Source organism: Tyto alba, unplaced genomic scaffold (genome assembly GCF_018691265.1).
Source record: "Tyto alba isolate M040663 unplaced genomic scaffold, T.alba_DEE_v4.0 Super-Scaffold_8, whole genome shotgun sequence".
In the NCBI taxonomy this organism is placed as follows: Eukaryota; Metazoa; Chordata; class Aves; order Strigiformes; family Tytonidae; genus Tyto; species Tyto alba.
In genome coordinates, this window is record NW_024881329.1 from 20,205,986 (window position 1) to 20,274,795 (window position 68,810).

Consider the following 68,810-nt stretch of genomic DNA (forward strand, 5'->3'; position numbering starts at 1 on the left):
AGCACAACTCTGTTGAAAGGAGGGACCTTGACCCCCGCAATGGATTTGCGCCCTGTTTGAACTTGCAGCCCCCCTCGCAGCCCCCCCACAAGACACTTTCTGTCAGGAGCCCTATGCTGCTGAGCTGAGGACAGGAAGGGGATTTGGGGGCCGGGCAAGGTGGTTTGGTCCCTCTCCAGGCTTGGAGTAGCCCCTGCCTCCTTGCACCGCCATGTGCCCCGGAGCTCCTTGCCCCGGACCCTGCCCCGTCGAGCCGGGCTGGCCCCGCGGGGGCGGAAGGAGGAGCGGGGCTGCCCGCGTTCGGGGCTCCCCTGTACCCCTCGCATCCCCCCCCGGGGCAGGCGGCAGCGCCTCCGCGGAACACACACGCCCTCCCCACCCACCCCCCCGCGGCTATTGGCCGCCCGCGCCGGGCCCGCCTCTGCCTCCGCGGCCGCGCAAGCGCCGCGCCGCTGGCAGCGGGAGCGTTCAGCACCTCGGGCTGCGGACAGCGCCCCGCCGCCGCCGGCCATGGAGCCCGAGCCGGGCCCGCCGCGCCGGGAGCCGCGGCCCGCGGAGGAGCCGCGCCGCGCCCGCCGCCCCGCCTCGCCCGGGTAAGGACCGCGGAGGGCGGCGGCGGGGACGCGCGGGGGGGGTCGAGCGGGCGCTGGGGGGGGAGGGTGGAAGCTCCCGCCCTGCCCGCCAGCATCCTCCTCCCGGCTCTAGGGGTGAGGGGGTGGGCGGCGGCACCGCGGTTTTCCCGCGGCTGCGGCCCGTGTGCGCTCCGCCTCGCCTTTGGGGTCGGGAGCTCCGGGCGGGCCGGCCGCCGCCGCTGCTGCTGCGCGGGGCCGGGCGGAGCCCAGCGGCTCGGGGAGGGGGGGGCTGCGCGGCGAGCCCCCCCTGCCAGGGTTCTATCCGGCACCATGGTGAGCTCTCTCTCCCGCAGCAGCGGACGAGCTGCTGTTGGTGGAGCCCGGCGCGTTTCAGAGCCCTCACAGTGCTAGGCTATGGGCAAGCACGGGTTTCACGCCGAAGATTTTTTTCTATACAGCCCTGCAGTCCTCATCTTCTTCCCCCTGCGCCATATGCTCCCTCACCTGGCATCTTAAACCAGGTTGGCAGTCACTGGCATTGTCATTTTCTGGAAACATCAACAAGCCCATGATCACAGGCAAGGAGCCATCCTCAAATCTGCAAGCACGCTGCCATTTGGAGGCAACAGACCTTCCGAGATCCTCAGACTGTGTCTTTGCCCAGAGCACAGCCCGAGGCCAACAGCACACAAACCCCTCCTAAAAGCCAGAGTCTGACTTCCATCTGCTTCGGGACAGTGGTGCTGAGGCATCCCCACCTGCCTGGGGGACCGATGGGGGAGTCACTTCTCTTCAGACAGCTCAAAGGTCTCAGCCAGAGGCTGGTGTGCTTTTGGGTCTTGGTGCTTCACAATCCAGCACAGTTTTACATCTTGGGCATGCCATGGGGTCAGAGCTATCACTGAAGCCCTGTTAGCTTTGCTTGCCTCAGCAATCCTTACTCGTTCAAACAGGTCTTTTGAAGGGAATGCTGCAGACTGTAAGAGTTAAGCTATAGAGATGAGTTAGGCCATCTGAAACAAGTGTATTTAGAATTTCACTCATGCTGCTCACTCAGGAACGAAAATCTGTGGCAATAAAGCACAAGAAGATAGCTCTCACTCCTGAGCATGCGTATACATAAATGCTTCTTTATTTAAGGCTCTTCACAGAGCTGCCAAAGGGTTAGCTCTGTAGTCCCCATCCTCTGATCCTAGCCAGTGCTCTTCATCATCAGTGCTCAATTCATCATCAGAAAAATAAAGATGTCTGAAAACACTACCTTCCTTATGGCTCCTTTCAGACTGGGATAGCAATGCAGTGTTTTCCTTTCCTTCCCTTTTAATTTCGTTTCTTTTTTCTTCAGAACAAGGCTTAGCAAATATGATTTTACCAGCGCATTTTACACTGCCAGTGCAGAGAGCAGACTGCATCCAGACCTGCTCTGGCCCTGAGCCCTTTGTGTCTGGCTGTATCCCATCCCACGTACCTGCACCCACAGCACCAGTGGCTGCCTGGGATCAAGGTAAGGCTGTTCACATGAGTCAATGGAAAGGATTATAAAACTAAACTTTTCTTGGCAGACTACGTGGGAAGCAGAGCTTTTCAGACTCATTAATTTTTCATGATGATTTAACGTACTCGGGAGGCTCATTAACAAAAAGATTGTAGGCCTTCTCAAGGATACACACTATCCTGCTGCTAAACCGAGAAAGCAAAACAAATAGAAACTACGCAGAAATTTTTCAGTGCACGAGAATGTGACCCAGCCAAAGGAAGCGATGAATTGCTCAGGAGGTGCCTGTCTCTCCCTGTCATCTAGACAGGGGATAGACAGGGGAGCTAGATAGCGAGGCGAGAGTGAAACGCAATGAACTCTTCCCTAATCTCTGGAAAAGGGCACTCTTATCTCCTTAGAAAACACAAGCAAAGAAGCTCTTTTTTTCTCAAGAGCTCCACTGTTGTTTTGCTGGGGCTATGTTCAAAGAGAAAAACCTCGATTTAAATGCCATTATAAAAACCCATTCTTAAAAAGTCATTTATAGCTCTCAAAGAAAAAGCTATTAGTCTAGATGGAAGCTGATCTATAGAACACAGTTTTAATTCAGAAAGAATTTGTATTTTTTTCATTTGGGAAAATTCGTACAGCTGATACACAAGGAAAACCTTGCTAGAGTAAGAACAAAAGGGAAAGAAAATATAACTACCTTCTTTTTTTTATGAATGAAATTTTGCAGTGCTTAACGTCTAATTGAGCAAAGGTTCCAGGGAAAGGAAAAGGCTCTGGTTGTAGTCAAGACACAGACTCTTGCCCTTTGTCTTGCTTGTTTTTATTCCCCCTTGAGATTCCTCTGTCAACAGAAGTTGTAGTTTGACTCAGGCATCAGAGAGCTCCATTCACTTGGTAGGTGTTTCCCATCTTTCATATGCAAAGTGCTGCTTTCCTGATCCCCTCCTTAGTATGCGAAGGGTGAGATAATCTTTCTATTAAATAAAAAAGAAGTGCTTATAGAAATGGTCCTGGGGATGAGGGTGGAATTAGGCACACCAATAAAGAAGCCATTCCTTCAAAACGCTGAATATTTTTGGCCCGTTTCTCTCTGAGAGACGTCTGCACTCTCCTGCTGCGTGGCTCAGAGGGAAGCAAGCCCAGAGATGTGCCGCAGAAATGGACCGGCTGAGGAAAGGCAAGGTGGCCACATGCTGCCACTGCCTGGCCCTGCAAAGCCTCCTGCGCCCCAGCTCAGCTCCGTGTGCTGGCTGAGCTCAGCCATCCTGAGGGGGAAGGATTTGGGGGCAGGCAGCCGACATCAGACGTTCCCAGCAAACCCTCGTGCCGGGGGTTTGATGCTCAGGCTGGTGGGGAGGACGGCAGCTAAAGCCACGTCCTGCTGACACCTTCTGTGGGGCACTGGCTGAGCTCCTGAGCGGGATGCGGGTCTCTGCGGGGAGGGACATAGCCCCCGCTTAGCTTTCAGCCCTTGGTTCCTGCCACAGACTCTGCAGAGCCTACCACTGCTCCGCATCCCAGCAGAGGTGGAATGGCAGAATGCTGTCTCCTTAGAAATCTTGACCTTATCTTGCCTGTTTTCTTGTGGGAAGAAGCTTCTCTCCTTTTGCTGGCTGCCCCACAAGAGGTAGGCTGCCTATGCCCTGGTACTTGTCTCAGAAAAGCACTGCTGCACTCAAAGTGACTCGGGCAGTTTCATAAATTGGATTATTATACTGTCTAGACATCTCAAGGGAAGAGATGGGGAAGCAAATAGTGTGAGAAATGCAACTCATTGCCATAGGTAACAGGAGCAGTTAACTCCAGTCTGTCCCTTGCCCTGCACCTCCTCATCCTCTCTTTTCCCAGCGTCTCTGGTTGCATCCAGCTGAGCTTGAAGAAGAAAATGGAGGCTGTTGCCTCTGAAGGCTTTTATGAGGCTGAGAGACCATTTCTGCCCACTGAATCGCAAAGATGTCAAGTATCTAACACAGCCCAGACTGGGAATGAACATTTAAAAAAAAAAATGTTTCTCTTCCCCTGACATTAGTCTTTGTTAGTGACAATGTGGCAAGCAGAGCGCAGGGCGGTGCTCTGCCCAGCTCTTCTCCCACCTGTCAGTAAACAGAGAGCAGAAACTTCTCCACAATTATTTTTTCTAGCATAGTTCAGGGTCCTGTGGGCCCAGAAAAGTAATAGCGACCTGGTTGCAGGCAAAGAAGGACCAGCCTACATCTCTGGTGCAGACCTCAGCGTATCAAACATTAAGCCCCCCAGCACTGTGGCTAATTGGGAGTGTAGCAAGTGAAGACTTGAATCCTGCAGAATCCAGCAGTGATTATCCAAACCAATCATTATTGGCGAGCTCCAGGTTTCCCTGGAGATTTCGGATAAGCAAGGTCACATCGTGGTGGAGTTTAAGAGAGAGGAGCATAAGGCAACTCATATCCCAAGGGTGATTGACAGAACTGTAATTGTTTGGTCGGAAAAGGAGATAATGAAGAAGAGTCACGAGTGAATGATTTGAGCTAGCCAAAGCTACTCTAAAATATAAAGTCACTGAGCAGGCAGGGGATTGAGTTAAGAGACAGCATGCAGAGGAAGAATGGAACTTGACAGTATTTCACAGCAAAGATGGTAAACAAGAAGAATGGGCTTTCATGTGAAATATTAGAATCAAATATATTAACGTATGTGCATAAAAACTGGAGGCAATCTGTGAAATCCAAGAGTTTGGCATCTGCTTTCCCCACCAGGAGGTTTTATAGCTGAGGGGTTTTTGGAGGAGGAATTTTTCATTCCATGTTTCCTGCAACTCCCTAATCATCTTCAAAGTGGTTTTTATGAAAGCCTTCCTCTTCTGTTCAGTGTTAAATATTCACCATCAGATGAGGCAGACGTGGCAGTGCAGCTATCAGACTAATTTAGTTATGAAAACCCTCTGGTCCCAGTCTGCTAAGCCGTTCCAGCAATTTAAATGAAAAAGAATTTTGTTTTTACTTTGAAAAAAAAAAGAACACAAATATTGCACAGGGGTGGGAATACCGAAAGCGCAAACTGCCAGTGCAGCAGTGTTTCTCTGAATTATTTTGCACTGTAGAAAACCATCACCTATTTCAAGCGTACACAAATTAGGAAAAACATCAGGATCAAGGCAGAGGGAAAACAGTAAGTTAGAGGCATCAAAAAGGGAGTGAGAAAAGTTCTAGACCTTACCAAAGCATAACACTGCCACAATTCCAGTTCTCTGATGAAAATTCCCTGACCCAGGACTACTAGTACAAAGCTACAAACCCCAAATATGATGCATCTGCAGTTCAGTCACTAGGCACCTGGGAAGAGTGAGATGAATTACACTGTAGGCTTGAGAGAGCGGACTGAGGGACTCGCCAAAGAAACTCTGCCCCAGCAGCTCGCCAGGGCCGTGGGGGATGTGGTGGTTAGCATCTCCCAGTCAGGCTGGTTCTATAATTAGTATAGATGGGCAACAACTAATTAAAGATGTCATTTTATATGTTGACTACCACAAACTGTATTCTTTCTTTCACCTGTCGGCAGTGCGCTTGCCCTGTACAGCTCAACCTGAATCCCTCCCAGTGCAGGGCTGACTCTGATGAGGCTGTAACAGCTCCAGACAAGACCTTAGATTACACCTCCTGAACAGCTCTGCTGGCATTTGATTTATGACTTCATGTATTGCATTCAGATACACCAATGACAAATTTGTAGTCTTCTGTTGTAAACTACCTTTATATAAAGCTATAATACAAATCACACACTTGAAACTCTGGGTAATCCTGCCACTAATCCATCTGTGACAGGACAGCAAGGACTTCATGCAACGTGGCAGATATTATTTCTCTCGACAAATTCTGTGGGTGAATGGGCTATCACTGTCACTGTCTGGCCAGGAGCTCCTGCTCTGGCCAGCAGCACTCCCTCTGGCTACCCTGAACTGTCTCAAGTCTCACCAGTGCTTTGGGCTGCAGAGCAGAGACAACCAACCACTGGAACTGCTGGGGACAAGCTTATCCCAATGAGGTGTGCACACATCTGTCTGCTGGTTTTCTGGCAGCCACTTCAGTGCAAACTTCGGCTTCTTGCAGCCACTTTGGCTATTTATTGTCATAGGAAACGTTAACAGTCTCACAGATTCTGTCTGACACTGCTCTCTGGGTGTACAACCTCTTCCAAGGACACAAAGAAGCTCACTCAACAGACACTGGTATTTGCCGACTATTTCAATATCGTTTTGCCATTTCTTCTCTCCTTCCTTGGCCACTACCAAAATATATTCAGCAAAGGAATTTGACAGCACAAAGTAAGATTCCCCATGTAGTTCCCCACTCCTGCCTGAGCTTCAGAAAATCTGCATTTGAATGTCGGTTATTGCTTCTGAAGTCAGTGTCATTGTAATGAGGACCCATGAACATGCCATCCATGTCTGTAATTATGCTGCAGGTGTCTTTTGTCTTAAAAACTAAAATTAGCTTTGGATGGTGTCTAATCAGTCTAATAAGATGAAATAATCCCATTTTGTACAATTATGAAATATAGTTTCTCAGTATTGTTAAACTCAACTGGTGTATGGAGGGTACACAGCAAAAGCTGCCAAGGCCAACATGGCTTTCTTTCTGGAAAAAATACCAATTTTCAAGCAGTACTGAGCTAATAGTGTTCTTCAAATCCCTTTTGTCACTGATATTATCATGCCATTTAACTTTGGGTGCAATTCCAGAGACTTGTAATTGCTAAAATTCTGTCTTTTTCCATGACTGTCTGAAAAAGATATGAGAGGGACTCTGCAAATTTTCAAAAATATTCCCTTCTCAAACACTCTGCCTTCATTTTTTCCCACATCATATCAGGTGCCTCAGGCTGAAGTTCATCTCACTCTAGTCTTGCTCCAGCACTCATAATTCTTTGATGACTTGAGACACTTTGTGATTCTAGCTGACCCAAATCATTTGTCATACCTAACCCTCAGTGCCAGACACTAGGGCAAGACACGTAACTCAGCTGTAGACACCATGGCACGTGCTCTGAACAAGGACCAGGGACTACTGGTATTTCCATATTGTGCTTTCTTTTTGAGCTCCATATTGCAGGCTGCTGCTGAAACCCCCTCACACCTTGGCCAGCTGCATCTCTTCAGACAGCAATTTCTAAGGTGCTTTTGGGGTCACTGTGACCTCTGTCTATAGTGTGCGAAGGGGTTTTTGGTGTCACACAGACTAATCAGCCCCTCAATGCATTATTCAAACTTTCTCTGAGCTAGCAAAATCTCTCGGGCTCCATAAATCAAGAACTGTACGAATTAAATCATTTGTTAAATTCCTTGGAGAGAAGAAAGCATATCCTGCAGAGACCTCATTACTTGGGAACTGAAGTCTGCAAATGTTTTGTCTGAGTAAAGTGAGCAGTCAGAGGAAAGTGAAGCTTCAAAAGATCTTGAGATCCTAGTCCATCTCCTTCCTACATACCAAGATCGTTAATATCTGTTGCCATCATCCTTGGTAGAGGTATGTCTAAAATGTTTCTGAAGAGCCCAGTGGAGAGTCTGCAGGTCATGGGAGCCGTTGGAGCATGTGCCAGGCTGGAGGCTGAAGCCCCTTTTACACTGTCACAGCCATCAGGTTCACTGTTCATTTTTTTAGTGCCAGGTATGATTCACTCTCCTACTCTCGCACTGTGGAGCAGCACCAGTCCTTCTGCAGAGAAATCAAACAAATTCATCTCCCCAAGAAGTGCAGATAATTGAGTGCCTTTCCCTGCAGTCTCCTTTGGTTCCCGTTTTCCCAGGTCTCTGTAGTCACTCTGTGGTCCTGAGTTAGGACCCTGCCATCATCCCCAGGCAGTGTGTTCTGCCCCATCCACAGTGAAGTATCTTGGAGAATTGTTTGAGGGGATGTTACCCAATTTTTCAAAATTCTGGAGCAGCACACACAAAGATGTGATGAATTCTCTATCAGCTGGAATCCTTGAGTGAGTCATGGATGTCTTTATAAAAAGCATAATCCAGCTCAGCCCTGAGACTGGCTCTTGGCACAGAAAATAGTGGGCGAGGTTTCACATCTTGTGTTCTGGGGGAGGCCTGTGAGAGTCTCCATCTTGCAGGCTGCGATTCCCCAGCGTAGCCTTTCTACTGCTCTGTTGTTTTAACAGTGAAGGGTTTTACCATGCCCTTATTTTCTCTCACAGAGAAAAACAAAATGCAGGACCTTGCCAGACCTGTCTTGCCATGCCAGAGATCGGGAACACCGAGCCCAGCTACAGTGGTACTTCCTGGGAAAGAATCTGCCCGGTCCATCACTGCCCCATTCCTGCATCCCCCAGGCTGGGGGGAGACCACCTGCCCTCCTCCAGCCACACGCTCGGGCCAGCGTCCACCCAGTCCAATGGCCAGGTGCCATCGAGCTCCCAGGACTCGCAGCAGCATCACCCGTATTACCCCTGCAGCCAGCAGGAGCCCCGAGGCAGCTACGGCCTGCCCCCGCTCCCTGGGCACGGCGAGAGGCCCATGTTGTGTTCCCACCTTTCCAGCAGTGATCCTGTGCCGGCTTCCCACCACGAGGCCTCAGAAACCCCCTGGAAACAGTGGTCCCCCAGGCAGCGACGGCCTGTGCAGCATCACATCGTAACTGTCAGGTAAGAGGCACGTGGAGAGCGGCTCAGGGGCTTTCAAAAAGCATCTCCTGAGCTTTGTGGGGGGAAGCAGGAGGAGACGAGAGGAGTCTGACCAGAGATGCACAAGACATGGGCTTGCTCTTCAGTTTGGGACAGCAGCTGCCCCAAAATGCACAGAGGCAGCCAGTCTGCTCCCTCTACCTCTGTGGAAAGTATACAGGGAGCTGCCGTTCCCACACCACGGCGAGGCAGGATTTGCTTCTCAGGGTGACTCCTTGGACAAAGCCAAGGTCACTCTGCTGCTCCTAGATCATGCAGCTCTGATTATGTCCATCTTCTGTGATCTTTGTATTTTCTCCTTTTGCACTGCAAGACATCCAGCTGGCTAATCCTTTATCTTGGCAGAGTTTCTCAGTGATAAGAGCAAAGTTAATGTCTTTTTCTGCCCCCTTCGAAGCTGCTGCCTGTGCTGGGAGAGGCAGCAGAGGGTAAGCACTGGCTACAGCTGAGCAGTGAGAAATACAGAAGTGGGGAAGATTATTTGGTTTTCCAGGTTGGGCAGCAACAAGGGTATAAATTCTGTATCGTCCATGAAAGAATTGGGCAAATTCCATTTGTGTGCAGAGCACCCACTGCCTTGCTTGGGTGGCGGATGTTTCTCGGGCCTTTTGGAGTCCACTGTTGGCACTGAAGACCACGATCCCTGTGCTACCACAGCAGTAGCCACCAAATTCCAATAAAAGATGGCACAGGATTCCTTCCCTGCCTTTGCACAGCGGCGCAGGGTTAGGCACAAAAGCCCTTTATGGTCTCATTTTCTAGCCATCAACAGAGGATTTAATTTGCTTGTTTTTGCAGTGTAGAGCAATTGCAGTCAGAGGAGTGGAGCCTGGATCCGTTTTAGCTCATACGCTATCAACAAAATTGTCAGCTATGTTCTCTGTAACAGGTTATTTAAGTAGGAAAAGCAGCTGGATTGCAAATCCCTAGCAGAATGTGCAGCACTAGCAGACAGAAAAGTGATAACATAATAATGCTAGAATGGCAGTTTTAATCCAAGCAAATCTGCTTGAGAAACTATTGTGAGAGAATTAGCACAGGATGGACACTGTGCTGCCAGAAACAGACCTCTCTTTAATAATCTGGGGAGGATTTATCTTTGCTCCTCTCTCTCCCAAATCTACAGAGCATTAGTGCGATGAGGAAAACACAGTACGATTTATTACACGTGCCCCTGAGAGTGACTCTTCTGTGGGGAACTCTCCTCTGTTGCTTTTTCATTTCTTCAATTCATAACAGCCTGCCAGGAAGGATGAGCTGCCCCAGGTCACCAGCCAGCTGCCTGGGATGGAGCGGTGCCATCTGCCCCGAGCAGGCATTGGAGTGCAGCAGGACCTTCGCCCAGCTTAAGCCAAGAGAGTGGGAGAGGGCAAGGGGAGGAGGGAGCACTCGCTGAGCTGAGTGTGGCCTGGCTGCGGAGAGAGGAGGCAGCCACAGCTGGAGCAGGTCGATGGAAGCTGCATTGCAGCCCTAGGCCATGCCAGGCAGGCACATGTTAAAAGGGAACTCAGTGGAAACGGAGAGCAGAACTAAGAAAAGTCCCTCAGATATGGTGACCCACTGAGGTGCAGCTTTTTTGTTAAGATGGCAGTGGAAAGCTTGCCCTGAGGGATTCATTAACAAACGTAACCTTGGATCCCCTGGGGAAGGCTTTGTTAATTCGTTCCTCAGGGCCCTACAAGTAAGACTGACAAATGCTCCTCCGTGAAGGAAACCCCAGTAAAATGTTTTGAGCAGCTCCAGTGGCCTTCTGCTCCTCTAGACTGGACAAGCCCTGTCTTTGGAAAGGCCCAGGAAACAAATGAGAGCCACATTTTTGGAAAATCCTTGCTGAGATAAACAGGAAATAAAAACTATCTATAGGCATTGCTAGCCCAACTCATGAAATTTAATTCAGAGGTATGCTTTTGTCAAGGAACAATTTAAAAATTCAGTAGGAAAGCACTTAAACCAGATAGATTTTCATGGATAAGAGTCGCAATGCAATTTCTATGGGATTACATGGCTAATGTCCACTTCTTTCTATGAGGTTTTCTTAGATGGGCAAAAATAAGGAATGGCTACATGTCTTCCCGTCCTGTTTGGTTACAATGCCTATGGGAGAAGAAAAGGCTGTTATTCATTAAACTAATTCATGCAGTGCCAGTAGTCTTGCAGCAATGGCTCAGCTTGGTGCTTTATAGCCCCTGAAAGGGTTACCTTGCTCATTAACAGCCCGGCACTGTGCTGCCCTGGAAAATAATAAATGAACGCATCTTTTTCTTTCTCTGTCTGCAGACATGACAAAGCTTTCAGGATGCCAAAAAGGTATGTTTAATATCAAAAGCTTTCTGTCCTTCTACCCCATTATCGTTGCTCTCCTACCCCGCTATTAGGAAATACAGAGTATTATTGCTGGTGACATCCCCGGCAGGCCCGGCTGCAGAAGCAAGGTCAGCACTCCCCACTCAGGGCTCCCCATCCACCCAGAAAAACCTCAATTCGCTCGTGAGATCAATTTAACCTGCATTCATGAATAGCAACACTGTCTTGAGCCGTTCTTGGGGCAGGTGCCTGGCTCTAGGCCATACAATAGCTTTTTATATATGTAATAATCCTGTATTTATGTGTGTGTGTGTGTGTGTAGGATTAATCCAGCTTGGCCCACCAGGTGAGCAGTCAGGAGCATAGCCCATCCATGAAATAAGTTCACCTTTTCAAAAGACAAAGGATTTTTAATACATTTCTCAAAATTAAAATAATTTCATTGCTTTTAACTTCTGTTTAAAAGCTGATTTTTGTAAACTATTTTTTTCTGGGAGGCTTAGGTAAGTATCTTCCACCATAAGACACTGCAGCTGATTCATTTTTTTTTCCTATTTTGTTTTTTTCTTTTTTTTTTCCCCTGGTAATTGGACATGGAATCACCCAAAACAGCCTACATAAATTAGGCACGCTAATGCATAAAAGGCAATTTTTGTTCATTTTCATAGAGAAGCCTTCATCTATGAAAATAAACTCGCTAAGGCAGTCTTAAATTGAAAAAAATACCAGGCCTGACCAAAAGTCATGTGAAAAGCTGTTTGAAGGGCTTGTGAGGATTTCTCATGATGAGAAATAGCTGCATTATTTGACTCAGTGAAGTTGGAGGCAAGAGGAGAAAAGAGTAAGCAAGCAGGAACATTACACCTCAGGGCTGATACGCACTGGCACAGCAGCTCTAAAGGTCTTAAATATTTCACTTCCTCATGAAGCTCAAATATTGGTCAACTGTTATTGAACAAAGAATTTTTGATATTTCAGAAATACATCAGAATACAGAAGAAATGCCTAGAACCTGCCAAACCAGAGCAGGAACCCATTCCAGTATCTTCTCTCTTAACAGATATTTTTGAGAAAGAAAAAAATCTTGAGACAGTAAAACCTGTGCTGGTAAAAAGGTGTAGGATAGTAACTTTGATAGATCATCCTATAGTAGACACAGTTTGTCCCAAAAGAAAAATAGACCTTGGATAGAAAATTTTAGACCAGCTTTTAAGAACAAGAGTAACTGGCAAAAATCCTTATGGTCGGTGTAGGCTGCTTCTCTGGAGGGGTTTTGTTTGTATAGAAATGTCATTAAACTGTGTGTGCCACCATGCCACACTGGTCTGTGTGCCAGGCACAGCCCTGGCCTGTGGCCTTGCGGGTGTTCTCCAAACCCTGGAGGAGAACCGCTCTGCTGCATTTGCAGATGTTTGCTTGTAGGCTCAGCTTTTGGCTCTGAGGCTGGTAGCAGGGTGAGACTCACACATCCTGTGGAGGCAGGAGCCATTCCTCCACTCTGCAATGCTGCTGGCAATCCAGTCGGTTACACATCACATTGGTGTTTTCCATCCCTTTTGCTGTGCAGATGTCCATACATTTCCCAACAGTAAGACAAGCCCCTGTACAGTGAGTGAATTTAGACCAATGACAATGGACTTGCTTGAGTTAGTCATCTTTAGGGGACCCTTCAGAATAACCCAGAGACTCTGCAGGGTCCTCAGGTTGAAAATCTGCAGGTCAAACTGTTACGCAGCTACTAGCTTAGATTGCACAGTAGGGGGAAAAAAAAAAGAAAGAAGCTCTTTTTAAATGCAATCTTTTAAGTTAAATATTTAAAGCTTCATTTTGCCCTAGGACACAGAAGTCTGGGTTTTATTATTTCTGACTGAAAAAGCAGGAAAATGTAGAGAAGCAAAACGTAATTACCCGAGTTAATTAGAATTGCCTGCAAACATCCAGTCAGAGGTATAACATGTTCATTAATAGCTGTACTAGAGCCTCTGAGCTCTTCCACAAATAAATGCTCAAACCAGAGAGCCCCAATTCTTTTACTTCTTTTTACTAACACTACATTGGTTCAACAACAGGTTTCGTGCTGGTAGCAGAAGCGCCTTAACAGCTGCATTTTTTCTTTTCCTGTTGATTCCAGTTACTCTCAATTGATTGCGGAGTGGCCCATAGCCATCCTGGTGCTATGTTCAGTGACGGCTGTGGTTTGCTCTGTAGCTGGCCTGCTTGTTGGAAATTTGCCTGACTTTTCAGAACCCTTAATGGTAAGTCCCTACAGATGATATGCCAACATGAACATCAGGAAAATCCACAGGCCAACCAGTGGTATATTCTTTCTGCCGTATAAAATGAGTCTTTACTTTCTTCCTTCTCTGCTGACAGAGGCAGCAAGGCAGGACAGTAAATCAAGGAGGACATTAAAGCCACTAGAAAAAATGACCATGTTTATCAGTGATCTACTGTCCTTAACCCATAACTTCACCGTGTGCAACCAAAGCAAGATGCGCTCAGAATGGACATGTGTCAGAGTAATAGTCAGTATTTGCTGTTTCTTTGACACCACAGAAAGAGCACAGCCGATGCCAGCAGCAGCCACCAGCCTATCTCTCAGCAACGCTGTGGATTTGCACTTATGCCCCCACCCTGGTGTGGAGACACTGCCAGCACAAACCAGGATTGCTGCTTTGCTCCCCTCCCACTGCTGGAAGGCCGGGGTTGCCCACGGGGTTGCCCAAAAGGACTAGCGAGGCTGGGCGGAGGTTGGATGGAGGGTCTGGCTTCGGCTCCTACAGCCCGTGTGCGAGGCTCTTGAAACAGAGAGGCTGCCCCGTTCTAAGAACTGCTGCACAGGGTCCTGTTTTCCATGCAGGATCCCACATTCTCTGAAGCCATCCCTGTCCCTTGTTAATGGAAGAATCCTGAGAAAATAAGAATAGACTAGAGTTTGTCCAGGAAGAAGAAAATTAATCCTGTTTCTCAAAGTGGCTGTTTTACCTGAAGAGGAGAAGAGTCTTATGTGCGCAGGGAGCGAGAATTGTAGCCATCTTCGCCCAGAAAGGAAAGGAAAGGAGAAATACTTGTTTCTTGTCAGGTCTGGGATGCAGTACTTCCAGGGAAAATTCAATTTGTGTATCTCTCCAAGATGCTGTAACAGTATCATATAGTTTCTCTGTCTAGGAGAAGGATTATGGAAAGCTAAGCTAAACTAAAATGCAAGCTGATGACAAAGCCCTTTTGCTTGGCTGCAGGGTTTCGAGCCACGAGATACTGACATTGGCAGGAAGCTCGTTGTGTGGAGGAATGTAGAGAGCCATACAGGCTACAAGAAGACCTTTTCCCTTTCTCCTTATGCCGAGAAGAAAAGGTATTTGAGTTTGGTTTGGGGGGGTTTGAGGAAGACGTGGACTGTAAAGTTAGATTCAATGTTCCGACATATCTGTGTGAATTGCAACATGTGTGCTATGATTAAGAGCGACCAAGGCACTGGAGAGTTTAAAGTCTGTTTGCCTGCAATGGTCTTGGGTTCCCTATTCTGGAGACCAGCAATTAGGCTCTAAACTCTTCATGCATTTACTTCACTGTTTACCTTTAAGAGCCTGCAGAGGCAACTGAGCATGTCTGCACAAGGGGACGCAGGTTCTCAGTCTCACAAAGATCCCTATAAAGGGGGACAGTCAACCCACTGTCAAAAAGCTCCCATCCAAGCAATGCTCTTTCAAGACCACAATGACTCTTATTGCTGCCGTGGTGTTATGTGTGGCACCAGAGTCTTGTCAGGGAACATAACTCACAGCCAGATGATCTCTAGTTACAACAATAGTCTCATCTCTTGCTAGCTACGATGACATTGGCATTAGCAGAGGGCAGAAGGCTGCTCAGGGAGAACAAGAAGCGAGGATGCGGAGAATGGTGGAACAGATCTATGGAGCGGATGGTTTCTTTTGTGGTCCCCCTGGTGAGTGAAATGTTGATGGGGTTTTAAGTATTACACACTCAGAACTCAACAGCATACAGAATTGTCAGCGTGGTTTAGGACACAGGAAAATGTTCTGAAAGTTCTCTAAGAAAGCAGTGTGTATAATACCACTGTCCTGCTTTTGGCTGGAATAGAATTAATTTTTTTTTTCTTAGTAGCTAGAATAGTGCCGTGCTTTGGGTTCTGTGTGGGATTTGGTGTGAGAAGAATGCTGATAACACACTGAGGTTTTCAGTTGCTGCTGAGAGGTGAAGCACTCTGCACCTCCCCATGTACTGCTTGTGTGTGGGTGCACAAGAAGCTGGGAGGGAGCACGGCCAGAGCACCGGACCCAGACTGACCAGTGAAATATTCCATAGCATGTAATGTGATGCTCAGTATAGAAAGGAGGGGTGGCCGGGAAGGAGGGGGTTTTCTCTTGGTTCTGGGATTGCGATTGCAGGATCTTGGTGTTTTGGGACCACTGGCTGGGAATGGGCTGGGTATCAGTCGGTGGGTGGTGAGCGATCACATAGTGCATTGCCTGTTTGTACTTTCTATTATTGTTATTGTTTTATTTTATTACAATTATTAAACTGTTTTTATCTCAACCTACAAGTCCCGCTTTACCCCTCCAGTTCCCTCCCCCATCCCCGGGGTGGGGGGAGCGTGAGCGAGCGGCTCCGTGGCGTTTGGCTGCTGCCGGGTTCAAACCACGACAACCACACTGTGACAGCTAAGCCACCCTTCGGGTAGGGATCTGCCAGCACCTCATAACTGAGTGGTCAGAAAAGGCTTGTTCTGAAATTTTGGAGAAGAGTTGCTTCTCCTTCTTAACTTCTTGCCATACTTCTTTTTTCCTCTTTAGAAATAGACCTTAAAAGCACCAGTAAGTGACTAATGTTTTCACCATTCACACATATAAAAAGTGAATACTCTGAAAAAATGGCATATGCCCCACTCCCTCTGTTCCCACTCCCTGTTCCTTTTCTTCCTGAAAAACATAAATGGCAGTAAAAACTGCAGAGAAAAGCAAAACTCCAAGGCACACAAAGTTTGTCCCCAAATGGGCACTAATAAGTAGAAGAAAGAGGAACAGCACGCAGGAATTTTTTACTCCCTTCTCTGCCTCTACTCCACCTCTGAAACGAGTCAAACACCAAACCCGCAGGTCCTTGGGAGTTTCTGGCTGCCCTCGAGCTCCTCACTTGTAACAGGGGTGCAGAAACAGATGCCAGCAGTCACTAAAAGCATGCTGACGGCACAGAGAGCGCATTTCGAATGCCCCAATGCTGTTCTCCTGCTGCTGACAGATGGGCGAGGAGCAGAGGGCAGATCACACAAAGCAGATGCTACCACTCACTACAAGCTACTGTCTTTGTGACCGGTTTCCCTTCAGGGAGTCCTCCATAGCAGTTGTATATATATTTTTTTTTTTCTATGAACAAAGTCTACTCCAAACAGCTTGGCAGATTCATCTTCATTACCTAATCATTTACATTTTTTTTTTCTTCTTCTTTATTTCAGAAAAGAGCTATTCCCAGCTGGTATTTATGTCCACAACTGCTGGGAGCTTATGGAACTTGCAAGCTATTCAGTCCATGTGTCAAATTGAACAAGACAAGGTTAGTAATGTCAGGAAGAACATATATACATACTGTCTCTTTTCTGACTGCTGTAATCTTTACTCTCTAGCTGAAAGGAAGCCAGACAAAAGTAATGTAAGCTACAGAACAGGTTTCAGTCTAGAGGACTCCAAGGCATTTTCCCTACCTAGCAATACAGGGATGATTCCACCTGTCACTACAGTCCAGCTGCACAGTAGCAGCTGTCATTACCCAAGAACAGACGGACACTGAACATGAGCCTGGTCCAGAAGCCAAAGGTGTCCATCAGAAGCTGCTGAGAATTTGGGGCAGCAGAACCTAATTACCAAAATGGAGCTATCATCTTGGAGACTGTGACAGCAAATTTTGCAAGTGGGAAGTTGAATTGGATTAGCTGTGTGCCATAGGATCCAAATTTTCAAATCAGAGGTTATAAAATATAAATAATGGACTGGGTTTAATTTTTGCAAAAGGCTAGCACGTTTCAATAGCTTTAGCATTTGCAATTTGTCATTGGGAGGATGGCGAGCCATGGCTGGTACACCTGGAGGGGAGGATTACTGCAAGGAGTGAGGAACACTATGGGGCTGCAAGGTGAAGCGTGCAGAGAGGGTCTGACATGATGCTCCCTCATGTTTTCCAGATACGCTCACATGTACATTTTAGAGACCTCTGCCAACGTACCGAAGCCAACGAATGCTGCCCAAGCTGGTCTCTGGGGAACTACATTGCTGTCCTGTACAACAGGTCTTCATGTTTGGACATAACCCAAGGAGACATCTCCCATACCCTGGCTCTCCTTCGTGCCTGTGCTCCAGACTACCACAAAGGTATCCTCACTCCGTCTTGCATAGGTCCTGAGACCATGAGACAGAAACACTCTCAGTGTGCCCAAGTCCCAGAAAAATGTACCCGCTTCAATGCCATTTACCAGCTTCTTCACTTCTTGGTCGACAGAGACTTTCTTAGTCCCCAGACAATGGAGTACCAAGTGCCATCTCTCAAATACAGCCTGCTGTTTTTGCCTACAAGGAAAGGTGCATCTATGATGGGGATCTACTTAGACAATCTTGAATCCTGGGATCTGTTTGATAACTATACATCCATCACTGGAATGGACCTGGGCCTTAAACAGAAACTATTCCAGCACTATCTTTTACTGGATACTAAGTATCCAGTCATGGCAATATTAGCTATTTTTCTAAGCATTTCTTTTTATTTACGCTCAGTCTTTATTACCTTGATGGTCCTGCTCACTGTTGTCAGTTCTTTAATGATCTCCTACTTCTTGTACAAGGTGGCCTTCAGATTCACCTATTTCCCTTTCGTAAACCTGACGGCAGTCGTCATTCTCAGCAGCATTTGTGCCAACCACACCTTTGTCTTCTTTGACCTCTGGAACCTCAGCAAGAGCCAGAACCCTTCTGCTGGGCTCTCCCAGTGGGTGAGCCAAACCATGCACCATTTTGCATATCTCATGCTGGCATCTTGCTTCACAACGGGTGCTGCCTTCTATGCCAGCTACATTAGCAATATAATAGCCATCCGCTGCTTCGCTATTTATATGGGCACCTCCGTGCTGGTGAATCTGGTGTTCATGATGACTTGGCTTCCTTCTTCAGCTGTGCTGTATGAGCGCTACATAGCAACAACCTGCATTTACAAGCCAGAAGACTACTGGAACGAGACTGGTCATAAGAGAGTCTCTCTCTCCCTCCATTACATTCTCAGGGGTCTCCAGAACACTCTGTCTGAAACCTCCAAGCTGCTATTTGAAAAACTTCTGCCTTGTGGAGTCATCAAGTTTCGGTACATCTGGATCTGCTGGTTTGCTGCCTTAGCGATAGGAGGTGCCTATATTTCCTGTTCCAACCCAAAACTCAAACTCCCGACTCTCGAGACGTCGTCTGTCCAGGTGTTCAGACTGAGCCACCCCTTTGAGAGGTACGATTCTGAGTACTGCCACCAGTTCATGTTTGAGAGGCAGGAGCATGGAGAAGGGCAGCGCATGCCCGTCACAATAGTCTGGGGCATTCTGCCCGTGGATAATGGAGACCATTTCAATCCAAAAAGCAATGGCACCCTAGTGACAGACGTTACCTTCACAATCCAAAACCCTGATGCCCAGAAGTGGCTCCTCGAGTTCTGCCAAAAAGTGAAGAACAAAACTTTCTATTACCCTGACTCAGAGCAGAAACCTACTGTGTGCTTCATGGAGGAGTTCCTCAGGTGGATGGACAGTCGCCAATGCTCCCAGCGAGACCACAGCTTCAACCTTTGCTGTAACCAGTTCTCTTTCCCTTATGGAAGCGAAGTCTTCCTACACTGCATCAAAATGATGCTCCTGGAACAGGGCAGGGAAGGGGCAGAAACGTATGATCTGGGCCTCAGGTTTGATGGGGAGGGAAATCTCGCTGCCTTAGTGCTGCAGTTTCAAACTATTTATCACTATAGCTTCAACTACAGCAAAGCCAAACAATTCTACGAGGAAATCAACCTCTGGGTAACAGAGGAAATGAAAACTGCCCCTGTGGGGCTTCAGAATGGGTGGTTTACCAGTAAACTAGAGCTATACAACCTCCAGCACAGTCTCAGCACAGAAATGATGGTGGTCATGGGGCTCTCCATAGCCGTTTCCTTCGTGGTGTTGCTGCTCACTACCTGGAACGTTCTCCTTAGCGTTTTCTCTGTTACTGCCATCGCGGGCACTGTCCTGGTAACCATTGGCCTTTTGGTCCTCTTGGAGTGGCAGCTCAACGCAGTGGAGTCTCTCTTCATTTCAGCTGCAGTAGGTCTCTCCGTTGACTTTACTGTCAACTACTGCATCTCCTATCATCTGTGCTCCCATTCTGACCGCCTGAGCCGAGTGGCCTTTTCCCTGAAGCAGATGAGCTGTGCCACAGCCATGGCAGCTTCTGCTCTCTTCTCTGCAGGGGTCATTATGTTGCCTGCAACAGTCTTGGCGTATAGGAAGTTGGGGATATTCATCATGATGATCAAGTGTATCAGCTGTGGGTTTGCCAGCTTCTTCTTCCAGTCACTGTGCTGCTTCTTTGGCCCAGAGAAGAACTGTGGGCAGATCCTCTGGCCCTGTGCCCACACCATGAAAGACTATTCAGATGACTCCGGGCTGAATGGAAGCTTTGCCTGTGGGGGAAGCGAGAAGCAAAACCGGTTGCGGAAGGTCCAGGAGTCCAACACTGCAAACGAGCAATATGAGCTCCAGCCCTTGTCCAGGAAACTCAGCGACAGTTTTGACAACAGCACTTCCACAAGCAAGCTGTCCAACCGGCCGTCGGTGCTCTCTGAAGACACACAAGTTGAAGACAACAGATGCCCCAGAATAGGAATACACCCTTCCCTTGAAAGAGAGAGACAGAATCTGCAAGAGAACCTTGGAGACCGGCAGGTTGGCCTGTGCCAGTGTCCTGCCTTGCAAACTTCCTCTCCTTACAAGCACAGCAGCTCAGAGGCAGAAATTCACAGGGAGAGACTCTGCCGAGATTGTCAGTGTCGAAAGTATGGTCTGAAAGCTTGGGATGGGTCTGGGCTGGATCACATCCAGCCAGCTGGCATGAAAGAAGAAGGACAGCTCAATAAATCACAGTGCTCTAGTGACACTGCCCAGCAGCAGTTGGATTATACCTCAGACAACAGCCATCTCCCTGCCGCTGACATCCACAAAATCCACAGATGCCTTTGTTCTCTTGGCAGCTCTTTTGACATGCTCAACATCTCCAGTGAGACGTCGATTAGTGATTTTGAGCAGGGCCTAAAGCTTGCTGAATCAGCCAGTTCTTGTCCTGATGTCTTAGAGCTGTCTGATTCGTACAGTCAAACAGAGAGAGGTTACTTGAACGGGAAGAGAGATACCCTGCGGCTGGACCTGAGGGAGACTGTCTTTGATATCTCTCCAGCAGCATCGCAGAACAGCTCTTCGTGGAAAAATCGATTGGGATTAGGGAGCGAAGGTCCGGTTGTGTTACCGAACAGCCAACCGGACATGCCTGATGTCTGGATCAAACGATCTAGCGCACAAAGTTCTGGTTACAACAGTTGAAACCTTGCAGAAAACAAAACTGTACTGCCAGGGAGAGGGGAAGGCGAAATCTCCTTGGAACTGTAAATATCAGTTTTTTCCTCCCACCTCTCCTTGAGCTGAGACTATTTCATAGTATTTCAGCTTGTAAACACCTGTGTTTTCACAGAACCAGCAAATCTGATACCAGTGAGAGGATGTAAGATAGATCTTGATGGAGGACAAGCCCTTTGACCTTCCAGTGTCTGGTGCCATATTCACAGCTGTACTGCAGAACTTATCAAAGAAACCTGTTTTATCATTTCCTACAAGGTGATTAGATTTTGTTTTCTTGTCAAGGTTACATAGGAGAGAAATAATGACTTGAATCACCCAGATATTTTACAATAGAGAAAGAGAGCTCATGTTAAAAAAAAAAAAAAATCCAAACCCCAAACCCGCAACCATTGAAAATCTAGATATCAAGTGAAGAGTTTATTGTAATAAAAAAAGAAAGTCTTTCATTTTCCACTGAATCAGAAACTGCTTTATGTGAAGTCCAGGTTCACAGATCTCATCAAAATAGTTCAGATATTATTAAGAAATCTCATCAAGACTTCTGAGTTGATATAGTCTCTTACTGATCGTGGAGGAGGCTGTAGAATCCAGCCCAAATCTGTTTTCAGTAACATTTTCAGTTTGTTTTATCAGAAGAAATTATAGTACTGCCAAAGATTTTCAGTTTGAGATCTCCCCTTTGAGAAAAGTGTCCTCAATCCCTCAGTGACTTGGGTGCTTTGTGTGTCATCTTCACAGCTGTTTCCACTCAAGGCATTCCCCATAAAAATGAAACTTTTTAAAATTTGCATATCTGATGAATCTTGAATTTTACAGTTTTTTCCTCTACCAAACAGGAAAACAAACACTTCCTTGCCTTTATCTGTTGAAAAAGACAAAACATTCTCTATACAAGTTGACATAAAATAAATGCTTATGACAAACTTTCCTACATCTGAGTGATGTTTCATTTCCATCAAGAACACTGTGGCTCATTTTCTTCATCTTTTAAGTGCCTAATATATTTTCTAATATAGCCAGCAAAAGGAATGTATACATCTTAAAAAGATTTGCTCCTTCTCACACCTGTTTTCCCTGCTCTGTGGGTGACAGGCCACAACTGCCTGATGTCAATTAGGGATATGCTCTTTTAAAGCTAGCAACCGCGCTTAAAATATAAAATGTATTTCAGATTTGCATTTCCATAGTGCAATTCTCATACTGGATGCTTGGGAGGGCGGGGGGGTGTTAGCAAGCAGAGCTGCCCTCAGGCTGACTGAAACCCCCTCCACACAGGAGATGCTTCCAGTACAATTTGGAGGGACTTCTCAAACTGTTTTTGAAAACCGTGTTGGAAAACACTGCAAAAACACCTCATAAAGCTGAGAAAGACTTTATACAGATGCCTTCTTTGCCCCTTAACGTGTGGGAAGGCACTTTGAACTGCCTCAAACGCAAGCTGCAGCAGCAGAGCCCTGATAGCACAGTAGGGACGACTGCATGGCCCGCAGTCCCTTGCCAAAGCACACGCAGGCCTTTAGGGCTCCGGGCCTCGAGTGCGCAACCCACGGGGCGCGGTAGTGGGAAGCAGGGAAGAGCTTCCCCGCCGGCAGCCGGCTCCTTCTGAAGGCAGCTGCGAGGGGAAATGCTGTCGCACCGTCCCAGGGAGCCCGCCATGACCGCAGCGCCTACCCTGAGGAAAAGAGCGAGAAAGAGCGGGACGGGCGCGTGCCCCCTCACAGAACACACCCCCTGCACCCACCGGCGCGCACTGCGCCTGCGCAGCCGAGTGCCGCGCTGCCGCGCCTGCGCGGAGCCGCCCCAGCCGTTGGGCGGCGGGCTGGATTCAAACGGCGGCTGAGGGGGAGCGCGGCCGTCATGGAGGGGGAGGGTTCCCGCATTCCCGTCTACAGCGTGTTCCACCGCACCGGCCCGCCCGCGGGTGCGTATCTTAGCCGAGAGGGCGGGTGGGCCCTGCCCTGCCCTGCTCCGCTCCGCTCCGCCGTAGGTGCCCGCCTTAGGCCGCCGCGCTGGTCGCGGGGGGACCGGTGCCCGTTAGGAGCTCCGGTACTGCCTTGGGCTGTGATGGCCGCTGCGAAGTCTAATTAGGGGCTTTATTCAACTGCTTTGTCTCTAAATCTTCGATTAAGGATTATGTTGGGTTTTTTGTTGTTGTTGTTGGTTTTGTTTTGTTTTTTTTGTTTGTTTGTTTTTTTTTTTTTTTTTGCTAGACGGGCTCCAGTGCGTGTCTCCTGCCCGCAGCGGCTCGCCGAGGTTACAGAGACTTTCTTTCAGGGCCTTTAACTTGTATAAACCTTTTGATACTACTTGCAGCTTTTTAGAAATGTCAGGCACTCAGGCTTAACACTAAAAACGTGGGAGATAGTCTGTATCTGTTGAAACTGCCATGTTACTCCAGTACAAATGTGCATTTGGGTTTTTCAGCTGAAAAATACTTAAACTGGGGGGCAGGGATGAAAAAAAAAAGCTCCCTAAACCCACTATGTGAGCAAAGCTTTATATACCCAGACAGCTGTGGTTTAAAGCCAAATACACTTTACATAGCAAATTGGTCCTCTATAGTGTTACTTTGGAAGTGTATCTACTCACAGTGAATTGAGCTGTGATATTTTCTTAACTGAGAGCTCCAAGTGGAGCTGTGTTTGTTCTGCTTCCAGTCCTGAACAGCTTTGCTCACAGCCCTGTGGCATGCTGTCTAATTGATGTTGAGACCTCCTTTATTATCGTGCTTCTGTTACCACTTTCAAACTTTCTCTCATTAATGCTAGCCTGGTAACTATGCGTTAATACTGTCTACCATCTGAACTACTGCTGGCTTGTTCCAGACCCTTAATTCAGGATAAAGTTTGAAGACTGCCCTTAGTTGTCTCCATTCTAACCAGATACAGTTATGATTTACCAAAAACTGAAAACTTGAGGTCCGGTAGTTCAGCGTATTATGATGATCTCTTGTAGACCATAGTGTTTTCATTGTTATCTTTTTCTTGCAGAAATGCAAACAGCTTTTCCGTCAAAGAAACAATGTGTCAGCAAAACAGCAGATCTAGAGTTCAACAGAGATCCCAATTTTAACTTTAGCTCAAACATTCCAGCAGAGGGTGTCTTCAAAGCTACAAACCAAGGGTAAATGAAAGTAAAATATTGATGGATTTATTAGTTGGCACATGTCCTAAAGATGGTTTAGCATTTTGCAGATTTTGTCAAACTAACAGACTTGGTAACCTGCAAGAATCTTCTGGTAATTGTATTTTACCCATCTTTTAAGGTTGCCTAAATCTGCCAAGAAAGTGGAACCCCTTTCAAAGAAGACAGCTACAAGAGGGTATGTTTCCTCAAATTTTTATTAGTTGCAGTAATGCTCCCTCTTGGAGCATTCTGATGAGTTCTCACCCATGTACAGCTTCTTTGCCAAGTTTGCTGATTAAAGGTCTTGGTCAAAAACAAGAGCAAATGCTTCAAAAAAGGGAATGTTTGTGGAAGTAAAAGAGAAGGTGTGTAATACTGGTATTTTTGTCCCTAAATCTCTGATGTTTGACTCTACAGACCTCTTAGCAGATACAAACTAGAAACAGAACTGAAGACCAAGAATCAGCTGTTAGAAACAGCCAAACAACAGCTACACTCCAGACTAACAGGAGCACAGGTAAGGAAAGGGGAGAGGGGAAATATTAAATCATTGAGTAATTCTTACATTCTGATCCCTACTGGGTACAATACCCACAGTATTGAAGATGTGGGTGGTTCAGGAATGTATATAGTCTCATTTTAGTAATGAAGAACATTCTAGATTTTGGTCACTGCTGTGCACTAAGTTTGAGGGACAGTGACCTCATTCTCTTCTGATCACTTAATGCAGAGCTCAGTTTCTTCATGCACTACTGTGTCCTATTGTTGCCTAATCTTGTAGTGTCTTTGTATTCTTCTGCAAGTTTTTTCATGTCTGCTCAGCACTGGTGAGGGCAAACCTGGAGTATTGTGTCCAGTTCTGAGCTCCAGGTACAAGAGAAATGTGGACATAGTGGAGAGAGTCCAGCAAAGGGCCAATAAGATGACTAAGGGACTGGAGGAAAGGCTGAGAGAGCTGAGACTGTTCAGTGGATTCTGTTTCAAACAGATTTGACTTCCTTGAATCCAGTTTAGATTCAGAATTAGCACCTCATTATTCACCACCTCTAACCAATCACTCTAGAACACACTTAGCACAATTTCTGTCATGTGCAAGAGGCCCTACTGGTAACCTTCTGTTGTAAAAGTTCACTTTATTTCCTAGATCTCAACCAGTTACTGATCTGTGAGATGATCATTTCTCATATCTCACAGCTTGATTTCTTTAAGAGCCTTTGAGACCTATGAAATGTTCAAAAAGCTCCTGACACCATCAGCTGGATCACCCTAATCCACATGCTTATTGATTCTCTTGGAGAATCTTGCATTCCACTTGTGAGGTTGATCAGCTTATTCGATTGCGTGGCAATATCTGAAATGTGTTGGGAATAATGCTGTGGCTTAAAGGTTCTGAGATGCCCTTTTCTTCCTAATATTTATATGCTCTCCTGTGCATCAAACTCTTGAATTACTTATATATATGAGAGGTAGCACAAGAAAAGATTTGCTAGGATTGCTTAAAAGGAGTTTCTCTCTAGGATCAAATTTTTCTAGTAATTGCTATGACATGTGGATGTGATAAATGTATTAATCCTGTCAAGAAGCAGGAGGAAAGGTCTGCAGCAGACTAGTCTGCTGTGGTGGTAGAGCCAGAACAGTGAGATCTGATTCTTGGTGCTAGTGGACCATTTGTTAAGCCATGAGCATCACACGCAGTGTTGCTGACTAATGAGAACAAAATCTCCTTGGAAACTTGATTCACTCACAACCTGTGTTAATGACAGTGCACTATAAAGGAGTTAAAGGAGGAGAATGAAGGCCTGCTACAAGAAGTTGAGAAGCTCAAGAAATTTCAGGAGACTTGCATGGTGATTTTAGAAAGCAGAAACATTGATCCTGGTAAGTACTATGCACTTCACATACCATTCTGGCACTCGTTCTTCAGAATTCCCTCTTACCTTCCCCCTCATTGTTGTGACTATTTATAAGATATTTGGACTCTGCTTCTGTGCCAAGGACTTACTGCTGTAACTCCAGGAGATCTAACTTCAGAATAAAAGCTGCTTCCTGTAGTAGGCCCTGTCCCGGATAAACTTTGGAAATAATTTAGTCTTCTTGTAGAAATTTACTTTGAAAAGCTGTTAGTTCTTATAAGAGAAGTTAGCAGTATGTTATAGGTTCACTAACGCATCTCATAAATTAGTTACAGGCAGCAACATTTTGGAGGAGGAAGAAAAGACCCAAGAATGCCAGAAACAGACAACGGTAAGAAAATTTTGAAACAGTGATAGGAGTTAAATGGGCTTTGAGAGATCTGTGTGCTACGGCCCTTTTCTACTGATGTGGAATCAGCTGCTGAGACTTGTATCTCTTGGCATTCTGTTAAACTATTTTCCTTTTGGCTCTTCAGCTGTTAACTGAGAAGCTCATAGAAGAATTGAGGCTATTTAATCAAACTGCTGCAAAAGAAAAGGAGGAGCTTCAGGTAAGACTGGGACTTTGTTTCAGACTCAATCAGGTACTGAGCCACCTGAGTGAGATTCTGAAGGTTATTTTGCTTCTCCCGGTGCTGCTCAGTTCTCCGAATGAACTAGACGGTGAAAGTCTGTAGTATCATTCATCTTTTGTCACACGTGCATTGAGGAAACTGTATGTTACTCTCCTTCTAAGTAGAGGGCTTAAAGTTTACGGTGGGGCAATGTTAATTCTCATCATGGCCATTTCAAGTTGAATTGTATATAGCTGAAGGTGAAAGTGATATTGATGACTGACAGCATTCAGGTTAGACTGAATCAGTTCCAAAGATGGATGTCAATGCTGGAATTGGGGTGTGCTCTGCTCAGACCAGCTCCTCTTCAGAAAGACTTTCCAAGCCTGTGTTGCGAGTGGTTGTAAGTACCACTGGCAGGACACTGGTCCATCAGTCTGGCTGTTACACTGGAGTTCAGAAGATATGGTTTAACTTGGAGACCATTGCAGACCAGTGACCTCAGGAGTCTCTCTAGGAACTCAGGAGTTTGCAAACACAAGCAGCTTCAATAATCTTGTCTCTATACTGACCAAACCAGTCATTACATTACAGTTGTACACCTCTTGGTAAGAAACTTAAGAGCTAATCCATGACATTGCTATTATATAAGACTTTAAAGTTTGGTCACACATAAATTGCCATTTTCCTCAAGGAATCAAGGTCAAAGCCATCCCAATCGGGGTAGGCTAATCATAGTCCAGCAGGTAAAAGACCCTGCTGATGAGTTCAGGTGGTCTAGTTGGAGCTCGCTTTAGAACTTGGCTTTGCTATTCGGAACATTGGTGTCAGTAAAATGTCATTTGCCCTGACTTCCCCACAGGCAGCGCTGGCCAAGTGGAAATCAGCCGAAGAAGGGAGGCAGCGGTCACTGGAGAAGCATGCCTCCTTTCGAGCAGAAATCAAGGAGTGCTCAGCAACCCTTGATGACTTGGAGCAGCTCCTGGCTATGTGAGGCATGAGGAAGGACTCTACCGTCTTCTTTTTTTATTGTTATTTTACTGGTTTACTCCTAGCTCTGTGGCCTCTACTTTGCAAACCTAGTTCTTAAGTTTGATGGCCTAAACCGAGGAGCGTGGGGGGTGACTGGGAGCTCCCATTGCCTTGCCCAGGCTCTGTTCCCTCACCCCTCGCTGGTGTGGGCTCCCCGATTTCGGTCTCTCAGCCTGTTGTACCTATTAGTGTGTTCATCCCATTAAAGTACTGGAAGGATGTGAGGCCTCGCAGTCCCTCCGCCCGAGCCGCCATCCTGCCCCCTCCCTCCCTGGGGGGCGGGGCTGCGCCTGCGCGCTGCGGCCAGCCCGGGGTACGGGGAGGGGGGGGGCAGCCATGGCGGCGGCAGTCGGGGCCGTGCTGCGCGGAAGGCGGAGGTGCCAAACGTTGGGACGGCTGCTGCTGCTGCGGCGGGGCTGCGCGGGGCTGGCGGTGGACGATACTGTGAACGGGCTGAGTGAGGAGCAGCGGCAGGTACGGGCCCGCCGGGCTCCCGGGGGCGGCCGCCGCGGCGAGGGTGGGGGAAGGGGGACGGGCGGATGGGGTGTGTCGCGGCTGGCTGGCGGTGATTGGCTGCGGCCCTGGGGAACCAGCCTATCCCTGGGCGCGCAGAGGGGGCGTGGCTCGGCCACGTGGTGGCCGTGCCCGGCGGGAGCCGCCCCGCCCGGGGAGGGACTTTGGCGGGGGGGGGCTGTCCGCTGGTTCCGCGCTGGGACCGCTCGATCGGAAATTCGAGCACCACGGAAACAAATCGCGGGATGCTTTGAGTTGGAGGGAACCTTAAATCCCAACCAGTTACACCCCCTGACCCGGGCAGGGACCCCTTCCCCCAGCCCAGGGTGCTCCCAGCCCCATCCAACCTGGCCTGGAACCCTTCCAGGGAGGGGGCAGCTGCAGCTTCTCTGGGCACCCTGGGCCAGTGCCTCACCGCCCTCACAGAGAAGAATTTCTGCCTTAGATCTCATCTAAATCTGCCCTTTAAACCTGTCACCCCTCGTCCTATCCCCACCCCTGATCCAGAGTCCCTCCCCACCTTTCCTGTCACCTCTTTAAGCCCTGGGAGGCCGCTCGAAGGTCTCCCCGGAGCCTTCTCTTCTCCAGGCTGAACCCCCCTAACTCTCAGCCCAGCCTCCCAGGGGAGCTGCTCCAGCCCCCCGAGCATCTTCATGGCCTCCTCTGGACCCCCTCGAGCTGATCTATGTAAATTGGGTCTTGTCAAATCCTCTCAAAAGTGTTGCAGCTCTGAGTGTTCTCTTACCCAATGTGGGGCCTAAAGCTTTAGGATAATAATTCTTAGCTTTACTGTTTCCTCCCATGTTCTACAGCAGCCTGGCACTAGCCATCAAAGCACTCACTCCCTGCTGCCCCAGGGCACAGAGGGAAAGGTGTTGTCTTCAAAGGTTGGTCCAGACAGGCTCTACCAGTGAAACTCTTAATTGGTGGTTCTCAGGTCTGGGGCTATAGCCTTAATTTCTAGATAATTATGACGGTACAAGCATACAGATACACAAAATAAACTCACTCATTCTCACTTCTTTCTTACAACAGAATTATTCTTTACCAGGTTTGTGTTCAGGGTTCACAGCCCTATCAGCTTAATTTAATGCTTCTTTGTACTTCTACATTTATCATGTGTAAAAGGAAGAAAGTATTCTTGTAGTTCATATCTGTCTGGTGGAAATACGAAAATAGAAATCAATCTTCGGTAATGCTAGTGAAGCTGTGAATTAACAACACTGTTACTTATCAACTGGCTTAGAGTATCAGGGATATCTGTCTGAGTTTGTCCCTCAGTCTCTAATTGATTAAGATTTTTTTTATTATTATTATTATGGTTTTAAGCTTTTTTTCTTTCAAGCTTTATGCTCAAGTTTCATTCTGTCAGCTCTGTAACAATGGAAACACATCTAATGTTTAAAAACTTAAAGAAAAAAATCAACAGGAGGAAACTTGTTTAGTGGTACTGGAATCCAAGCTCTGAGTAGCCATGGAAACTAGCGTATCTTTTTAATTGTGAAGGATTGGCTGCCTTAGTTGTGGCAATGAGAGAAGGGCAGAGAAGCCTGAGCATATTTGGTTTGTTGCTTCTGCCCCTTCTGCAGGTTCTGGTTATAGAGCAGGGGGTTTCAGTGTCTAGGAATAATGCTGGTAAAGAAACAATTTACGGGAATAAGGAACCAAAAGGAAAAATGGGATTATTAAACTCTACCATATCTTTATATTAAAGGTCTTAAATATGTATATTAAAACCACATAAGATATTGTATATATTTTCATAATATGTGTATAGACTTCTGCAAAATACATGTATGTAAGTATTCAGATTTAAAAATTTAGAAAAAGATTTTGAGATTTGCGACATTTGGATCAAGGAGCATAACTGACTTTATTAAATTTTCCCTCTATAGAAAATAGTAGGATAGTTAATGTAGTTCCAGTTTGATACACTAACACATTTTACTTAGTATGCATGCTTATTACATGCATTTGCATATAATTGAATGAAACCGTAAGCAGCTACTGGATGGGGATAATATATCATAAGCTCTGTTTAACAGCTTTCAGAGTTTCCTGACCAAAAGCATCCCCTGAAGCCCTAGTGCAGGCAGTGGTTCAGTAGCGTTCTCTCATGTTGGGGTAAGGTTTTTAAGGTTAAATGATGACAGGAACTTAAGTACATTGGTATCTTCTCTTTAAAGACTAAAGGGCCTTTCCTCTGGTCTTTCAGCCAGGAACCTGGGACATGGATTTCCTTAGTCTTGTGCTTCTGAGTTTGGGATCCTGGAGTTGCCTGGCAGGGGAATGTCAGCAGTATCCTAGAGAAGATGGCAGTATATGGATGAGATGTAATGTGTGTGTTTCTTTTCATCTCTTTTCCCAGCTTAGACAGACCATGACAAAGTTTTGTCAAGAGCATTTGGCTCCGAAGGCCCAGCAGATTGATCAGGAAAATGAATTCAAAGACATGCGGGCAAGTATTTCATGTGTACATTTAAAATAGATGGTAGAGAAAGCCTGTCTGTGCTTTGAGCTGTACATTAATCCAGACAAAGAATCCCACTCCACACTACAGGAACATATGCATTAACTTTTCAAACTTGAAAGCCATCAAGAAAACAATTTTTTGATTTCCCGTTTCATCTGTTATTAACAACTTTCAGCAACCTGAGGCAGAACCCAGCCAGCATGCAATTAAAAAAAGTAATAAAAAAATGGATTGGTAATGGTCTTGTTTGGATTCTCTCTGTTCAGACTCTTTCTCTAATATGTGCTTTGTATTCTCCTAGCTAGGACTCTTCCTTGGACATCTGCATTCCTCTCAAATTTGTTGTGAAAATATTGTGTTCAAATGCTGAAATGTAGAGTTGTTTGACTGTTGAGCTGGAACTTGCCTTCCTAATAAAAACAACGACTTCTGTGCAAGTGGAGGCTTTGATTGATGAAAAGGGGAGATCTAACTATGGGTTTTCATAAGCTCCACAAGACTTAAAAAGCTCAGAACATCTGCTAGGATTTCCCGGAGCTCTGATGTTGACATTTTCAGGGATATATGCGCAGCTTTGAAGTTAAGTATATAAAGTTAGTCTGGCACACCAGATGTCATCCAGAGATTTTGAATAATACTTTTTGAAGTCTCTAGAGACTGTTCACTGATAATTATCTTATCCCTGGACACTGATGCCGTGTCACAAGTGTTCACCTGTGTGTCCATCACGTAGTGGAGGACAGGCTGCAGTCTGAAGGAGTAGCAAAGAGATGGCTGCTCCAGCATGCATATGGCCCTCATTGGTGACATCCTTTGCTACTGCATTATGTCACAGCTTCTCTCCCTCTCTGCAGTGCCCTGGCCCAGACACAGCTGATGTGTTTGCCTCAAGTCAGCTGCCAGTTCTGCCTTGAATGGCATGCCTGTCACCTGAGTGGTGGTGTTGCCAGAGCAGTAAATCTGGGTAATGGGCAGAGGGGGAGTCAGCAGTCAAGGAGGACAGCTTGCCCACTGGCAGGTGAACTTGGTAGCGTATGTGTCCAGCTAAGCAAAACTCAGTAATGTTATCCAGTCCCCAGGTGTGTCTGGTGTCCTGGCAGTCTTGAAAACCTCTGGGTTAGGTACTTGGGTGGCCCCTGTGGATTCAGCTCCTTTAGCTTCGCAAGTCCAAAGTGTTTACAAACTCTATGTTGTGGTCACTGTTTATAACTCTTCTAGTACCACCTGCGAGGTGGGCAGCACCTCTGTCTGCCCCAGCTGTAACATTCCCTTTTTTAAATCTCTTCCCAAGGAGGCCTCCTTGGCTTTACTTATGAGTTTCTGTTTGACTAGAAGAGTTAAGTTCCTGGTTAACAGCAACTCTTCTAAGTATATCCAGGGTTTCAGTGATGGATAACTTATGCTAACTGCTATTTGCAGCAACCACAGGCTGATAGGCCTATACAGTCCTGCTAGAGCACAGTGGCAAGGATGTATGAGGTCAGAGAGAAGCATGAATTTGAGTTATAACATCTTAAATTATCTTTAGCAAGAAATAGTATGTGAAAGGGTAGAATTGCAGTTTAAGTTAATAGGAGGTTTTAATTCATCAGAATTCTTAAACTGGGCAATGAGTTTAAACTCAGGACCTGTCCTTCCAGAATTAAATTTAGGTTGTGAATTTTCACTGAATTCAACAGATTCCTCCCATGCATAGCATAGCTAATGTCCTTAAGCCTGTCTGGCTTCTTGGTCCAAATGATGGAGCTGCTGGTGCAGGAGGAGTAGGTATCGGTGTATTTATCTCTGAGATATCAGAAGAAAAAGGTAAATTGATGTGTCTGTTGAGCTACCTGGGAAAACATCTTATGCTGATGCCCTGACTGTGAGGCTGGACTGATTGCTTGTTCTGTATTTGTAGGAGTTTTGGAAGAAACTCGGGGAACTGGGAGTTCTGGGGATCACAGCTCCTGGTAAGTCTGTTCCCACCTTTTACCTTCTGGTGGGTGATTTTTGAAACAAAAGAGAGGCTACTTAAACTCCCCCTTTCCAGTTCATAACAACCTTGTCTGTGATAAGACATCTGTTTTGGCCAGAATCTCCTATTTTCATGCTTTTTAAAAACTCTCTTTGGCAACTTTTTTATTCTTCACTGGATCAGAATCCTTTTCCCTTGTTGGCCTTCTGGGTGATTACAAAATGCCTTTTACAATTTAAAAGCACTGTTCAGAAATGGTTTCTCCAGGTATATGCAACTCAAACGTGTTTGCGCTTCTCCAATATGAAGTGTTTGCTGCAAGTTTTGAAGAACAAGAGCTACAGATAAAAGTATCCTAGAGCAAACATCCATCTCTAATAGGAGAAGTTAGAGGGTATAAAACAATGCTGTGAAAAGCTGTGATAACTAATGGAGAGCTGACCACATCCAACCAGTCAGAAAAAATCAGGGTAAATCTTATTCAGCCTTGTCCAGGTTAGTTGAAAAGTGTTTTGATTAATGTTATAGATTACTGAGGCTGCTATGGTCATGCTGAATGCACTAACACAGTGTAATGAGGAGAAGCCCTTAGTGGAGAAAAGCAGCCAATGGGGCCTTTATTTCCCCATCGTAAAGTCTGTTTCTAGATGTGCGTGTGCAAAGGCTTCTGCAGAAGCAAGCTGAATAGCAATGCGTTGAAATAATGCCGCTGCATTTCTTTCAGTGGCACTGAGTCTGCTTGAAAGAGTCTGTATTTCTGCTTTCTTTCTCTTTACTCTTCCCAATTTACTGCTGCTCCTGTTTTTTCTCACTCTTACCTTCTTTCTTCTTTGATGTTGTGCCTGAGGCTTACAGCAGTTTCCCACACTATAAATAAGCCATTCCCTCATGAGTCCTGTCCTTTTTGATTTCCTCAAAGATTTGCCTCTAAAACCCTCCTATGCCCAGATTTTTTTGCCTTATTTTTGATTGTATAGTTGTGTGCGCTTTCTTTATTGGCAGTGGTTTTGTTGTAGGAGGTGGAGACTGGGGTTTAGGATGTGAAGATAATGTGAAATCTTACGAGGGCGTATGCTCAATTAAATGGCATGATTGGGCACCAGTGCATCAGGTCTATTAAGGGAGCGTTTTAAACAACAGTGCTTTTTGTTTTCTTCTTAAAACTAAGAAACCTATGTTGGTTTGTAATTTTCCATTTATTTTATAAAGAGCTAAGTTAAGAAATGCAAATATGTAGCTACCATGGAACGATAATACTGGCATGTCATATATAAAGAGTAATTTTGAAAGGGCAGCATCATTCTGAATCACACTATGGTTTGTATTATATGAGAAGTCGTCTGGCAGGATTATTTTCTTGTACCTCTTGCAGTACAAAGCTATCATGGGCTGACAGCATGCAGTTACCTTTCCTTTCTTGAGGCAATAGCTCCAAACCCATCCATTCTCCAGGGACAAATAGAAAACTCTCTTGTTTTGGCATATGAGCAACTGTTAAACCCATCTTTTAGGATACTGATAGTAAACCCTTGTACCCTGATTTGTGGTAGAGATTTCAGAGGGTCAGAAGCCCTGCAGAAGACAGGAGGCAGAATGAGTGACATGGGAGGAATGGCTGCGTATAATGCCAGTGGCTATTGTGTTGGTTTGATGAGGTAGGGACAGTAGCCCTCTTCGAGCCCAGGTTATACACTCTGCTCTTCGGTCACTCTGAGCATACAAACATATTCACTTTTACTGTTGCTGCTGCTTGCTTACAGCACTCATGTTGACGATGTGTAAGCGCTCCCGGATTACCTCCCTGACTACTTCACAGTGATTATGTCCTCCTCGTTTAGTAGTGCTGTCTCTTCAGATTGTACTGTCTCTTAGCAGTACAATCGCTTGCTTCGTGTCTGTAGAACAAAACTTTTACATTGGGATGTGACTGTATTTGTGTGTATATAGATGTGTGTGTAGGTATATATATGTATATATTTATGTAGGCTGTCAGCTGCTCAAGGCCATTATGCATTTCTCAGCCTTCTCTTTTCTCCCTGCCTTCTCTCTTGCCCTGTTCTACTGTGTGCCTTTAATCTTTACCACTGGTTTTAGACTCAGCTCAGTGTGCCAAGCTAGGTTTGCATTTACAATGATCGTGCTGCTCTGTCTCACTACATCCTCTCTTGAAATCCACGTTTTTGCCACTGGTGAATTGCAGCAGTTACATTTGTTGATAATTCTCATACCTAATTAACCACCCATCAAAATGCTGGTCTCCTGCACATTTGTGGGCTTAGAAAAGTCCCTAATGCCCCACTTTTTGAGCAGTTTGAGAATTCCTCACTTGTTTAGGGGTCCTTGTTATGACAAACATGTCTGGACTTTACAAACTTTGCACGTCTTCCTTTGTCCCCTCACCTAATACCGGTTGCCACTTTGTGATTTAATCTTCATGATAATATTAAGGTTGCACTTAAGGATGGTTGACCAGAAGGACTCACTGTGTTGCAAGGGCCAGGAGTATGTTTTAGATGTATTCTTATGCATGTTATATGTATAAAACTATGCTGTACAAGTAAATTACTGGTTGTGCTGAAGAAGTAACATCACTGTGCCTTTAAGATAGAAAATTGACATTCGGAGAGGATGGGGAAAGCCAGAGGTGCCCAGCTCAGGGACAGTGTCAGTCAAAACCAGAAGCTCTCTTGTTAAGTGTCTGGGGTCTCACTCCAGGCTGAACACAACCCTGGGACCTAGTACATGTGTGATATATTCCGTGGTGGTCAATGTGACATCTCTCTTCTCTTTTCAGTGGAATATGGTGGATCTGCTTTGGGGTATCTGGACCACGTGCTGGTGATGGAGGAAATTTCTCGTGCATCAGCAGCTGTTGGGCTTAGTTATGGTGCCCACTCAAACCTTTGTATCAACCAGCTAGTGCGTAACGGCAATGAGGCTCAGAAAAACAAGTATTTGCCCAAGGTATGTGGCTGGAAGAGGGCAGAAACTGGAAAGCTTTTGGATTTTGGCTGTGTGCAAGGATGAGTGTCTTTCACAGTGTGTAGCATTTTAAGCACTAGCTGATTTCAGTCACCCAACATTTCAGAAATATTGTACTTGCCAAATTTGCCCTTCTCTGGCTTCTTAAATTTTATTCTGTTAATCCTTATTGACCTCAGCCTGAGCCAGGGTCCATGTCGTAGGCATCATAGTCCAACCCCCTTGAGGTCTGCTACTAAATGAAGCTTTGAGGTGACACTGGATGATATTCTGCCAACTTCCCAAATTGTTTTGATATTTCTGAATGAAAGTCACTGCTCTCGTATTTTTTGTTCTCCATTTCCCACTGCCCAAATGCTTGGTTTGCCTATGCTAATTAACTACATGTGAAACTACTTCATCATTTGGGGCACTGATGCTTGTGACTCATAGAATCATAGACTGGTTTGGGTTGAAAGGGACCTTAAATCCCACCCAGTGCCACCCCCTGCCCCAGGCAGGGATACCTTCCCCCAGCCCAGGGTGCTCCCAGCCCTGTCCAACCTGGCCTTGAACCCTTCCAGGGAGGGCGCAGCCACAGCTTCTCTGGGCACCCTGGGCCAGCGCCTCACCACCCTCACAGGAAAGTATTTCTGCCTTAGATCTCATCTAAATCTGCCCTTTAAACCTGTCACCCCTCGTCCTATCCCCACCCCTGATCCAGAGTCCTTCCCTACCTTTCCTGTCACCCCTTTAAGCACTGGGAGTCTGCTCGAAGGTCTCCCCGGAGCCTTCTCTTCTCCAGGCTGAACCCCCCCAACTCTCTCAGCCCGGCCTCCCAGGGGAGCTGCTCCAGCCCTCCCAGCATCTCCGTGGCCTCCTCTGGCCCCGCTCGAGCAGCTCCGTGTCCTTCTGCTGTTGGGGGCCCCCGAGCTGGCCCCAGCACTGAAGGGGGGTCTCCCCAAAGCGGAGCAGCGGGGGAGAATCCCCTCCCTGGCCCTGCTGCCCCCCCCTGCTCTGGTTGCAGCCCAGGGCACGGGTGGGTTCTGGGCTGTGGGCACACGGTGCTGGCTCACAGGCAGTTTTCCCCCCACCAGCACCCCCAAGTCCCTCTCCTTGGGGCTGCTCTCCAGCCACTCTTTACTGAGCACAAGTCCAGCGAGATGACATCAGTTGCTCTTCCCTTATTCACCAGCACTGTAACCCCATTGTAGAAGGCCACCAGATTCAGACATGATTTGCCCTTAGTGAAGCCGTGCTGGGTGTTGCCAATCACCTCCCTATTTTCCATGTGTCCCATCAGAGTTTCCAAGAGGATCCGCTCCATGATCTTGCTGGGCACAGAGGTGAGACTGACTGGCCTGTAGTTCCCCAGGTCTTTTTCCCCTTTTTAAAAATGGGGGTTATGTTTCCCCTTTTCTAGTCAACTGGAACTTTGCCGGACTGCCACAGTTTCTCAACTATGATGGATAGTGGCTTAGCCACTTCATCTGCCAGTTCCCTCAGGACCTGTGGATGCATCTTGACAGGTCCCATGGACCTGTGCACCTTCACATTCCTTATATGGTCTCAAACCTGATCTTCTCCTATGGTGGGCAGCTCTTCCTTCTCCCAGTCCCCGCCTTTGCCTTCTACTCCTTGGGTGGTATGGCTGGAGCCCTTGCCAGTGAAGACTCCAGGCTCTGGGCATCTACTGCTGGCACTAGCATCAAGCTGGCAGGAGTGGGATGGACTGAGGTTCCCCTCCCCCAGCAACTTTGGTTTAAAGCCAAAAGCATGTTAAACAGATTTCAGTATTTAAATGCAAGGAAAAACTTGACTAGTACATTGAATCCCAGCTACAGAAATTATCAGCGGAAGAAACTTGATTTAAACCACATGTAAAGTATAGTGTTGATTCCCCAAAACATTGTGCAACCTGCCAATACATAACCCTGAATTGCCTTCATTGCTGCTGAGGTGTGTTTTAATGACCTCATTCACTGCCTTTCAATGAGATGTGACATCACTTTAGTTCTTAATTGTCTTGGTTTGTGGTACTCAACTAGTTTTGAGCAGATCACAGACTTCTGTAGAAATGTACTGGTGGATTAAATTGGTTCAACATGTATCTTAAACATTAAGTCTGCTTTTAAAAAAATAAGAGATCAATAGGGGAAGAAGATGGACAAAAGTACACAGGGGAAAAAAAAAGGCAAGGAGAAAAGGGCAGGAACAGTGAGGAGGAAGCAACAGCTATGCCAGAGCCTGGTATGAGCAGGCACAGAAGGAGGGTGTCCATCTGCTATTGTGGTGCGAGTGTGGGGGACCGGGCTATGAGAACATTGCTAAGAACTTTGCAATCTCTTTCCACCCCCTTCATAGGCCTTTTGTGTTTAACAACTCTTGTTTATGTAGAAGGGCAGTCGTGAAGTGCGGAACAAGGAGCTTGTGAAAGGCATATGGCTGCCTGCATGGTTCTTTTGGCACCTTCCTGGAGATGGTGTTTTATAAGCAGGGCTTTCTTATCTAGCTCAGACATGAGTTGAGTCATCCTTCTCATCCCACTGTGATTTGGTTCTGTGCCCTCCACACAGCAGCACAAGGGAGCTCCCTGCTAGGAGTCTACCAGGAGCAACAGCTCTCATTTGTAGTTCTTGAGTAAAACAGCTATTGTGGAGATTCAGGGCAGGAAAAAAAAAAAAATAAAGGAAGGCAGACCAAAGAGGGAACAGTAACAATGCTACTGTTCTTGCTCCCTTTCTTACATTTGTCTTTTCTTCCAGCTAATCAGTGGGGAGCACATTGGAGCCTTAGCAATGAGCGAACCCAATGCTGGATCTGATGTTGTGTCCATGAAGCTGAAAGCAGATAAGAAAGGTAAAGCCTGTCATGTGCTGCCTGGGTAGACAGCCGGGGTAAATAACATCTCCTGTAAAGTTAGACTAACCTCCTCAACACCAGTGAGATACAGTGCTTAGTCTTGGGTATGCCAGGCCATGTTTGCAGGCTTGTGCTGCCTCCCAGGAGATTCACCATGTGATAAAGCCCGGTAGTGAAGACACGAGGTGGGTGATTGAAGGTCTAAAAGTGGGCTTCAGACTGTGATGGTGGAGGTTGGTGGTATGGTGGAACCAGTGGTAGGTGCCTCTAGAAATTAAGGAACTGAGTTTTCTTGAACTTGGGAAGGATTGTGCATGCTGTATGTGGGGGTCTTAAAGGGCATCCTTGGAAGCCTGTTTTGAAATAAGTGGAGTGAGGTCATAGGTTTTGCTCTGTTGCGAGCTAACAAATTGCAGCTCTTTGCTTCTAGGAGACTACTTTGTTCTGAATGGAAACAAATTTTGGATCACCAATGGGCCAGATGCAGATGTTCTCATCGTTTATGCTAAAACTGATGTTAATGCTGTTCCGGCCTCCCGAGGTATAACTGCCTTCATTGTGGAGAGGGTAGGTTTACTAACTCTCACAAGCTTCTTGTAGTGTGGTTTTTAAAGCTAACACCCTCACCCTAACTGGCTCATTCAGAAGCCAGCTGGTTCTCTTTCTATAACTGTCAGCCCCTTGCTCAAAGGCAAACTACTTTCTGCCTGAATTTTATAAGCCCATGAGGTTAGTCCCCTGCCCCAGTGACATGGCAAGCTGCGCTGTCAGCTGGGTACTCCTGGATTTTGGTATCCAAGCATGTAATCCGCTTTTAGCTATGTCCTACTATGCCATTGTCTAACTTTGTGTGTTTGTTTGTTTGTTTTTTTTTTTTTTTTTTTTTTAAGTGAAGACACTAAAATAGCTCTATTCATTCCTCTCCCGCCCCCCCCATTTTCTTGTACTGCCCCTTTGGAGTCCTGAAAAAACCCAAACATGCATGCAAAGCAGAACAGGCCAAAAGGAGCAGAAATGGGCTGTTCAACGGGGAGCCCTTGGAGAACAGGAAACTATTGGGTTTTTTCTTCCTTTTTAGTTATTTGAGGCTATGATGTACACATCTCTGTCACCACAAGGAAGGCAGGAAACTGTAATAAAATAAATGGCACTGGAAACGTAAAATCTCAGAAATCAGTAAACCTTTTGATGGACTTAACCTGACTTAGTGGTTAGAATAGTTCAGTTACTGGCAAAGCTTGCAACCATTACTCTAGGAGAGTCAGTGTTGTCAGCTGTCCAAATAAATATTTATTTAATATTTACGTGCATTAGAAAATGGATGCACTCTGTTCACATGTGCCCCCCAGGTGTGCATGTTTCTCTGCTCGTTTGCTTCCTCTGCACTTGCACTTAGGCCTGTTCTTGTTCTCAGAGTGGGCAGTTCCCTTTGATTCCCTTCTGGTACCCTACGCCTGTTCGCGTGGTCAGGGAAATTTAGCAGAGCAGTAGTGATTTTAGTTAGTCTGTCAGAATTGAGATTTGGAATGTATTTTTACTGTCTTGACCTCGCAGGGAATGCCAGGTTTCAGCACAGCCCAGAAGCTCGATAAGCTGGGAATGAGAGGGTCTAATACCTGTGAATTGATCTTTGAAGACTGTAAGATCCCAGGTGAGTTGGGTTCAAATCATGGCAGTATGCATGTGGTGGTTTCCTGTCTTCTTGATCAGATAAATTGGATCGCTAATTACATGTGTGTTCAGACTGTGACCTAGAGGGCTTTGCAGATGGCTATCTGCTCTTTGGAAACCACACAACAGAGCTGGTGAAACTGGAAAAGTTCAATCTGCTGGATTCCAGTGAACGAGCACATCCCTTGTGAGGTCACTCCCATTTCGCCCTCATGGACCTAACTCTTTCCCACTGCTTCTGCAGAGCCCAGGTGAGGCTCCCAAAGAAACTTGTTTGTTTCCATCAGAGCTCCCCAACTTGTATATAGGAGAACTTACTTGCCTTGAAGTTTGTTTTTTTTCTTCAAAATCACTGGAGACTGGCCAGCAGCGTTTTGGTTTGCCTGTAACATTCCTGAGTTCTTTTAGGGTCAGGGCCTGAAAATGGGCATCCTTTCCCCAGCTAGTTAGTAGAGCAGAGGCCACTGTAATGGCCATTGTTGTTACTCCAGTGGCTATTTTTGCTGATAGAAAAACTACAGCCTCTGTATAGCAAGTGGAGGAGATGCCTTAACTCAGCTCATGAAAATCCTAATTGCATATTTGAAGAGCAAGTAACTCTCCTGCTCCCCATACACCGCCAAAAGCTGCTCTGCAGTAAGTGGAAGAGTTTCAGCTGAAATCTGACATTTCTAACTTTATTGGATCCCTCTGCTCTGAAATCAGAAAGGCCAGTGCCCCAGTCTTCAGATCATCTCCTGGGTAATCATCCATACAGAACAGCATGTTCTCATGGTAACGGGATTTCCATTTTCGAATAACTCAGAGAAGAACATCGCTGCAGTGTTGAAAGTTAATACACGTTGCACTCTGTCCATTAATGCCACTTCTGATCTTCTGCCTTGGAAGCTGAACCAGTTTGATGCTGTTTTATACGTCTGCGGGATCTTTCTCTCAGATCAAGGTGTCCTCTAGCTCTGCAATTCCATCCACTTTAAAATACATGGGTTTCACTGCCAGCCATGCTCCACTGAGTGGCTGGTGTTTTTCTCACAGTAAGTGTTGTCCATGGATTCATTTGGTCGTGTTGCATTGGTAAAAGTTGGTTCAGAGCCCCAGCATTTTCTTTTTTTTCTGCTGTAACACACAGTCAGCAGGTCTGTCCACCCTGTGCAGCCAGCACACATCCTTCAGCTCACCACATACATATCCATCCCTTTTCCCTGGACGTACAGGAAAGTGTTCAGGCTCTTCATTCCTTTTCTCACTGTGAGAAATCATTACTCATGAACAGTTTTGTCACTTTATTATTACTGATGCTGGTGTTTGTGTTCTGTTCTTCAAAGTAATGTTTGCTATTAGCAATTCTCTTTCTTGTTTGTGGGGTTTCTGAGCTTTTTCTCTGAAAGCCAAGCTTCATTCTTCTTCCTCTTTCTAGCTCCAATATCATGATGGTGGCCCTGCAGAGACTGCACTTCTTCATATGGTACAACAACATAGTCATAGACTGGTTTGGGTTGGAGAGGACCTTAAAGCCCACCCAGTCCCACCCCCTGCCCCGGGCAGGGCCCCCTTCCCCCAGCCCAGGGTGCTCCCAGCCCCGTCCAACCTGGCCTTGAACCCTTCCAGGGAGGGGGCAGCCACAGCTTCTCTGGGCACCCTGGGCCACCACCTCACCGGGAACAATTTCTTCCTTATCTAATCTAAATCTACCCTCTTTCAATTTAAAGCCAATACCCCTTGTCCTAACATGCTTTTCAATAAGCAAGAGACAATACAGTCCATGAGCTTCTGCCACTGAAAAACTGATTATTTATTTCAGGAGACTATCTGCGTATGTCCAAGTCCTGTCTCATTTTTCACTTTGCATGTCACACCTCTCAGGTCTCTAGTGATCAAAGTCTGAAGTACATGTCAGTTCTCCTGTATGGTGTGATCAGTGGATAATCTCTGTCCATCTACAAAGCACAGTTGTTAGGCTTTAAGTTCTTTCCTGATTGTAAGAGTACAGCCTTGCTGAGATGAGCCTTTTGTTCCTGCTTCTCTTTTTATACTTGTTAACATCAGCATATGCTTCAGATTGTCCCACAGTGAAATGGTTTCTTGTGTTTTTTTTTTCTCAGGCCATTATCTCACATGGCTATTTTCCTGTTCCATTTTCACAGAACTAATACTTGCCTTTTATAACAGCTGCAATGTTCTGTTCAGCCTCCCTCACGGAAGGGGAGATAATGACTGTTTGTATTCTCTAATTTCAGAAGACTAATATATAATACTCTGAGGTGTGATAAGTGGTGAGCTTTGACTGCTTGCCTGTGTAAGCTTTGGTTCCTGTATTGGGAATGCTCAGAGAGGTGACCCAAGCGTATCAGACCCGGATTTGCATTCATTTCAAATCCACACTCAGTAGACGTCAGGTGGTAATGCTGTCCATTTGGGCTAAACACAAACTGGTGGCATGGTGAAGGGGGCTCCCCATTTGTTCTCACAGGCTATTAAGTCTCCTATTCTTGTTGCTACAAATTCTGAGCTGGAAGATCTCTGGGCAGCACTTACTTTTTAGCAAATAGGCAAGAGAATAGCAGCAGTGGTAGGTGCTCTTTATAACCCTTTACTGCCTTTCCGTTTTTGACTTTGGTTGGATTGAAAAGACATTTCTGTGGTAGGAACTATGTGTATCTAAACTCAGCTCCTGCCTAGCTCATCCTGAGTGTGTCTTGAGCCAAAAAGAAAGGTTGTATGGGACTGAAGACTTGAATCCTCTCCCCAGTGAACCGAGGCACTCAGACAACAGCTTATCTTAGTTTTGCACATAAGTAAATCCCTTTCCTTTGCCGATTGCAGCTGAAAATATCTTGGGGACGCTGAGCAAAGGAGTCTATGTTCTGATGAGTGGATTGGATCTGGAGAGACTGGTCCTGTCTGGTGGACCACTGGGGTAAGGATTTATCATCTTCTATAGACTGTAAGACCAGAAGGCTCCTTCCTGATCACCTAACCCAGCAGGTCTCCAAGTGGGGTTGCAGCTCTCGGTAGGATGTACCTTGGATGGAGAACTGAGGTACTGGGGCAGCTTCTGAGAGAAGAGGGAAGGCTGGGTCGGGGTTGGAGAAGGGAGCAGGCTGCAGAGGAGGCAGGAGCAGGGAGGTCCTGGGTGCTCTTTAGCTTTGTTGTAGGGGCTCTGATGGGCTCCTGCTCGAGGGGACTCAGCTCAGCACTCCCAGGCAACCACAGCTCGCTCTGCCTGTGCTCCCCCTTTCCCTCTAGCTCTCCTCACCTCTCTGTTCCTCATGCAAGTTTTTTTTCAGTTTGAAAGAATCTATGTGGAACACTCTCTGAGGGGCAAGGGGTAGAAGAAGCAATGCCAGAAAGAAAGCTTGCAAATCTCTGCCTTCCAGTGTAGCACAATCCACAGACCCTCCAGAGCATGCTTTTGAAAATACTAGTTTTGATGTAAACTTTTCCAGAGATGATAAATCTGCCTTGGTCCCCAATTGCTGTTTGCGTATCCCTACGGTGTCTGTTATTCTGGGAATAACTAGTTTGTGTTACTGATTCCTTAAAATCTAAAACAGTATCCAGATTATTACAAAGAAGGAGCACTGGACTGGGTAAAGGGTTTGTTCATTCAGTCAGTCCTTAAGCTCCCCAGTAATTTCTTTTACCCTACAGTCCTTTTGTTCTCCCACTTGGTCTATCTGTACTAATCCTCATGTGGAAAGACCATCTTCCACAAAGCAGAAGGAGGATTTTTCACCCTTCTTGTTCTTGACTACACTTTTTTTATGGTATTGGCTGGTATTTCTTGAGTTGGTGGTCTCCGGAGATGCAAGGCAGCACAAACTGTCCTGTCTACAGTTGTAAAAAACCTCTTCAACAATTTATCTCAGTCCCCTGAATTAAGAAGGTAAGAGCTTACCACAAGATGTCCCAAATGAGCAATGTGTAGAGCACTAGGGGGAAAAATGGGGCCTTTGGATTTTATTCTTAACATTGTTTGAGTGGAGCTATAGGAAGACAGCAGCATATCATTTTGGGTATGAGAACCTTTTTGCCTTAGATTGTCCTTCCAAGAGTTAATTTGTATTGATTAATAGTTCTTTTGTTTTCCTGCATATTTGTGCTTCTATTAGGCTCATGCAAGCTGTTCTTGACCATGCAATTCCATACCTACATGTAAGAGAAGCATTTGGACAGAAAATTGGCCACTTCCAGGTGAGACAGAAAAGGAATTAGAAATTTTTACCGTCTTGCTTTTCTCCTCAAAAATGAGAAGACAAAGAGCTCTGTCATGGGAGGGCTTTGCATGGAGAAGGTTGCCTGGAGTTTGTGCTGGGGCTGTGTGATGTAATGATGTGGTGAGGAGGTGTTAAAGGATCTCTGAGCCTGTTTGCCTGAGGCCACTGTTGCTGGGTGAGGGACTTCGGCTGACAACAGGGAGGTGGTGAATTGACAGGACCTCCAGCTCCCTCGTTTATGTCTGCTGAACCCATGTCCTCTCATTTTGTCTAGTTTCTCTGAGACAGTTTGGGGAATGGGTGATCCCCAGAGCTCGCGCAGAAAATAATCTTCCCCCCACTCACATTAGTGTCTCTCTTGTCTCCTGCGACGCGCAGCTCATGCAGGGCAAAATGGCTGACATGTACACGCGGCTGATGGCGTGTCGGCAGTACGTCTACAACGTGGCGAAGGCCTGTGACCAGGGCCACTTCAATGCAAAGGTGAGCTCGCTTCCACCAGGGCTGTGTCTGCAGCGAGAACTCCCTTCCCTTTTTCCCACATCGTGAGCAGGGTGGAGGTTCTGTACTGGGGGTTAAAATGACTCACTCGCAGCCCTAAGTGCATTTTTTTTTGCCCCAAATGAAAAAAAAAAAAAAAAAAAAAAAAAGCCTTGTTCTACAAGCTAACAGATTTAGCAGCATCAGTAGGTGTTCATTGGAAGCCCAAATACAACATCCTGGCTATTGGAGGGGGCTTGTAGCAGTCATTCCGAGGTGGTGTTGTCTCCACAACCAGCACTGTTACCACCACTATTGAGGAGGACACTGAGTGTTTAACAGTTGGAGCACAGAGCCCTGCATCCCGAATCAAACCACCTTAGTCTCCTGTGGGTATGATGTGCATTTGTGAGAGGCCAGCTCCCCTGCTGCACACGTTTTGTCTTTTTTTTTTTTTTTTTTTTCTTTTCTGTCTTCACACGGCGTTTACAGACCTGACACAGTGTTTTGTAGTGTCGGAAAGACTGCAGCAGCTTCTTGCTCGCTGGGGAATGAATCCTGTGCCTTTGTGATCAAGTAGTTCAGGCTTGTCAGCAGCTGTCTGCAGAGTAACGGAAAGGTCAGGGCAGCACAGAGCTTGGAGAAGGGCAGGTGACACCTTTCCTGACTGTCATCACTGTGACTCTCCTTTAGGACTGTGCTGGAGTGATCCTGTATTCGGCAGAGTGTGCTACCCAGGTGGCTCTGGATGGCATCCAGTGTCTGGGTAGGTCACTGCCAGGGTTTGTTTCTGTGAGCGGTGGCTGGAGAGAGCCAAGCGCAGCGCAAGAGCAGTGCTCTCTCCCACCCCACCCTCAGCCCCTGAAATCAGAGAGAAGAAATGACTTTTGACTTCTTGATTGCAGGTGGGAATGGTTACATCAATGACTATCCCATGGGACGTTTCCTGCGTGATGCCAAGCTCTACGAGATAGGGGCAGGCACCAGTGAAGTGCGCAGACTTATCATTGGCAGGGCATTTAATGCCACTTTTAAGTAATGTCCACCAGTGGAGAGGCAGCACCTTGCCACCACGAGGCCTTTGAACAGAGAGGCTGAAGCGCACAGCTCTTTTCTTCCTGCTTGTCGTTCTGGAATTGTCACTTGTGGACTCTCTTCTGCCTGCTCTGTGAACAGATGCTGCTCGACTGCACTTTTACAAAATGAATCAGATGGTAGCATGGAAGGAAGAGTGGTTTTCTTCTCTTCTCGTGATCATCCTGATTCATTCTGTTCATAAGCCATCCCGATTGTCAGCGTTACAGGGCTGAGGTTCATCCAGAGGACATATCACCATCGAATCAGGCTGGTGAGCAGCATGCCTGAAACAAGAGGCAGCCGTTGCTGAGCACAGAAAGTCAAAACACCACACCCACCCCACCCCAAAAAAAGAACACTGAGGGAACAATTTTGTTCTTTTTAAAAAAAAAAAACAAACAAACCTGAGTGCCATTAAATAGCTAGCATTTAGCATATTACCACTGGCAGGTGAAATTTCCCATTGTGACCTTCTGATGGGATTAATAACTTTCATTTTGGGAACACAACATCAACCACTCCATGGGCATGGCTGTCACAGACGCTCAGGCATCGTCAACGCACAAGCAGTGTTTTAGGTGATGATTCCTAAAACCTCATTAAAATACCACATCTGTTTCTTTGCATGCTTCCTTTCCTATTCCTGCTGCTTCTCAAGATATTTCAGCGCAGCCCCAAGTCTTTGCTGCTGTGATTGACTGCCTCCCGCTGGGTTATTCATCCAGAGGTGTCACCATCCATCATTCTGGGAACAGTTAAAACATCAGACCTGTATTGTGACATCCATGAATGAAGCAGGCAGGCAGGAGGAGGTTGACTTTTTTGGGCTGGGGTTATTTGTTTTTTTTTTTCTGAAGGTTGTTCTTTTGACAAAAGCGTGTACTCGCACTATACCTTGGGTTGGCTAGAGAAGTCAGAGTGATCACAGCGGTATTTGTGGGTGTTTTCAGTGCATATTATATACAGCAAATTGAAGTTTACCTAGCCTTATTAAAGAAAATGGCACAGTATACTGCCAGCCTTAAAGAGTGAGTCACAAAAAAAAATTGGGTGTTGTAAATATGACAGAACAATTAATTAAACAGTTGCCAAGTAGGCAGCCTCCCAGTAGTTTTAGTTTTTTTTTTTTTAAAAAAAAGAGCTTAAAGCTTTGTGTATTTTTTTTTTGTTTCTAATTGACCTCCATCTATACTAGGTGACAGTAGACTAATATATAACTTTAAAATACCATAAATTCAAGAAAAATTCATCTTCCTGAATTGCCATGTAGGTCACCAAGTGTGCATAAACGTTATAAAACTTCACTTTATCCAAAGATAGAAACACCTTCTGAAGTCATAGTGTCAGTGCCTTCTTCCTAAACTTCATGTTTATTTAGCTGTGGTGGATGGCTGTCACTCTGGAAGTGTCCCAGGGTTTAATTTTCAACCTTCATCTCTGGATGGAGGTCGCAGAGTGGACAGAGGTGGCCTGTCGAGAGCGTCTGGTTGAGCTGCACCTGAAAATGCTTTGGAAATGGGACTTGAAGCACGAGTGAAGTGTGTGTCATGTGAAACACTAAGTGCATTACTGTACATTAATGTTGGAATTTGTTTATGTGACCAGACGCTTATGTTTTATCACAGAATGATTACAGTTGTCATCTTCTTGTACATGCAAGTCGCAAAACCGCTGCAGCTGCTACACCCCAATCTAGTGTCTGGTGAAAGCCCAAGGGCGGGAGTTTTCCTCTTTGCCCCGGTGCTGTGGGTAGCAGATTCCTGCTGAGCAAGAGCTGCCCCAAACCCCACAGCCCTCGTCCCTTCCAGCACTGCCCTGCTGCAGCCGGGGCTGGGACAGCTACAGAGCCGCCGGTGCTGCAGAGCTCCTCTGCTTTCCGCAGGAGCTGCAGTTTCTGTGTCCCAGTAAAAACAGCAAATCTAACTGGAGAGGTGGTGGGAACACTTGCAGGGGCGGCGAGGAGCACAGGCACGGTGTCTCCAACGCGGATCGGAAACTCGTATTTTACCAGTGTGTTTTTCAGCTCTTTAATACCGGAATGAATCACTGCAATTTTCCTTGAAGACTCTCCAAAGAATGTAGGAACTGAATCATTGTTATGTTCTAGCTCTGGCCAGAGGAGCTTCTCTAACGAGTGTTAGAGCCACGTCAGGATTGTTAAAAATAGGTTTTCTAAGACAGAAACAACCTGCAGATTTTTAAACCTGTCCTCTTAACATTGGAGAGGTTTAATTTTTAATACAAGTAATAAATAATGCCTTCACTTTCTAGGCTGATCAGCATCTTGGAGTTAAAGGTGAAATGAATCAATGTCTAACGCATCACAGGACGGGGTGGAGGGAGAGGCTCATAAATCTTAAGTGGGGCTATGTTAATCAAATCTCCCTTCACAGCAGCCCTGCCCGGACTGCCTTGGGAAGGGGCTGGCTTTCCTTGGGCTGAGCAGGTTTCACTTTGGTATGAAAAGAAGGGCTGGGGAGGGATCTTCAGGGGACAAGGGTTTTAACCTTTATTGAATACTAATAAAATAAGCATTTGCTGGGTGGCCTGTGTTCCTGGAGGTGTTTCCTAGCAGAGGTGGGGTGCAGACCTTGCCTGGTACCCACCGCAGCGCATGCAGGCTGGCAGCAGCAATGGGTACAGCATTGCTTTCCCCCTTCCTTACCAACCATAGCTTTTTCCCCTAACTCTCATTTGAAAAAAAAAAAAAAACACACCAAAAAAACATTCACAGTGATAGATCTGGGCTGTGCCTCGGGTCTCCTCTGGAGAGCAGCAGAGCTAATAGAGAAAACATGCAAGGGCGCTGTGCCTCTGGACTTGATCTTAGCAGTGTCTGCTCCGAATTTGTGATGGAAATTATCCTGGCCTGATGAGCCTTTGGCTGGTGGCAGGGCAGGGTTAGATGTGCTGCACCTTTTCTGGTTTTCAAGCTACTTGCCCTGTTTGCACGCAGCTGGCGACTAAGCAGAGAAAGCATGGAGAGCAGAGGGAATTAGTCATGGAGGTAAACAGAGTTTATTTTAGCAGTGTGTGGAAAACATGGGGCTTTTGAGGGCGGCGGGTTCATAAGGAAGTGTCTCCCAGCCTGTTGGGAATCCAGAAATGCTGCCTGTCCGGGGAAGGGCAGGGCTGAGAACCTGCACCCTGCAGTCCCCGCCAGCAGCGTGAGTTTTGAGGTACTCCCACAGTTGTTTGTATGTGTAAAGCAGCCGTCCTGTAGCAGCTGGGTAGGTTTCACAGGTTAGCAGTTTACTGATTACTTGAAAGAAGGAAAACCACACTGGGTTCCCGTGCTGAAGCTGCTGGCTCCTGGAGCATCCAGCTCAGGTGATTTATTTCTCACTGTGTGTGATCAGAGCTGCTCTGCAGCTTGTTCCCTGTGGTTGAACACCTGATGGAAGAACAGTCTGTGCACAAGGTCCTGAAGGCAGCAAAGCTCTGCCTTGGTTTGATCTCTTACAGGTGAATTTGCAGCTGAAGACATTCTGCTGAGAAACAGCGACACTTGGACCTGAGGATGTGCTAATCCCCAGATCTCAGACGGCTGCTGCAGCGGGGTAGGCGTGCGAGGCCGAGGCTTTCACAACAGAGATCAGGTTCTTGCCCTGTTTTGAGCCCTGGAAGGTCCAGAAGGTCTGGGCTGCACCCTCCGGCCCAGTGTGCCTGCCACGGGTGCTGCAGCTCTGCTCTCTTCTAGCTCCTCAGCCGTACACCAAGCTGTGATAAACGCTGACAGCATTTGCAGGAGAAAACTTGTTCTGTGTCCTTCAGTGATGCCCCTTTGCTCTGCAAGTCCTCTCTGGAGCTGCTTGTCCTGCAAAAGCTGGGCTTGTGATGAGCTACAACACTGCCAGAAGAGGTACTGAAACGTATTTGATGCAGAAACTCGTGTCAAAAGGGAGGTGGGAGATGTAGTGGAGAAGACGGGCTGTAACATCTCCGGTGTCCTGCCTCATGCTTCTCAGGGCAGGTGGGACCATGGCTTCCCCAAGCCATGTCCAAAACAGGAGTTTAAACAGAGGCCCATGTTTGCAGGGATGCCCACAGCAGCAGGGTGATGTTTGTTTTCTAAACAAGCCGAGGACGTTTGTTTTAAAATACGTCTGCAATGTACAAACTGCTGCAGAGGGGTTTGGCTGCAGTGAGACCAGCTGTGCGTTATATCGAAGACTTTGTAAAGGGAGCTACGGCGCGGGGCTGCACGGGGGGTAAAGCAAATCCCCCCTAGTCTGGGGAGGTGGAACCACGCCGAGCTGCTCAGGGTGCAGGAGAGGGACACGTGTTCAAGCAGCATCCCGAGCAGGGCAGTGGTTGTCCTCACTTCTCCGCAGGGACCTGTGAGGGTTGGTTTCCCCCCAAAAAAACACCTCCCAAGTCCCGTAGGCACCTGCTGGGGCTGCCAGGTGGGATTTCCAGTCTGCTGGAGGTCCTGCTTTCTCTCAAGAGCTCCCCAGTGAGCCCCTGTGCCCCCCACTCCATCCCCACCGCCTGCCTGGGGACGGCAGGAACCGGCACCCGCTTCGGTGGCAGCGGGGAGTGTGTGTGCTCGTGCCGGTGCACGTGTGCGGCAGAGGATGCGGTTTCTTGCCTGTGGGGCTGGTCCACGAGGGGAAAGGAGGCTTTGGTAACCTGTGGGGAGGATGATGTTTTCCTCCTGCCCGGGGCTTTGCTGCGCAATTTCAGTACAGGCTGACACATAATGAAAGTGTCATCAAGTCTTGTTTTCACTGTACGGAGGAGATGTGCTGGGGCCGAGCCCTGTGATGATGCCTGGGGGTCGTGCAGCGCGTCGCTCGCCAGCATCCCCCCTGCTCCCACCTCCCTCCCGCAGCGACCCCGTCTTCCAAAGCTCCGCATCCCTGGGCCCCCCCTCGCCTCGGGGCCTCCCCCACGGCTCCCTGGGAGCAGAGACCTGCAGCCACGTCACCTCCCCTCTCCCCCCACGGGGCTGAGCTGGTTTCTTTGCCAGGGCCGGGGTGAGAGCCCGATCCCTGTCCTGCCTGTGCTGGCCGGGGGCTGCTGCAGCCCAGGGGGGGAGCAGATCCTCCTACCCAGCTGTGCTGGGCCACGCTCCCCCTCGCAGCTCTTCCCGAGCTGTGGCCGGGCTGGAAGATTAGAAAGAGATTTCTTTTCAATATATAAAAGAATTCACAACTGCGAAGAGAGGACAAAAACATTCTTGAGCCGAGGGGACAATATTGTGCGAGGGGGGCCCGGGGGGGGCGGGGAGTGGGAGCGGGGATTACTGCAGCGGAGCCCGGGGTCGCACCGCTTGCACCTGCTGTTTGCTGAAAGGCTGATGCTGAGCAACCAGCAGCTGATGCTGAGGCCCGGTTGTCAGCCTGAATGGGGGGGAAAAAAAGCCTCCGCTCGGCGCGCTCGCCAAAGGAAATGGCTGGCAGCCCATCGGCCAGGCGGGAGGAGGGAGCACGGGCGGCAGGGACCGAGGAGCAGCAGCCCCCGAGGTGCAGGTCAGGCTGCGGGTTCATTGTTTCAAAGGGATCCAGGAAAAACAGGGTGACCCTGAACCCCTGAAGAGCAGGAGCTCTCCCCAAACTACCCTGCTCGCTCCAGCCCAGAGCTGCCACAGTGAGCAGGGAGGGTGCAAGCTGTAGCCCCCAACCCCCCCCCAAAACCAAGCCCCTGAGGCTGCTGCTGCAGGACACCCTGCCCTTCGCCACCGCTGTCTCCTGGGCAGGAGGATCAGGAGGATCCTGCTGTTCCCAGTCACACACAGCGTGTCAGCGTCTCTGGTGGGGACGGTGGCAGTTGCACAGATGGGCCCTGGAGCGTGGGGACCAGAGAGTGGCACTCACATCGCTCAGCGTTGTCACCCGGAGGTGCTGATCTGCCTTGGTGCCAGCCCGGATCTCTCTGGGCTGTAGGACGAGCACCGAGACACCCTGCTCAGCACGCACCCCCTCGGAGCATCGCCTTTCCGCAGCGAATCTCATCCGGAGCAGACAGAGAGGGAAGAGAGAGGTTCTGGAGGGTGTTTCAGTGGACTGATGGGCTCTGCACCAGCACAGCCCCCTCCTGCGCGGGGACATCTGGTGTCAGAGCTGGGACAGCCCGGCCGGGAGCTTTTCCAGCCCTCCGCAGAGCTGGCTGCAGCTGCCTCCCTTAACAGAGGCGGGAGCGAGGGTGTCTTCCTGCAGCTGCTGAAGGGATGAAAATAGCTCGCGTGCCCCGGGTGTCTGCAGGGTGAAGGGGATTGTACCAGCTCGACGCTCTCCCTGTGAGCCAACCATCCCCTGCAGCAGCTGTGCCAGGGCACGAGGAAACGCAGAGCCCGTGTCCCCTCCCTGACTTGCTGCAGAGCACAGAGCTTCTCCGGAGCAAGAACAAGCCCCTCATTGGGCTGAAGAAGCTTGAGACCCCCAGGAAAGGAAAAAGCAGCAGCTGGCTGGTGAGTCCAACCTAGAGAAGAAAAGCAAATGGTTATTTTTTTCAGCCCAGTTGGGTCCCTAGTGTGATTTAGCACCCCGGGTGCTCACGCTGGCAGGAGGAGAGGTGGCTGTGCCAAGAGACTGGCCTGTCCCTGCTGATGGGACCCGCTCGGGGAAACCCGCAGGGATGATTTATTTTGCTGCATTCCTTCCTTGGGCACAGCCAAAGCTTGCGGCATTGGTCAGAGAGGTTTAAAACCAAAAACTCACCTGGGGCAGACCTAACTGGGCAGTTGCTCCCCTCTAGACTGTGCAGGTCTCTGGGCTAAGGCTGCTGAGCCTCGGGAGGCTGTTTTTCACATGGACTGTCTGTCTGGCCGACCCGGTGATATTTCTGTCCTTAAGGGCTGCATGGGTGATGAGGCAGCTCTGGCCAGTGCCGCAGGAACAGCCTTCGTGCAGCTCCCCTGGGCCCCGCTTCACCAAGGTGTTGGCATCACACTGCCGGCTGAACACGGGGCTGGTTTTCCGGAGCGCCGACGTTTCCAACGCGGCTGCACTGAGAGCTGCCCGGTGGGACCAGCAAGGGCATGTGAGACTGCAGCTGAGCTCACAAACTTGCAAGAAACACGGCCCGTGGGGTCGGATCCTGCCCCGCTGCCTCCGTGCAGCTGGGGCACAGGGCAGCTTGCCGGGCTCCAGTAAACCCTGGCTTGCAGAAAAGCTTTGGGGTGGCTGTTTGCCACAGGAGGAAAGTAGAGCAGCCCTGAGGCCACTCTGCTTGTGCAACTGCCTGCAGCAGCCACCGTCCGCCTGCGCAGGGCTTGGGGATGGGCAGAGGCTGCCCCGTCGGCTTTGGACGGTCCTGACTGGTTCCAGGGAGGTCTGTCGGGATGGGGAGGTGACAGTAGATACGTGCAGAGGGGGATGGTGGGGTTCTGCAGCTTTGCAAAGGTGGGAGGTGTCAAATCCAAACCCCACGTGCCCCCCAACCAGTCACCAACCTGTCAAACAGCCCCCAAGAGCCTCGGAGAGGGGGACGCCAGCGGCACCTGTCAGGAGAGGGGAAAACAGGAGCTCACTCCAGGCAGCCATCCCCGTGCAACGCTGCCTCGCTGGAGAAGAGAGAAATGGCCTTTTGCTTCATCAAACAGCCCTGACTCTTGCAAGGATAGCTTGCTAAAACACCTGGGGCTGGCTCTGAGAGCGGGGTTGAGGAGGGGGCACAGCCCCACGGCCGTGGTTATCAACCCCCAGCGCTCTGGGCAGAGCTGAAATCCCCCAGGCCTCACAGAGGAGCCGAAAGCACGATTAATGAGTAAGCACAGCAGCGGTGCTTTTCCTGTCTGATTTGGCAGGTCCTGCCCCTCTTGCTGCGGTTCCTTTCCAGACCCATGAGATAAGAGAGAAAAAAAACAGCTTACGAAGCAGCGAGGTGGTGAGCTGGGCCCAGCTGCCGGGGATCCAGCCCGTCCAGGGACCGTCACCAGCATCACCCCGCTCTGTTTGCCTGAAGAGGTGGGTCAGGCTTGGGCTGCCTCTGCCCTCAGCCCCGTTTTGGTCTCCCTGGCATCTGTGTAACATCGAGGCAATCGGGGCAATATTCCCACGGGTGGAATTTGGACCGAGCCCCCACATCCAAGCCAAGCTGCTCGCAGAGTGAGGTTGAGCTCAGCCCCTGAGCCAACAGCACTGCAGCTCTGCACATGTAAAACAGAAACGAGTGCAGCCACTTATTTATGTTATTTATTAACGCTGAGAAGAGTCAGGTCTCATCCAGATGCTTTCCAAGCCTGTGCATAGGGAAATCCCTCTGCAAGAGCACTGAGCTATCACCTGTGTTTCAGGGAGTCCCGGAGCTCGTTAACAGCAGGATTTTGCAAAGCATCGCCCTGGGAAGTGTCCCTAATCCCTGTCCTCACACACACCCACTGCTGGGAACTGGGCGCTGGGACAGACAGACCTTTATCCTGGCCCTGTGCAGCCCCTCTCCGACTCCCTCAGCCTCCCCCACATCAGGACGTTTCGGGTCTGTCTTTAAACTTTTACAGGGGGAGAGGTTTGAGGCGCAAACCCTGACCTGAATGCGAATCTGGAGCCTTTTTCTAGAGATAAAAAAGGGCGTGAAGGGCACTTCCTTTCCCGGATCTCCACAGGGACCGTCTCCTGCTCCCCACGCTGGCGCGGTCACGGCTTGCTGGCTCTCAGGGCAGCCCCCGGCTCGTGTGTCCCCCCCCAGGATGCAGTGCCAGCCCCTCCGCAGGGATGGACGTGCCTTGGGGAGCAGTCACAGGCCGCCTGGGACTCAGCACCATTTTCTCCCCCGAGGAGGTGGCCGCCCTCCCTTACACTGACTCAGCACAATTTGGAAAACCAGTTATCGCCAACAGCAGAGAATCTCCCTGCAGCTTCCCACCCAACTGCTTTTGTTACTAGAAGCCCCCTTTCATTTCCATATGTCTATTTCCTCCGTTGCAGCATCTCTCGGGAGCTGTAGACTGGATGAAGCCCTTTTAGCCCAGTGTCCTTTGCACACACGTCAAAGCCCCAGCGCCCGTGAACATGCTGAACAGCAGCACATCGAGTCGTTTCCTCCTCCTCCTCCTCCTCCTCCTCCTCCTCCAGTTCAGGCTGCAGATGAACATCCTCGGAGGCCGGAAAAGGCGTTTGAGCGATCCCCAGGTGTGGAAATCCTTTCCCTCCTGCTCTTTGCTTTATTTGCGTTTGCTCCCTGAGATGGGGGTGTGATGGAGGAGGCTTTGCTGCGCTGCAGACCTCTTGCTGGCAAGCTGAAGGAGGCAGAGACAAGGTGATGATCAAAAAGCCAATGTGCTACAGCAGAGCGTGTTTCAGAGTTGTAAAAAAAAAAAAGCTGTTTTCTGTGAAGTGCAAAAAATGCCCCAAGTTCAGCCAGATCCCACCTCTGGGCTGTTATTCACGAGGGCAGGGGTGGCACTGAGCCCCAAAATGGGGGCTGCTTGGAGGGGCGTGGGGCAGGACAAGCCCTGGCACCCAGGGCCGCAGCATCTGTCAGGGAGAGAGGACTCAAGGACCAGCAAATCCTTGGGATCCGAGGGACTAATTAACCCCGTGGCAGCCGCAGGTTCGCCAAGCTAATCCATTTGACCCTGCCAGGGAAATGCTTTACCCATCAGAAGGGACCGAGCTGGCCTAAAAGGCTGAGTAACTTGCCCAGTTATCTGTAGCAGAGCAGAGCAAAAAAACCCTGTGGGCTTCTGAGTCATAGTCGTTTTTTTACCCGTCCCCATGGGTAAAAAATGCAGCTTGGTGCTGCTGGGTCTGGATTTGGTGTCCAGCCGTTGATTCTTCTTATGTCTTTCTCTGTGAAATTAAAAAGCTCTTTAATGCTTAATATATTCTCCTCTGCTGGTACTTGCATATTGCAATCAAATCCCTTCCCAGCGCTCCGGTGGATAACCCAAACAGGTTGATCTCCGGAAGCGTCTCACAACGGAGCTTTTTCTCCAGCATCAAATCATTTCTGTGCTTTCTTGCTGCAGCTCCCCCCTTCCCTGATATCCCTTCCAAGCCTCGGACTCCCAAAGCACGCACTGCAAGGTCAGTCCTGGACCACTACGGGTGGACTGAAACCAAAATCAGCCTCATTTTCTTCCTCCCTGACTGATGATCGGGGTGGGATGGAGGCAGAAAACCTGCAGAGCTGCCAAAAATAAAGCTGAGCAGGGAGTACATGCAGGCAAGTCATTGCTGTCATTAGACCGGTATCTTTAATTGCTGCATCTCTTATTCTGCCTGTGCCCAAAGAGCTAATCCCAGGTGATTACAGCGGACAATGTCATTTAAATCAATTATCTCTCCATTCAGAGCCATCCAGCCTTTCCTTCCCTCACTGTACATCCACGAGCCCCATAATTTATTCATCCTAGGCTGCACTTAAACATCTGCTCTGGTGCCATTTGAGTTTGGCAGAGCATTAGCTTTAAAATTTCATGAAACACAGTGCAGGTGGCAAAATCAGAAATTAAGGATTATAATCACGGCAAAGACGGGCTGGTGAGCAGGACTCAGCCACGCTCCTTCCTCTGGGGCTCCCTTCAGCTCAGGAGGAGAGATGTGAGGAAAGCTCCTGGGGATTTAATGTCTGTCAGGTGTGCAAATCACACATTTTTCCCCTTTTTCCCATTTCTGAACGACAGGTTGGGGGATCTTTACATCCTCACTGGACCTGGGAGCGCTGCACTTGCGTGGATGCTTAAAGAAGCAAGGAGAGTGCATTGCACTCGCTGGTCCTCGGGGTTTTGTTGCTTCGTCACTGCTGCAGCAGAATTCTTCTGGCAAGGGGATTATTTTTGGCAGGCCAGCTGCCTGTGAAGAAGACACCTTCTTCTTTTTCCCCACCAAAATGGGACTAGCAGGCTTTTAATTAAATACTCCACCCCAGCCGTACTAATGGGAGGAAGGAAACCACACTGGAGCCGTGCCACAGCTGCATCTCTAGCCCTGGATGTAGGGATGTGGCTGTGGGAGCGGTGCTGGGTACAAACCCCCCGGTGCAGGCACAGCCCCATCTTCTCCAGCACCACATCACCCTTTTTCCCCAAGAGTTCTTCCACCCATCAACAAATAACAATAAAACTGGAAGTCTAGATAAGCATTTTCTCATCTGACTCTCCTCAGATGATCACTGCCCGCCGGGGGTTAGTTTGAGGCATCAAAACCTGCTCCCCCCTTGCCCCTGACCCCATCAGAGGGTGCAGTGGGAGAAACACCAGCTTGGCTCTTTGAAGCTGCCTTCTTGGGTAGGAAACCCCGCTGGGTTTCCAGGAGAAAGCAGTGCTATTGCTGCAGAGAAGAGTCTGCCTGAAGGGAACTGCCTCGAGCATCCCTCTCGGGATGCACTGGGTAGAGACGGCGTTTCCTCCCCATTCCTTCCCCAACCCCAGTTTTCCTGTCCTGACTTCAAGCAAGCCTCACCTCATCAGCTTGTTTCCAGGCTGTTAATGAAAACACTAAACAAGCACCAACCCCGCGTCCGAATCCTGTGGGACTGTTTTAATTTTTCTCCCCAGGTCCCTCAAAGTCGTCGGGTTATTTGCTGGGACAAGGCGGGATCTGGCGGCGGGGGCTGCCCCGACCTCCCTCCGCCCGCCCGGCCGGGGAGATGCTGCGCACTGGGACCGCTGTGCTGCGGGGTGCCGTACATTTGGGCTGCTCTTGCTCGTCTAAAAGGTAAGGCGGTCTGATGTGGTCCATGGCTAATGATTTTCTTTTAAAACAACAGAAAATCAGAGATCTGTGTCCCCCAATTCCTGCTTTCACCACAGAGCTACAACCCTCTTTAAAACACATCTATTATTCGCAGCGGTTCCCTGTGTTTATAGCTAATGAAGAGAGCTTTGGAAAGAAAATATTTGCTTTAGCAATTCCTCTTTCATCTATTAATCCCACTCTCTATCGCCAGCACGTAGCTGAGTTGGAGGAGAGGAGCGGGAGGGAGGGCAGGGGGTCTCGCCGGGGGGAAGGGAAAGTTAAAGGGGATTTCAGGATCTGCAGGCCCTGCCTCTGGGTCTGGGGCCGTTGATGCTGAAGGGCTTCAGGATCCAGCGATTTCTGACCCATCAGGGATCCCAACCCGTGGTGGAGGAGAGGAGAAGGGCAGATCGACTCCTACTCCTCTTCCCAAATGTAAAGAGGAAGACCAAGGGGATTATAAAGCACTCAGCTGTTCTTTGATGCCTAAAAAGCTTCTGGAGTACAGGGTTTTTAAAATCTTTTTAAGCTCCTGGAAGTTAACAAGGTGATAAAAAGCAGCCAGCATAGGTTTGTCAAGAAGAGATCACATCAAACCTCTCTAATTTCCCTCTTTGACAAGGGAACTGGCTGAGTCGATGAAGAAGAAACCCCAAATGGGATGTATTCTGACTTTAGGAAGACTTTCGACCTGGTCTCGCATGCCATTTTGGGAAGGAAATAAGCCTGTTTGGGCTGGACGCAGTCCCCAGCATGCAGTACAGCACGCTGAAAATTTCTCTCCCGAACAACAAGGGTGGAGGGTCCCCCACAGACAAGGGGGATATTTTGGGGCCAATCCCACGGGAACGTGTCCTGGGAAAAGGCGATGGCTGTTTTGCCACGACGCTCGCTGGGACACAGCAACCTCTCCAGCCTTTTGAACAAATCTGAACGGGGCCAAAGCTGCCATCGCTGCAAACGGGCGAGTGCTGGCCCGAGAGCCAGAGCTCCGGCCCGTGGCAGATCTGGGCAGGATCCTCCCTCCGCGACAGCGTTGCGCTTCGGCCCCCTGCCTCCCATCTCCCCGTATGGAGGACATTGTTTTAAAGAGAGGGAGCAGTCGGTTGCCCAATTCCAGTCCCTGCGCAGCAGAAAGGATTTCCCTGCGCACCAGCAAACCTCAGTGCTGGGGTGAGGAGGCACCGACTCGGGCGGTCCGAGGCTGCACAGGCTTTTCGGTGCTGGATGAACGGCGCGCCGAGGTTCGATGCAGAGATCATCTGTGCATTCAGACCCAAATTTAGAGTGAGGGACAGGACTAAACACCCACCAATGTGATTTTCAAGTTATGGTTTGAAGCACCAAAGAGGGGAGGGAGGAAGGAGCCTCCTTTACTCCCCTCCAGCTCTCTGCGTGCATTCAAGCACTCCACTGATACCCAACGCCGTTAGCAGAACATGCCAGTGAGGCAGGCTAACCTTGCAGCAGGCTGGATGTTTTTTTCCAAGGTTTGTTGTCTTTTTCTTTCTGGTGCTCGTTGAAAAGTTGTCATCTCACATTTCTGCCCCTGCCTGATTGCAGCAGCGGGCTGGCCGGGGCCGAGAGCATCCCTGCACCTGAGTCTTGACATTTCCAAGGGTTTGGGGCCTCGGTTTTATTGGGGTTCTTTAGAAGGAAGAGGGTTAGGGAAAGGGGCTGATCTCTGCTTTATTTCAGAGTGCTCCCACAGAGCCCCAGAGCTCCGCAGCAAAAAGCCCAGATATTTACAGGGGCAGCTCACAGTGCCCTGATGGGCTGCTATACCAGCCGTGCCCCGCAGGAACCCTGCAAGCAGCAACTATCTGGCAAAAATGAGCATTGCCCTAAGTATCTGCCATCGTTTTTTTCCCGGCTTGAAAAGTTTCATTCACCCACCCTGGGAGCAGCAGCAAATCCAGGGGAGAGAGGAGGCAGGGGGGGCACGGCAAGCCCTGCCAGCCTGTACTGAATCAGCCCGGGATAACCCACAGGTACCAGAAAGACCTGGAGAGATGGGCTAAATTCTCTGACTGCCCAAGATAACTGAGCTCGGGTATAATGTATTTCCAAACTCAGGAGAAAGTTGATAGCACAGACATGGAAATTATTTTCTTCGCTTCTAACTTTGTTACTTTTAATCAGTTTTATCCCCCCCAGGTTTGAACAAACCCACCGTCAGGACCAACTTTGTTGCCTATTTTAGCTTTGCAAATTCATCTGGCTCTCCGTTGCCCTGTGCAAAACTGAACTTGACACCATCAGCGACACCTTTTAGCAACTTTTCCTTCAGTGAACTCAGAAAGATGCTTTCATGGGATGGGGCTGGCTGGGACTTGGACCAGCAGCCTGAGCAGGTCCAAGCCCCAATCCCCCTCGTTTGGGGGGATGAGGCAGGTCTGGCAGCGATTGCGACCACAGTTTGTGCGTCCTGCCTGGGGACAGGTTACCCCACCAGCCCCTTGCACCCAAATCCACCCTCAGCATCCCCAGGGGTTATTTTCAAGGGGATTTTTGTACTTCAGAAGTCTCCCCTAGATTGTGCTGAAGCAGAGGTGCAGGTCTGGGAGGAGAGCCTGGGGCTGAGTCCCTGGGCCTGTGTTGGGGTGTGAGCCGTGGGCGAGGAGCTGGGGACCGCGGGATGAGGCCGGCACTGGGAGGAGTGGGGCCGGCTGCAAATGGGGCAAATCCAGCAAGAGAACTGTAGGTACCTGAGGACCCCAACGTACAAGTCTTGGCACCTTCGGATACCTCCAGCTGAGCCAGGCTTGCCCGGGTCTGCATTTACAATTCAGAATCCAGGTCCCCTGTGCGTCTGGCGCCGTCCCTTTGATGGAGTGATCTGTAACTTCCCTGGGTAAGTGGCAAAGCGCAGCGTTCCAGCCAGGCAGCCGCGTCAGCCCCTTGGAAAGCGCCTTCTCCTACCTGCGCTGGCGGGAGAGCGGCACTGCGAAAGGGGGACACTGCACCATTCCCATAGCAACAGCCTGGGAGGCTGCAAAAGGAGAATTATGACTTTGTTCCCCGTTCTGGCACAAGGAGAAGCCAGGCTTTATGGGATTAGGCAGATCCCAGCTCAAACATCCAGTGTAACACTGGAGGGAATAATGAATAGTAATAGCAGAATAAATGGCTTTTGATATAAGGCTCTGTCCAAACAGTGCTAACAACCCACCTTGTTTAAACTTGGTCGATCCTGACATGGTTTCCCTGCTAAGTATGACCCTTTGGGGGTTTTTTGAGCTTATCAAACTCTGTGTCCACCCAAACCAGCATTTCACACAGCTTTCTGAAAGCAATTCCTGTCCACTCCAGTCAAGACAATTGCCCTAACCTGCACGAGCCAACCCGAAACATTTGGCTCATCACAAGCTCTCTGACGCGAGGACCGTTTTGTCCGGAACAGAGGATTCATGATTAGTTTGTGAGGTGGGACTTCTCCAACACAAGCATCCCACCACCGCGCAGCTCAGGATCTCCGCCAGCGCCTCGGGCTGCCCATTCCAACCCTTCCCAATATCCAAACCCAACCAGCCCCCGTGCCGTGGCCGGGTGGCTCCTGCTGATGAGGCAAAGAAAACCAGAGCTATGACCTGGTGATGGAGGAGATGGCAAAAAGCAGCTCAGGACTGAGAAACACAAGTGATTTTCCGATTCCTCTGGTTTGAGTGCCGGGCCAGGCCAGAAGCAAGGCTGTGCCACCAAGCAGATACTTCGGAGGAATAAATAGGTCATGAAATTTGAGGCCAAGAGTGATCATTATCATCCAGCATCTCCCTGATGAGAGACTTTTTCCCACAGACTCTGGCACTAAGTCCATGTCTGATGGCTGAACTTGCATCTTATCTTGGTATCTGGGTTTCTCGTCCTGGGGAAGGAACCCTCTCCTTAGATTAATTTTTTTAAGTGATCACCCTGATTGCTGAGAGCTCATGTTCACTGTCTGAGACACAGTCAGCTCCACTGGCCAGCCTAGAGTTCAACAAAAATTTGCCCTAATGAATTCAAGTTCCCTTTACTCTGGGTACATTAGTACCTCAGAAAAGCAGAAACCTCCATACCATGGGAACACTTTCAACAGGTGGAGTACAACAGGCAGAAATGGGAATTGAACTGGAAATCCCATCTGCTGCTCCGCTGCCTCTTGCTTTGACCCAGGGTAACCAGCTCTGCATGTCACAGACAAGGAAAACGCTGGAATACCGTGCTGCTGGGATCCTTAGTGAGATGTGTGTTTCCATTTTCCCTTTCTGCAGACCCAGGCTTGCTCCGATCATCCCTCAAGGACAGCACACGAGCGGGAGCGGCGGGACAGCACGCTGTCTTTGCAAGCCCCCAGAGGTTTGGGCTTTCCCAGGCATCCCAGTCCCGGCAGTTTGTCCCAGCTGGGTTTGTGTGTACCAGCCCATCTCCTCTGCTCTGGGGGCGAGGGGGCAGCCCCATCGCAGGGAAAATGATGCAGGGAGCTGGGTAATGGCACCGCCAACCGAACGCCCAGCCACCGCTGGCTCAGGAGAGCTTTCTTCTTGCCTGGTGCTATGACAAGATTGGGTCTCCTTGTGAGTTAAGAGGTCAGGGCAGGACATCTCCATGGCTGCCCCAAAGCCCCCACCCAGCCCCTCTGCTTTCCACAGTCCCCATTTTCCCCTTCTCTTCCATGTTCACCTCTCCCCACTCCTTTTCCCTCTCCCGCTCCTTCCTCCTGCCCAAATCCTCCTCTCCTGCCACTTTTCTCCTCCTCAAATAAAGATCCTTCCCCTCCCTTTTCCCTTTTCTCTTCTCCTTTCTCTTGTTTTCTCAGGCCACGCTCATCCCCTGCCCTCCCCTCTTTCATCCCCCCGGGGCACAGGGCACATCATTTGCCCCAGCTAATTGCACGCTCTCTGGCTCCGCCACCAAAACCGACTGAAACGACCCTCCACAGCACCACGGCAGCCCCAGGCCCCCGAGCGCTGCCCGATTTCCTTCCCGCAGGAGCCACCGTCCCCGGCCAAGCCCTCCTCCGCTCCCGACTCTCCCTTTCCGTCTATTTGTTGATTTAAGCCAGCCCCTTAGGGATTCAATTTCTGTGCAGAATGTGAGGATTTAGCCATACAGCTGATGTTAATGCTAATAGGATTTGTACAGCTAAACTCCAAGCCTCCCTGTAAAACTTACTGCCCCGTTGTTATCTTTAACTCTTTTGCTGCTCGACAGGTACCTGAGCTACAGCCACCAAAGGACGGAGGTAAAGTTGCTCCCCAGCACCCGCATGAACTTCAAACCGTGGGTGCTGAACCCTAATCATCCCTGTGACCCATGGGATTAACCGAAGGTTGATAGATGATGTGCGTATGTGTGTTTTCCTCCTCCACTGAGAGTTGTTATTGGCAAAATGAGGCTTTCGGAGCTTTTTCTGATGGCTCACCAAAAGCCCAGGGAGGTGTTGCTCCTTCCTTGGGCTGCTCTGAACTCAAGTTACTGAAAATAGGGAGTGAAAAGCAACTCTCAGGGCTGAAAACATCTCCAAGTGGGACGCTGGGTGGACCTCACGGTGCCGGGCATCTTTGGGAGCTTGAGGTCAAGATGAGAATAAAGCACCAAGCGACAACATTTTTTTTCACATTAAAGAAAAATAAATTAATGGACAAATGGTTACAACTCAACCAAACCTTTCAGATTTGGAGAGTCGATGGGTGCTGTGGGGTTTCCAACAAGTCTGCGGTGAGTGTCCACCGAGCAGATGGGATGGATGGTTTCAGATGCTTCAACATTGCCCCGATGAGCGTCGGGAAAACCAGCGGAACCCTGTGACCACAGCTGGGAAAACCCACCCAAGATCCCCACAGGGGACAAGAGCCCAAAGCTGCTGGGTGCTGCTGGGCACAGAAAACCCCAAGGCTGTGGGTGTCCGGCCTGGGCCAAGCCCAGGGTTTCCTCCTGGAGGCAGCTGCTGCCAAGTCTTGGCCCATTTTCCATAAACCCAGCTCAGAGAGGTACCCAGCGAGCCCCCCAAACCAGGGAGCTGGGTACCTCGCTCACAGGAAACTGGGACAAATTCTCTAGAAACAGCTTCACAAGCCTGGCCGGCAAGAGGAGCCATACCTTGGGAGCTGGTACAGTTTTCCAACTAGAAAAAAAAATAGTATTGATGGCATCTTGTGCCGCCCTGCGGTGTCCATTCCTGCGAGGTTTCCTGTCCCACTGCGTAGCACCACTCCCCCAGAGAACAGGGTTTTCCCCTGCCCTCACCCCCGCCTGCAGTAGCTGATGCTTTGCTCGTGCACGCAGCCCCGAAGACAATAAAAAACTGCAGGAAAACAGAATCTGGCTTGGGGTGATGGTTTTCCAGCAGTGACAACACCGTCCCAGCCCCTTTCAATACTTCAGTTGTCAAGTCTCGCTCTCAGCAGCGCCCGCCGCTGCTCCGGAGGCTGCCCAGGAGCTGCTGTTTCACACCCTCTTTTATTGCTGAGCAAAGAGCTGCTGTCATCTCCTGCCCCGGGATGCTGGCTGGGGTGGGACGGGCCAAGGTCCAGAGGGACCGGGCTCTGCGGGGCCTCGCTGGCACACACTGCTCCCTCGGCCCCGACACCTCGCCACGCACGACCTGGTACCGGGCAGCCGGGGAGAAGGTTGGCCAAGTAATGAGAGCCTGGCGTTTCGGGAGTGTCTGGGGTTCAGATCCTCATGGTAGGAACCTCCAGGTGACACTAACTGTTGGCCCCTAAAACAGCGTTGGTTATCACTGATTTTGTTCCATCATGCTATTTCATGGTATCGTTTCTCCACACAGGCCCTCACGCCCTGCGTCAGGTGGGACCGCCGCAGGTGGCTGGAAGTGATGGGGGGGTTATTTTTCTCATGCCAACGTACCCACAGGTGCTTTTCAACGTGCCGTGAGCTCCAAAACTTCAGCATTGAGGTACCTCAAGAGCATCATTAGAGATAAAGTGCTTAAGGCAGCTCCATGGTGGAGGCACGGGAGGTTGTGCTCCAAAAAGCCTGATTTCGTGGAGTCCTGAGTGAATGAGGTCTCGGTGACCACGAGCCAGATTTGCTCAGTTTACAACCAATCTGCAGCACACCTGCTCAAACGAAACCAGCGCATCGGTGTGAGCGAAGAGCTGGGCTCGCTGTGTTTTAAATCTTCTTTGCACGTGTCGAAAGCTTGGTGGGGCGTGAGGAGTGGCAGAGGAGAATCTGTTGAGTAAGAAAGCCCTGGGTTCACCGTAAAACACTTTCGAGGCTGGACTGCTTCATAAGGGCTGAGCCACCTTTAGTTGGAAAGCCTGAAGAATTAATCCATGAGTAAGAGCAATCTAGAGATAAATGCATTCCCTGTGCGCTCAGCAGTCTAAGACTCGGCAGAACAAGGAAGCTGAGGAAATATCGTCCCCAGTTTCAATCAAAGCACCGGCATTTCTAAGGTCACAACGTACCAAACTCCTGAATGGGTTTTCTTTGAGCTTGAATAAACACCCCCAGTTTCAGGGTTTTAATGTAGCTGCCTTTTTTATTATATGAGTGCACTCTAAAGGAGCTGTACCACATCAGCTTGGACTTTGGGGGAAAATCAGCTTTTGTGCAAACACCAGTCAAGGAAAATCCCACTCCAGAGAGTTTTTATTTCAGATGGCCATCAAGCAATGAATGCAAATGGATGCAGAGTGCACTGAAAACTAGAAACCGCTTCTAACTACCAGGGAACCTCCTAACTGCCCTCTCTGCTACACTTAAAGTCTGCAAAACCTGGCAGGCTCCCCTCACCTTTCTGCAAAGATTTAATAGAGTGAAGTCCCATGCGAATTGCATTTCATTATTTTCACAACGTACACTGCAGACGCCACTATGAAGTATTATCATAAATAATTCAAACAGAGCTACAAATGATAAAATAAATGAGCAAAGTCCATTCTGAGAAACATTATCTTCCTTTTTGCCTGTGTTTTCTTTGCTTAGGCGCTAATTCACAACTCTGGGCGTTTGCAGCTGGATTCACCGCAAACTAATGAGGTTCTGCAGAACAGCATCTTTCAATGAACCTGAAGATTAGGATAACAGAAGGGGTTTTTTCTGCAGAGGTCACAAAATTCCCGGCTAGCTCTTAATATTTGAGAAGGCTTCTGTGGGCATGTGTCTTTCTGGTGATGACACTCGTGTCGGGTTGGAGAACGCAGCCCAGCTTGAAACAGGTGCAAGTCAGAGCAGAAAGACTGAGGAGGGAAGATTTGCCTGAGCAAATTATTAAATCAAGTGTCCTGGCTGAGGGCTGAAGGCAAAATGCTCCTCGGTGCGCAGGGGCACGTGCAGAAGTGTCCCTGGGGAGGGCAGGGATGCTCCCAACCACCACGCAATCGTGCTCTTTGATTCCCAAACCCCTGATGTCACCTTTGCCTGGGACACCAGCGCGCCGGGGATGTCGGTGCTGGGGCTGGCACGGAGGAGCACATTCCCAGCTCAGCCCCTCATCCTGCTCTTCAGTCCCCCGAGGCTCCTTCGCCTGCTCTGAGGTCCTGCCTGGCCAAGGCAGCAGCATTACCCCAGTACGCAGATATTTAGCTGCTTGTGCAACACCTCCAGCAAGCAGAACAATACGATCTTCTCTGGTTTAGGCCCGGGGAGCCAGCGCTGCGGCGGCCAGGGTGCAGAGGAGCCAGCTGCAGTGATTTAAAAAGCTGCCTCCCCTTTCCCACCCCGCTTTTCCCCCGAGACATCACCTCCCCGGCGGCCCAGCCAGCAAAACAGGTTGGCTTAATGCAACCGCCCAGGAGCGTGGGGGAGCAGCCACACATCCCCTCTGCGCCGAGGAATGTCACCGTCACGGCCGTGTGCTGGCACGAGCTGCCGTCCATCCGAGGGACACGGAGGAGAGGGCTGAAATTTTTACTGGTGATGCAGCTGTTTCCTATGGAAATACAACCTGGCCCGAGCTCGCGCCTTCGGGATTTCTTACTCGGTTTCCTGTATTCAGTGCAAAGATAAAAAAGGTCAGTGTTTTGAATTGTAAGCACAGCGGGGGCTTCGCTCCCCTTGCCTTGCCCGAGCTGCCCGTATCGAAGCGCTGCCCCGAGCGCCGTGGGCCGAGGGACTGGCGCCTGCCCCGCCGGGCGCAGCCGTCGCTCGCAGCTGCGCGAGCGCTCCCAGCCCACCGGAGCCCCAGCCTTTAGCACCGCCGCTCGCAGATGGTCACATAATTACTGTTTGCTTTCCCATCATGTCTTTTTTGGGACATGTGTTTTGCGTTCGGATTTCTCCAGCCTCCCTGTTTTTGTGAATCACACTTCATAAAATAATGGCTACCTAGGGAACGTAAGGCATAACATTTTATTCTTCCCGTGCATATGAATTTTTCACCAGCACTGCCACGATCCAGCTCATAAAGCAGAGCCCTCGGTTTTAATCCTTATTCTGCAATATACTTAAGCACACACCTACATTCACCTCTGTCCATGATAACACTTAGGTATGTTTTTAACTCTCAGTCCTATGATTTTCTGCTTTAATTTAATCCAGGTCTCATTTCCTGGCAGTGCTGGTCCCCACCAAACTCATCTCAAGCAGAAATCCTTGTCCCTTCGTTTTTTCTCTCCAGCAATAAATCTGGCCAACGGTGCCTATGTATTCCTCACTAAAGCACTTTAAAGTCTTATGATGAGAGATGAAATAAGAAATACAACACAGCAATCGCCTTTCTTTTGCAGTGCACGCTCGCTGATCTTCCCTGGCACTGTTGCTTGGTAGACAATAGCATCTGATACAGGCAACATCAACTTTTCTAAAGCTAAAATAAAATATAAATTATACCTTCGTAGCAATAAAAAAAGCTAAAAACTGCAGATGATTCCCTGAGACACAGAGTACTTTTTATTTGCCATTTTTCCAGGTAGGTAATGAGATCGTGTATGATACCGCTGTGCTGGCAGACCCCTCGCATCCAGCCCGAATCCCTCCTGACTTCTTCTGACAGCAAAGGGGAAGTATTTCACCCAACTAGGAACAAGCAAAAGCTGATGTTTAAACAGAAATCTCAAAGGAAGCTCCCTGTGTAACCACAGCTGGTATGCTGCGCACCTAAATACTGACAACCAATTTGCTATTTTGGTGTAATATAATTCCAAGTCAGTCAACGGAGCTCCACCAGGAATTCATTTGGCCTTTTGTATTTACTGGGTTAGCCCTGGGATGGGGAAGAAAAGGAGGGGGACCACAAAAAACCATCCCTTTTGCCACTGGTGCCAGTGCAGCACAAGCGCTTTTTATGTTGAGCCATGGGGCGGGTTGGGAGAACTGAGCTGATTTGGATTTGGGGATGCTTCCGTGGTGCCGGCCTGTTTGAGGAGATGCCTGGGAAAGGCGGGAACCAGAGAGGCTGCAGCTGACGTGCTGCAGTAAAGCAGGCTTTTTAACCCAGCCCTGGCCCTGCAATCAGGTAGGAGCCGCATAAAGACCCGACTGCGGGGATCCTGAGCAGACCAGGTGGGTTTAAGCCCCGTCTGTGGCCGCGGAGGCTGCCTGGAAAGGTGGGGGCTGCTCTTCCCTGCAGCCACGTCCTTCCCCGAGGCCTGGCCGAGGAGCCAGTCGGTGCAGGATCCTCCGGGCTGCTGCAAGTCGTTGCTTTCCGTGCGCGAGCTTACTCGCTTTAAGCCTGTTGTTTAAGCTTCTGTGCCCGTTTGCGAGCTGCCGGTGGGAGGGAGCTCTCCGTCGGCGGCGGGGCAGTTTGCAGCCGCTGTTGTGGGTGTGCGTGAAGCTCTCGTGTTGTGTTTCCCAGCGTGTGCTGCCTCCCCACTTGTGCTAGAAAGGGGTGCCAACAGCCGCCTGCGAGCACTGGCACTAGAGCTCGAGGTTTCCTTTCTCTCTCCTTGCAGCATTGCTGGGGGATTTTCTTGGATTTTTCTGGGGTTTTTAAAACTTGCCGCAGTTGTTCCTGAAGGTCGAGGGCGCTCCGGGTGTCGCTCTGGGGGTGCACAGTGCAAACACCCCCTCTCCCGCCTGGGTTGCTGATCGGCAGTGAGCGGGGGGATGCTGGGGCTCTTCCCCAGTCTCTCCACTGTTACACTCCCACAGACAAATCAAGCTTTTACTCCTGAATCTAACAGCCAAGAAGTTCAACGATCCTTTCCAGCTAGTACCCCTGTGTTTAGTGGTGAAACCTCTTTTCCCTTCCTTTGCCTTTCAGTGCTGGCTCAGCTCTATGTGTCCCTGCCACCCCAACATCTGCTGAGATGAGGGGTGCAATGGGAGCAAATCCAGCCCTCAGCCCCCGCCGCTACCTGACCCGTGCTGGAGCTGCCCCAGCTCCTCCTGCAGCCGTGGGGCTTTCCAACCTCTTTTGCCAACAGGGACAACCTCAGCAAGTGGCTGCCGTAGCCCAAATGACAAGAAGGGGAGCAGATCCCCGTTCTGCTGCTCTTCGGGCAGTGGGCAGCCCAACAGCCCTGGCTGCTGTCCCTTTCCCAAAAACATGGGACAGAAGTCAGGGTAGGAAGATCCTGTGTTGGGGCATTGGTGGTTTGTTCTTCTTAGTTAATGAGGGAAGAAAAAAAACAACCCCCCTGTCTCGTCTGTGCCTCTATGCTGACAGGTTGAAGAACAGCAGACACACAGCCACATTGTTCTGTAATCAGCAATTAGCTTTATACTTTTTTTCCCCTCATCCTTTTGAGAAAGGGACGAGGAAAGGCCCCACTTCAG

General features: G+C 48.7%; 3 protein-coding genes across 3 annotated transcripts; all 3 read left to right on the forward strand.

The window, feature by feature from the left end:
* The first annotated feature begins 510 nt into the window (after window positions 1-510).
* On the forward strand, window positions 511-21,084 carry DISP2 (dispatched RND transporter family member 2). The gene is made up of 8 exons (XM_032996466.2): window positions 511-593; window positions 8,242-8,688; window positions 11,005-11,034; window positions 13,163-13,286; window positions 14,271-14,386; window positions 14,859-14,977; window positions 16,505-16,602; window positions 17,228-21,084. Exons 1-8 carry the CDS (start codon window positions 511-513, stop codon window positions 20,642-20,644), a joined length of 4,434 nt encoding a protein of 1,477 aa, XP_032852357.2. The 3' UTR covers window positions 20,645-21,084.
* A 1,392-nt stretch (window positions 21,085-22,476) lies between these two features.
* Window positions 22,477-27,524, forward strand: KNSTRN (kinetochore localized astrin (SPAG5) binding protein). The gene is made up of 8 exons (XM_032996467.2): window positions 22,477-22,601; window positions 23,671-23,803; window positions 23,946-24,002; window positions 24,224-24,323; window positions 25,570-25,684; window positions 25,989-26,050; window positions 26,196-26,270; window positions 27,136-27,524. The coding sequence occupies exons 1-8, from the start codon at window positions 22,538-22,540 to the stop codon at window positions 27,265-27,267; spliced, it is 738 nt and encodes a 245-aa protein (XP_032852358.1). The 5' UTR covers window positions 22,477-22,537; the 3' UTR covers window positions 27,268-27,524.
* Window positions 27,525-27,628: 104 nt separating this feature from the next.
* IVD (isovaleryl-CoA dehydrogenase) lies at window positions 27,629-48,059 on the forward strand. The gene is made up of 12 exons (XM_042785343.1): window positions 27,629-27,779; window positions 30,187-30,276; window positions 32,192-32,243; window positions 35,043-35,212; window positions 37,975-38,068; window positions 38,502-38,638; window positions 39,626-39,722; window positions 42,566-42,659; window positions 43,855-43,936; window positions 44,338-44,442; window positions 45,133-45,205; window positions 45,345-48,059. The coding sequence occupies exons 1-12, from the start codon at window positions 27,642-27,644 to the stop codon at window positions 45,476-45,478; spliced, it is 1,266 nt and encodes a 421-aa protein (XP_042641277.1). The 5' UTR covers window positions 27,629-27,641; the 3' UTR covers window positions 45,479-48,059.
* Window positions 48,060-68,810: the final 20,751 nt, after the last annotated feature.

Bases quoted from the DNA above. Each gene is read 5' to 3' on its own strand.
- DISP2 (XM_032996466.2), top strand. From the start codon at position 511: ATGGAGCCCGAGCCGGGCCCGCCGCGCCGGGAGCCGCGGCCCGCGGAG. The intron at 8,689-11,004 runs GTAAGAGGCACG...CTCTGTCTGCAG, and splicing joins CATCACATCGTAACTGTCAG to ACATGACAAAGCTTTCAGGA. The intron at 14,387-14,858 runs GTATTTGAGTTT...ATCTCTTGCTAG, and splicing joins CCTTATGCCGAGAAGAAAAG to CTACGATGACATTGGCATTA.
- KNSTRN (XM_032996467.2), top strand. From the start codon at position 22,538: ATGGAGGGGGAGGGTTCCCGCATTCCCGTCTACAGCGTGTTCCACCGC. The intron at 22,602-23,670 runs GTGCGTATCTTA...TTTTTCTTGCAG, and splicing joins CCGCACCGGCCCGCCCGCGG to AAATGCAAACAGCTTTTCCG. The intron at 25,685-25,988 runs GTAAGTACTATG...CTCATAAATTAG, and splicing joins AAGCAGAAACATTGATCCTG to TTACAGGCAGCAACATTTTG.
- IVD (XM_042785343.1), top strand. From the start codon at position 27,642: ATGGCGGCGGCAGTCGGGGCCGTGCTGCGCGGAAGGCGGAGGTGCCAA. The intron at 30,277-32,191 runs GCAAGTATTTCA...CTGTATTTGTAG, and splicing joins ATGAATTCAAAGACATGCGG to GAGTTTTGGAAGAAACTCGG. The intron at 32,244-35,042 runs GTAAGTCTGTTC...TTCTCTTTTCAG, and splicing joins TCTGGGGATCACAGCTCCTG to TGGAATATGGTGGATCTGCT.